The sequence below is a fragment of the Brachyhypopomus gauderio genome, chromosome 4 (assembly GCF_052324685.1).
Source record: "Brachyhypopomus gauderio isolate BG-103 chromosome 4, BGAUD_0.2, whole genome shotgun sequence".
Taxonomy (NCBI): domain Eukaryota; kingdom Metazoa; phylum Chordata; class Actinopteri; order Gymnotiformes; family Hypopomidae; genus Brachyhypopomus; species Brachyhypopomus gauderio.
Genome location: NC_135214.1, coordinates 28,637,885 through 28,704,705, shown reverse-complemented (window position 1 = coordinate 28,704,705; position 66,821 = coordinate 28,637,885). Strand labels below are relative to the sequence as shown.

The 66,821-nt window shown below is 42.2% G+C and overlaps 7 protein-coding genes across 9 annotated transcripts; 3 read left to right on the top strand and 4 right to left on the bottom strand.

Moving 5' to 3' along the window:
- Positions 1-6,428: 6,428 nt before the first annotated feature.
- On the bottom strand, positions 6,429-15,190 carry LOC143512853 (septin-2A). The gene is made up of 7 exons (XM_077003592.1): positions 15,031-15,190; positions 10,659-10,716; positions 10,449-10,548; positions 10,254-10,340; positions 9,378-9,501; positions 6,773-6,907; positions 6,429-6,639 (listed from the first exon to the last, which is right to left on the bottom strand). Exons 2-7 carry the CDS (start codon positions 10,683-10,685, stop codon positions 6,444-6,446), a joined length of 669 nt encoding a protein of 222 aa, XP_076859707.1. The 5' UTR covers positions 10,686-10,716; positions 15,031-15,190; the 3' UTR covers positions 6,429-6,443.
- Positions 15,191-21,904: 6,714 nt separating this feature from the next.
- cldn5a (claudin 5a) lies at positions 21,905-23,480 on the top strand. The gene has a single exon (XM_077003591.1). The coding sequence runs from the start codon at positions 22,109-22,111 to the stop codon at positions 22,754-22,756; it is 648 nt and encodes a 215-aa protein (XP_076859706.1). The 5' UTR covers positions 21,905-22,108; the 3' UTR covers positions 22,757-23,480.
- A 5,823-nt stretch (positions 23,481-29,303) lies between these two features.
- Positions 29,304-36,070, bottom strand: cdc45 (CDC45 cell division cycle 45 homolog (S. cerevisiae)). The gene is made up of 18 exons (XM_077003590.1): positions 35,884-36,070; positions 35,706-35,765; positions 35,484-35,576; positions 34,833-34,970; positions 34,292-34,447; positions 34,119-34,177; positions 33,966-34,014; positions 33,782-33,843; positions 33,642-33,692; positions 33,418-33,537; positions 33,175-33,306; positions 32,816-32,914; positions 32,521-32,682; positions 32,288-32,426; positions 32,077-32,160; positions 30,886-31,004; positions 30,721-30,797; positions 29,304-29,960 (listed from the first exon to the last, which is right to left on the bottom strand). Exons 1-18 carry the CDS (start codon positions 35,932-35,934, stop codon positions 29,896-29,898), a joined length of 1,716 nt encoding a protein of 571 aa, XP_076859705.1. The 5' UTR covers positions 35,935-36,070; the 3' UTR covers positions 29,304-29,895.
- Positions 36,071-36,416: 346 nt separating this feature from the next.
- ufd1l (ubiquitin recognition factor in ER associated degradation 1) lies at positions 36,417-39,320 on the top strand. Its single transcript, XM_077003588.1, has 12 exons — positions 36,417-36,540; positions 36,873-37,005; positions 37,136-37,168; positions 37,258-37,379; positions 37,517-37,647; positions 37,742-37,814; positions 37,896-37,964; positions 38,121-38,189; positions 38,287-38,334; positions 38,481-38,569; positions 38,661-38,742; positions 38,952-39,320. Exons 1-12 carry the CDS (start codon positions 36,538-36,540, stop codon positions 39,024-39,026), a joined length of 927 nt encoding a protein of 308 aa, XP_076859703.1. The 5' UTR covers positions 36,417-36,537; the 3' UTR covers positions 39,027-39,320.
- A 1,200-nt stretch (positions 39,321-40,520) lies between these two features.
- ciao1 (cytosolic iron-sulfur assembly component 1) lies at positions 40,521-43,106 on the bottom strand. Its single transcript, XM_077003587.1, has 7 exons — positions 42,689-43,106; positions 42,402-42,550; positions 42,193-42,304; positions 41,997-42,085; positions 41,691-41,880; positions 41,517-41,598; positions 40,521-41,413 (listed from the first exon to the last, which is right to left on the bottom strand). Exons 1-7 carry the CDS (start codon positions 42,825-42,827, stop codon positions 41,179-41,181), a joined length of 996 nt encoding a protein of 331 aa, XP_076859702.1. The 5' UTR covers positions 42,828-43,106; the 3' UTR covers positions 40,521-41,178.
- A 93-nt stretch (positions 43,107-43,199) lies between these two features.
- Positions 43,200-46,474, top strand: tmem127 (transmembrane protein 127). Its single transcript, XM_077003589.1, has 4 exons — positions 43,200-43,532; positions 43,677-43,981; positions 44,204-44,368; positions 44,501-46,474. The coding sequence occupies exons 2-4, from the start codon at positions 43,744-43,746 to the stop codon at positions 44,809-44,811; spliced, it is 714 nt and encodes a 237-aa protein (XP_076859704.1). The 5' UTR covers positions 43,200-43,532; positions 43,677-43,743; the 3' UTR covers positions 44,812-46,474.
- A 7,058-nt stretch (positions 46,475-53,532) lies between these two features.
- On the bottom strand, positions 53,533-61,410 carry LOC143512846 (ubiquitin carboxyl-terminal hydrolase 26-like). 3 transcript variants are annotated; one of them, XM_077003579.1, is made up of 25 exons: positions 61,347-61,410; positions 60,897-61,182; positions 60,486-60,649; positions 60,318-60,370; positions 60,188-60,227; positions 59,789-59,959; positions 59,439-59,570; positions 59,191-59,317; positions 58,909-59,045; positions 58,645-58,738; positions 58,461-58,540; positions 58,244-58,369; positions 58,064-58,140; positions 57,902-57,957; positions 57,684-57,753; positions 57,468-57,606; positions 57,273-57,375; positions 56,730-56,893; positions 56,580-56,632; positions 56,446-56,485; positions 56,049-56,217; positions 55,676-55,807; positions 55,143-55,543; positions 54,807-54,962; positions 53,533-53,972 (listed from the first exon to the last, which is right to left on the bottom strand). In XM_077003579.1, the coding sequence occupies exons 2-21, from the start codon at positions 60,921-60,923 to the stop codon at positions 56,118-56,120; spliced, it is 1,953 nt and encodes a 650-aa protein (XP_076859694.1). In that variant the 5' UTR covers positions 60,924-61,182; positions 61,347-61,410; the 3' UTR covers positions 53,533-53,972; positions 54,807-54,962; positions 55,143-55,543; positions 55,676-55,807; positions 56,049-56,117. The 3 variants fall into 3 exon arrangements, with proteins under 3 accessions (XP_076859694.1, XP_076859695.1, XP_076859693.1); XM_077003580.1 differs by lacking the exon at positions 61,347-61,410 and having other exon boundaries at positions 56,113-56,217; positions 60,897-61,318; XM_077003578.1 differs by lacking the exon at positions 61,347-61,410 and having other exon boundaries at positions 60,897-61,317.
- Between the last annotated feature and the right edge of the window lie 5,411 nt (positions 61,411-66,821).

Sequence of the window (66,821 nt, the reverse complement as noted above, 5' to 3'; positions counted from 1 at the left end):
CCCCCCCCCCCCCCCCCCCCCCCCCCCCCCCCCCCCCCCCCACCGCCCCCCCCCCCCCCCCCCCCCCCCCCAATCCCCCTTCCCTTCTGCAGAAAGTTCCTCCCATTACAGTTGTTCTTTTTTTTGTTGTACAACGGTGCGGACGAGGACCTGTGGGGATGTTACCACTGCATGGTCCAGACTCCAAGTAAACACACCGCGCTCCCCCCCCCCCGACCTGGGGGGGCGTGGACCGTGCACATGGTTCGGAGCATCAAATAAGAAAAGAGGGAGAGAAATAAAGACAAGAAAAAAAAGAACAAGGGGGGGAAAAAAGAAAAAAAAGAGAGAAAAAGATTACACTTCCTTAACTTTGAGGTAGGCTTGTACAGTACAAGGGTTGCGCAGCTTTGGGAAAAGCACTCCCAGTGGGAAGAAAAAAGAAAACATATGACCTCACAATGGGCGGAAAAAAGAAAAACACAACAGAGAGGGAAAAAACAATGTGTCCCGGTGCCAGGCTGAAACGGCCCGCCACGCCAGGCCAGAAGCCCTCGGCCAGCGCCGAGACGGCCGGGGCCGGCCAGCCCAGACGCAGACTTCAGCAGACGCCACCAGAAAGCAGAGCCTCTTTCCTAGAGCAGGTGGGTGCACCTGCTCCTCCGGTAAGCCAAAGGGCAAGAGGAACTTGTTCTCGTCCTGAGGCGGTTGCGTACGGGGCGCCAACATCACACCCGAGAGGAGGCCCAGGGGCTGACGTGCCCCCTCTTCCTCTCTCACCAAGCTGATTGTGTTTGGCTTGGCTGCACGTGGCTGGCAGAGGCTGCTGGAGACTGGCCCCTAACAATGGCACTGGATGCTCTCCGCCGCTCTGGATTGAAAAGGGAAGTGAGGCTCGCCGATCCGCCGCGTGATTTGTTTGTTAAAGGATACATTAGGATACATTATGAGTTGTGACCATGCGTTAGCAAAGCCACGCTGCTCGGAAGTGCTGGGGGCATGGGAGGGGGGGGGGGGGGGGGGAGGGGGGGGGGCGCGATGGCGTCAAGGTGGTGCTCGTGGGGCAGCGTGCAGCCCAAAACGTATGACGGTTGCTCAGCCACAGGCTACAGCTCCATCGCTAATTTCAGAACCTCGGCTTGGTGGTGGAGATCCCAAGGCTCCCCACACCTGCACTCTAGTAGGTCTGGTGGTTTCAAAGAATTAAATGAAGGGGTAGTGATCACACACACACACACACACACACACACACACAGTTGATGACGTAATGAATAAACCATTCTGTGTTCAGGTGTCCAACACAAGAACAAGGAAGCAGGAACATGTGGCCGTTCCTTGCCAAATCCACATTTTGATTGTAAAATTTCAGCAGGAAATCAGTGAGAAATCTAAAATGAATTCAGACAGTTGGGGTAAAATCTAATTAGGTTGGATACTGTGGGGATTAAATAATACTAATGGGTATTGCTCTCCAGGTCACTATGTCACTCAGCGCTGTACATGGGCCACGATTCAATACATCACAACCTTACCCATTATGAATCTAGCCAAATATCATTCAAGCAAGATCTACCAGTATGTGCCATTCCAATTGATTTCTGAGCATGATTTTTCCACACCTACTTCTACAGGAGCTATAAGATAAATCCATAAGTTAGATATCAAATAAACAAAGAAATAATACACAGATGAATTGATAAATGTGTAGATAGAATATTGTGAAAAACAGAATTATGGTACAGCGATAAACTACTGTATTGACACAGCTGTTGTCAACTCATTGTGCAACAATCCTGTATGTGTCGTACAGTAATTACCAAATCGGTCATGACCAACAGCAATGGTAAACATGGCTCTATTCTTGGTCCAGTTAAATTATTTTTAAAAACCTAAACAGGAGCCTCAGATTGTGGACTGATGGTCTATATTTGACTTTCATACACAAGAAAACAACATAAATACAGGTCTTTTACCACAGCCCCATTATTACCGTATAAACAGGGATTTCTTCATGGGGTGCAAAATAGCCATCCACACTTTAGCAAGTTTCAGCATGAGCTCTTACATCCTCAACACACACACACACACACACACACACACACACACACACACACACACACACACACACACACACACACACACACACACACACACAAAGTTCAAGTAGTCACGCACAGCTGCTGACTCAGCCAACAATCTCCCGCTCCTAGAAACACACACATTCCGTTTTTCAGGCAGATGAAACGTAAGTATTTATTAGAGTTCAGCTCGCCTGCCCGTGGAACAATACTTGGAAGTTTGAGCGTTCTATGAAGCGGCCCATGACATCAATAATGTGTGTGTGGTGGTGGGGTAATAACAACAAACGCAAAAGGGCAGTTCAGAAAGGCCAGCTGCAGCCAGCCAGGAGAAAGGCCTCAGAGTGAAGGCCATGTGGCCGCGGGCCAAGTCTCGGGGGCGGCACAGCCCAAACCTGGGGCCCAAACCAGTGCAGCCTTTCGCTTTGATCCCAGGGCCTCTAGAATCAGAAGGGCCTCTAGAGCCGGTCACCCGCAGTTCACCCGAGACTTCTGATACTCCAGCACTATGTGAACAACACTCCAGCATGATCTACACTCCAGACAGCTTGTGATAATCCGCCTCTCCAGGATCGGCGTGGCGCGGAAGACGCTCGCATGGGCAAATTTAGGAACGCGTCGCTATATCTATGCTCACACATCGATCTTAACACACGATGCTGTAATAAAGCAAGAATGAGCTGGAGAAAACCCCCAGGGACTTCAATAGCAGGATTAAAAATACTATGCACTAGAAGGTTAGTTTGAGTTCTAGTGTTCTCTGTCGGGTTTCATGAGACCACACATCTTGAGGTCCGATACGGTCAGCATACAGAATTAATGAAAAAGATGGCACAAAACTCTGGGAAACTCAAAAAAAGTTGCCTATTCCATGGTGATGTCCGTTATTACTTATTGAATATTTAGCCAAGAATAAAGACCCCTCCCTTCATGTACATAAAGTCCATCTGGAGATATGACCATTACCTGGCAGTCAGCTGCTATTATGAGAGTCATGCTGCAGCCACTGAGTGCATGTGAAGCCACTAATGGATATTTATTGTTTCACCATGAATAAGTCCAGTGAGTAAGTGGCATCATGCCAAGGTGTAAATCACTCAGTATGAGAAAGCAAATAAACTTGGACACACTCATTTATAAAGAGTATGATCTCACAAACACACACACACACACACACACACACACACACACACACACACACACACACACACACACACACACACAGACTAAAGCCTGTGTGTGAGGGTCAGTCAGTTTTAAAGGTGGCAGAGGGTGAGGTGATGACTTACCAATGTTAAGGATGTGACTTCATTAAACCTCAAGTTGCTTAAGGTGTGACACGGTTATAAGGTTTCCTGTGTGAGGGAGGTCAGGCAGGAATACGCTTCTTCGTGGCCAAGGGCTCCTCAGACAATGACCACACAGTTCTAGCTGCCCTCAAACAAAACACAGCACACAAATATGCTGTATCGTTCAGCAACACGCTCATGTGCATAACATGCACACCTTTTGGCATTTCTGACCACAGGCCAGCTGGGGTATTCTAGTTCGAGGACAATTACAGGAAAGCTTTACCAGCTTGGCGGGCGTAGAGCGTCAGACAATGACAGCAACAGAAACTCAGGCATTTGAGAACACTGGCCATGCTTTACAGCGGGGAGACGTGGAACCGTTTCTCACGGTCTGTCTGCACGCGGCCAGAGACCGGCCGGACGCAAGCCCTCCGCCGACCTCTGCTCTCCAAAACCGCTGTCACCGTGTCTGAGCGCAGGGTTCAAGCATACAGCCCACCGCTACACTCTCACTATTCAGGCTACAGTGTGTGTGTGTGTGTATGTATACGCATTGCCCATAACGCCTCAGCATACATCACCCCCAAAGCAGGATGTAAGCGGTCGGCCAAGTGCTACTGAAACGTTCCCGGAGTGCTTTATGAGCTGCCGGCCGACGTGACCTCAGTGAGGGGAACTGGTGCTGGGCTCGGGTGGCCACCGATAAGCTGGTCAGCCCAGCGCTGAGTAGGCCCCTCTCCACCAATCACTCAGACACACCGCAGGAAAGGCCATATTGTTCTGGACAGGCTGCTTCCCCTTTCATAAAGAGAAGGAGCAAAGGAGGCAGGGAGAGGAGGGCCGAGGGCGTGGGGCAGCATTTCAGAGGAGGAGGAGGAAAAAGGAGGACGTCGAGAGGGACCTGCCACGCACGGTGGGAAAACGGCAGGTCAAACAATAAAAAAAAAAAAAAGAAGAGATATAGGAGTTGCCATATCAGCACAATGGGTCGTTTGTTGAACTCAAAGCTTTGGTTGACAAGAATTTGGAGAAGCTCGGCAGTCATGTTGATGTCGTCAGAGGGAGAAGGGAAGAACTCACTCAACAGGATTGGCCTACCACTATCCTGCTGGAGATGCTATACCTCAGCCAGGTGCCACCACAGCCACACACTGGACCATCGCCACTGGAGTCGCACATCTGACCAATGGGAACGCTCGGGAGACTGCGTTCCATGAGGCTACTCCTATCTTAGCTTACCAACTAAAGGTAGACAACAGGAATAAGCTGACTCTGCTTTGTAGTGGGGTGTGTGTGGGGGGGTGTTTATGGTGGAAGAAAACCACTTGAAGGAAGTCTGAAAAAGAAATTAGGGAAACAAGTAAACAACTGTAACTACTAAAAATAAAGTGTTGTTCCGTTGCCATCGATACATACAGTACAGGGCATCAAATCTGCAGTTGAGCTCGCTGGCTTCCTGCATAACAACGACCCACCCACGGTCACTCAAACGTCTGTGTTTGGGTTTGTGTGTTCTCCTTAGGGTACAAGTGCAGTTTGTGTGCGCTAATGCAATAAATGTAGTCTCAAAGCCAATTTGGGCAGTTTGACTCCTGGGGGCTAACGGCCTTGGGACTTTATTGGCAGGAAATGCATGCAGTAATTGCAGGAAAGCACCAGATTGTATCTTATCTTCCAATCCCCCATCTCTGTGTCACGGTACCACATAGCTTTGCCACAGTTTAAGATATTTGCATAATCATACTTATATGTGTTAAATATATTGGTGTAAATGCACAGAAGGCCCAGCACATGAACATAAGGTTACTGGGCACCTTTGCATAGGAGACAAATTCTACGCCTGCTTCCTGGCACTCAGGTTTACTGTGGCTATAGGTCGACACGGGCCCCTCAGAGCCCAGAACGTCACTGGGAGGAAACGCACAGAGTGATTGCAGAAACACGACCAGATTGCATCGCTCGTATCTAATGACTCCCCCCCACCACAAACACTATTGTGTAATGAAGCAAAACGTGCATGCGTGCACCCCACACATGCAAACATGCCGAACATCAGGGAGCACTGAAGAAGTGAGACAGGTCAAATGATGGGACTATGCAACCTGTATCTGTCCACGGGCTGTTTTGTATGAGGTGGGGATAGGGATCCAGAACCTGTTGTTAACCGCTTAGAACGCGTTGAGGTTTTTGCGTACGTCATGCAGTCGGGGTAACGACGGACAAGCCATTCCGATACCAGAAAAGAGACGTGGTCAACATGCGCGCACGCACATTCACAGACACACACCTCATGACATTTTAATATCTCATTTTAATTAATCATTTGAATATTCATGTCATGTCACATGTATTCTCAAAATAAAATTTTCAGTATATTGATATTCTGTCAAAATGTTAATGAAATATTTCAAAACTATTTTGTGTGCTGTATCATGCTAAAAAATGTGTAGTCTCTAAATGTGCACCCATCCCTAAACACCTGGTCACAGACACACCTCAGACCATTTCTGAGTTCAACAGAGACGGAAAGAGGTTTCATCTGAGATGATTCACTGCAATGGCTCATTATGTTGGAGTGGGAGAGATTTGAGGGAGAGGAAATCCTATTTACATTCTTTCTAAGCTGTGTCACGCATGTACACACACGTACCACCTTCAACCGCTGCTTTCAAGCTCAACCTCTCCGTTTAATCAACTGCTGAAAGCCAGAATACATACAAAACCAGCTCCACATCTCCATTCCTACCCCCTTAATAAGTTGGAAACCACAACACATTTCACACCAGAAGGGCTCCACGTATGAAAAATATAGCCAGGTGATGAGGCAGGCCAGATAGCCAGTGGGGATAAAGCTATGAGCAAGACGGAGCTTCCGAGGGAATAAACGATATACAGTGGCACGCTCAGGGCAGGAGGGCCAGATCTTTCGATCAGCAGAATGCATCAAGCATATATGGAGCTACATAGTGAAACCTGGCCAGACCACCAGAGTGAGGAGCTGGTGGGCATGAAGACAAAAAAACCCCACCAGACTCCAACCAATATCCGGAGATCAGGACAGCCACCGTCTGCAGTCCTGACCCATCTCGGAGAGTTAGCGATGGAGGTGCCCATGGTGGACTGAGGATGTGCCACCTGTGTGCCAGTGTGAGGCTGAGAGAAGCTCACTCACCCTCCGCTTGAGGCGGTCCCGCTCACGCAGCGTCAGGGTGTCTGCTTTGGCAATGACGGGGACGATGTTCACTTTGCTGTGGATGGCCTTCATGAACTCCACGTCCAAGGGCTTGAGTCTGAACACACACGCATGCACACAGACACACAAGACGAGCACACTGGTGAATTTTGATCTTTGCTTTTTGGTTGTGCGTGTGTTGATGTATGGGTGTGATGGGGTCGGTGTACGTGTTTGTGTGCACGTTGTACCCATGTCCAAACGGAGATATGAAGTAGAAGCAGCAGTGAACTCTGTTGTCCACAATGTGTCTGCGGTTCAGGCCACTCTCATCGTGCAAATAGCGCTCAAACTGATTATCAATGTAGTGGATGATGGTCTTAAAACTGGGGGGGAATAATAAACAAACAATCAATCAGTGAAGACAATGCCACACAGAATTAATACTGGACTTACTTTACCACAACAAACAGTGAAGATAAAATAGTTCTGTTGCGTCTGGTCATTTATTTCCCAATGGGAATAGAACAAAACCAGGACAAAACCAGTGCATAGATCTGACTGTGACAGGATGCAAAATAGCAGAAACCCATGCAACAAACAAACATACATCAACACAGCTGGCATGTGCGGCTACAGTAATCTACACTGAAAAGTATAAGCCACAGTCCACCTCCACTGTGGCCCTTAGACAAAAAGGCTGGAAACCAGGACAAAGACAACATGGAGGGATGTCAGCAAATTGACAGTGCTCCAGAAGGATCTTGAGATTGAAGATGTCACCTGGTTACAGATGGAGCACAATGGAGTCAGCAAAGAGCAGCAGCACCGCCAGTCAGGCCAGAGATACAAGTAAGAAGCAGTGGCCAAAAGAGGAAATGCCTTTTCACCAAATAAACTTTCAAAGTATACAGAAAAACAGAACCCTGGCTGTGGATCTACCCAGACCTGATAAAGAACTGTAATTCCCCTTTACGCTCTTCCAGTAATCACATAACATGGGTGCTCAGAGGCAAATTGTACTTAAAGTAGAGCACCACAACGTCCCAGAGCAAGAACCAGTGAACATAATAACCAAAACTGGGTCAGAAACAGGTAAAAACTGGGCAGCGCCTGGCCCTGATATGATCCGTGCCTACAAGCTGAAGAAATGAACAGCTATGCATGGTGAACCAGCAGAACAACTGAACGATCTGTTAACTACTGGCTTCCATCCAAGCTGGTTAACACAGCCAGATTGGTCATGAAAGAACCCAGAATGGGTCCTTCATCAAATACCACCCAACTACATGTCAATAACCTTCCAGCACACATCATGGGAGCTCCTGTGAGAAATACCAGCCACCATAATTGGCCATGCTCTACGAGTGAGCTGGATGGCTTCTCCCCGAATCCCCCAATTCCTCAACATGGTGCAAACCAGTTGTCTGTTTAGACTGAGCTGGTGGATGGTTTGCAGTAGCTGCACCAGAGGCCCAAAGCCCAACCTACTGAAAGAAGCCACCACAAAGTCAACTCAAAGCCAATTGCCCAGTTAACCATAAAGTGTGACATATGCCCAGGAAATGTACTGTTCCTGATCCAGCTGAATGGGAAACTTAAGATCAAAGTCTTAAACATGTGTGACCTGCCAGTTATCAGATAGCAGGAACAATAAGGTGGCCAAGAAAAGAACCGGAAGCTGCCAACATCAAGACCAGGACTCCTCACAATGCATGTACTCCACCCAAGATCCAACATCCAAAGGCTGTATATGTCAATCAGTACGATAGGAGAAGGGACCTACAAAGTTCTGGGTGAACCATGAAGCAACCATGAATACATTCAAACAATGCCCCCCAAATGATGAAAAAAGCTGAGTTATAACTCCATGGATTATACAACAAATTTATATTAGAGGTGACATACGTAAAACAATTGTACCAGTAATGCAGGACTGAAGGATGGTACATAGTCAGTTATTATGGTAGAACAATGTCAAGCACAACATGTAAGATTGAACAAAGCAGCTGTGTATTACACCAGAAAAGCCCCACAATGCACACCGTGCAAAAGGAGCAGGATGAGGCCTCTCCAGGGAAGCAAACACTGAGAAAAACAACCCAGTGGCAAGGATCATAAACAGGAACATATCCAAGGTATGCGAGATGAACACCCTTGAGCCTAAATTTCAGAATGGTATAGAGAACCTATAGATTCTATAGTCCAAGATCCGGTGGGACTTCCAGATCCAGAGAGATAAGCAAAGACTGGCAAGCCAACCAAACATTATGGTAGTAGATGAAAAGCAAAAAACAGGAGCTCGTGTTCACCCCATCATCCAGAGGTCACATGTTTGTTCCCCAGTGATGTCATAGCCATCTATGGCTAGGAGCCTGAGAGGGCAACTTTGGCAGTACTTGGAGAGATGGAGGGGTTTTGGCTGCATGTGCCCGTTATGTAATACCACACAGGTGGGAATTGGATGCAACTAAGATAGGAAAGTTACCACCAAGGATGTGACACCTAGCTCCAGTCTGGATGTTCACCATCAACAGATCCCGGGAACGACATTATCAATCTCAGTCCAGAAGAGTGCGATCCTAGGAACATCAAAAATACTGCGCCACACCCTCAATCTCCCAGGTCTTTGGCAGAAGGGGGAAAAATACGACCACCCACTGGAAGGGTGACAAAAAAAATCATAAATGTCCATTTGTAGACTCCAGAAAACTCAGGAACTGACTTGACAGTACAATGGCGTTATCAGGAGCATTTGATTTATCAAACATCTGACAGTAAAACACATGCTGGCTGTTTTGGTACAGCTGTAGAATAAGTGTGGCTAATAAAGTGAACATTCATTCACTCACTGACCAGTCTTGACTGTTAATGGCATCTCCATATCCGGGCGTGTCCACTACTGTGAGGCGGAGCTTGACGCCTCTCTCCTCAATTTCCACCGTTGAGGCCTCAATCTGCACTGTGCGCTCGATCTTCTCTATAATTGTCATGACAACAAGAGCCCCTCAGAGACCCAGAATGTACACTGATGTGCTCAAAACATGCCATATTTAGACTGTGGAAAAGCTCTCTGGAACTTGCTTCTCAGGATGTGAGCAAACACTACCAGTGAACGTACGAGAGAGCACTTTGGTGTCCGGTTCCACCAAACTCACATGACCGAAGCAGATATTCTGATACATTTATACATATGCATCACTTTTGGGTTCCCATCCGTGTGTTACTAATTACATGTCAATTACAAACTACTAAAGTGAGGTAAAAATGTTTAAAATATTTTGGAGTGACATAATCTCTGATTCTGAAGTTCAGGCAATAGGGTTATTTGAGGAATGTGACCCTATCAAAACAGAGCCCCAGACAGGATTACCGTCATTATAGGCTGTTTTGAAGTTTTAATATACATGCTGCTCCACTGGAGACTTTAGGGAGCTTTTCCAATAGACAAAACAAAAATGAAAAACCTCTCCTGCTATAAGTAGTACAGTGTTTCAGAAACTCATCTGTTGAGGCTTATTGCATTACATGCAGGGGACCATGAAAAAAGAGACATGAGGGATATGCACAAAGAGAAAGAGAGAGAGAGAGAGAGAGTGTAAAGGTTCATCTTTTTTCAAAGTTACTTTAGTAAGGGCCATTTAAGCCATGGATTCAATAACAATAACTTTGTAATAACACATCTTGTGTATCTGATGGGGATGTGTGTGTAGGTGTGCACATGCACATTACCTGCTGCTCCAGGTATGTAGCGTTCAGGGTAGAGGTCAGTGAGGAACAAACTGTTGATCAGGGTAGACTTACCCAGTCCAGACTCTCCTATAAAACACGAGACAATCAGCACTAAACACAACAAGCTAACAAGTCCAATATATATAAAAAAAAAGCTCAAATGTATTTTCATGAGAGTTCATTCATGTTACTCACCTACGACCATCAGGGTAAACTCAAAGCCCTTTTTCACTGACTTCCTGTGTACTTGATTGGGGAGGTTGGCGAAGCCCACATACCCAGTTGTCTCGGGGAACTACAAGACGTGCACACCCCAACAAAACCTTTACCTTTTTGACTTAAATAAGAATAGCTGACTAAAAATCTGATCTTTTCTTTCTAGGATCGTTAGTTTCTCTTACCCACCTTGCCCTTTTCTCCGGACTGTGACATGCCTGTAGCTGCTTGGCAAAAAAATAAAAAACTAAAAGAAGGGAAGAAGAAAAAAAAAAAGAAAAACAGTGAACCTTCTGGATGACCTTTTGACCCAGTGCTTGGGAGACAAATTAATGCACAGGACGAAAAACAAAAGGTTCCCATATTTTACTCGAACAGAGGCAAACAACATAATCTTAATGGGCTTCCACTTCCGACAATATTTAAGTCACTGACTGATTACTGACTCCATTAACTTCACACACACGTGTTCACACACACTCACATACATGACTGATGGTTTTATGCAGGGGATCTTGAGGATGATATAGACCAGGCGGTAGAGCTACACCGAGTGCAGAGGTGGGGGAAAGGGGGAGTGAACAAGGGGAGAGCAAAACGCAGCTTATTTTCCATCTTCCTGAAGACCTAACCTACACATGCACCCCCCACGTAAAATTAGGTAATGCAGACCTATTAGTCAAGAGACCCCACTCGCATGTAACGCACCCACCACAAAACCTTCACACAGAGTGGAAATGACAACGTACTGGGGTTAAAGGAGGCTGAAGCTGGTGCTTTGCTAGAAAAATGCAAAAAAAATTAATGCCTTTACACCATAGAATATTTTTTATTCCTTAAATTAAATGGGACCACTGTATATAATACATAAACAAACAAAAAATAGAACCAGCTCTGCTCTCAGACCTACATATCCACTTTACAATGTACAATACCCAGATGTCAAAAGGGGGGCTATGTAGGAAAGGTTTTCGGGAGGAATAATCCTTCTCAATTCATCTTAGCAACAGAAAAATTTTAAAAGCTCAAAACCTTACACCCACCCATGAGAACGCCAAGCTTCCACAGCCCTCCAGATGGGAGTAAACAGAATTTATTGGGAGAACTTTGCCAGTCTTATATCATATATATATATATATATATATATATATATATATATATATATATATATATATATATATATATATATATATATAACAGTAAACCAAGTTGTAATACTATATAATGAGGAAGTTTAGTTTTTTTCCTGTCCTCCCACTGTCATTCTGAAAAGTTGAAATGTGCAGTAGAATGTACTATGCACATTTCAAGAAACATATCCAGCTTTGGAATTTTCACACACTAAGTTTTTATTTTACCATGCATGGACACATACACACAACACACACGCGCACACACACGTCCTGTTATTGCTGGTGAAAACAATAATGTAGCAGCAGATTAATGAAATTAAACCAGTTTAGTTTTTACTGTATTAAGACATTTAACAATGTAACAATGTATTTTAAAATATTAAATGTTATCATTTTGTGGTGTTTTCCTAGCATTGTTGGGAAATGCAGTCTACACTCATACACAACTACACAAACAGTTTCCACCACCACAGTCAACAGGTGACCACCGTTTGTGATCATACTTAAGAGATTTGCCGTTTTCACTGTAAAGGCCAAAGCCGTCCCAAGGCTCTTAACTGAATTCCTGAGGGAGCCCATCACAGAATAAGCCACAAAACATGTGACCAGGGTACCACACATACAGTCAGCGTATTACTGGAGTTAGCATCTTGTAAGCACTGATCTTGGGAATGGGGCTGGGGCTGGTTCTGGCTGTCAGCCTCAACGCCAGTAATCAGCGCATGTGGTAAAAACACCAAGGTCATGGCTGTGATTCCCAAGAGAATTCCACTGATAAACACTGGTAAATACTAAAGTCACTCTGGATCTCAGCATCTGACAAATCACATAAATGTCACCTCAAAACTGCTTCCTAAGCTAACTACTATGTCGTATACCCTAGGAACAAGGTTATTGGTGGTTTGCCTTGCTTGTACTGATTTATCATTTCAGTATAATCTGTCCAGTTTCACCGAGATTAGCTGTCACAGTGTAACGCAGGAGCCCATATAGCTGGAGAAGGTAAAGCCAACTTAATCCTCTAACCTAAGCTTCTGCTCATGCTGAATGCCATAATAAACTTGCTACTACTGATCAAAAGTAGCACTGGCTGTGGACACACCATTCATCCATAGCCACCAAGTACTTTGCACACTAACAGAGGGAAGGTAGGCCCAGCCCTAGAATGTTCTGAAGAAGCTACTTTTCAAGCTACCCATTACCTCACACTGGAAAACGTATATCTATAGCCAATGTTTGCTACTCTAACTAAAGCTACTTAATCTGGGGAAAAAATATGAAATTGACAATGACCATGCAATACTGAATTATAACAAAATATAATACCAAAAAGTCATATTCCAGCAAAATAAATACCACACAATTGAGTTTATTACAGACATTGCCCTTGTTCACAAGTCATGCAAACCATAAATAAATGAAGAAAAAAATAAACACTGCACTATTCATGGGAACATTGTTTTATGGCCCATAATTGTAGTTTCTGTATTCAACACCAAAAAATGACAGAAACTACACAAATATGAATGCAAGTGAACTACAATCATGCTAATGCATAATCGGGTTAATCTACTAGTTTAATTACATGTAGTTCACTACTTGCCAATGCTTGTGAAGGCAGTCACATGCTCAAAAAGCTCTGGTCACAGCACATGGACTGAACACCAGCTGTATGCTACACTGCAGTCTCAGAAGTTGCTACTGACTTTTCTGAAAATACATGCAATATGCTGTTAAACTAACTGACTTAGAAGCATGTTTTCAATATCTCATACTTCCATAAAGACATAAGCTCAAACCACCACTACACCAAGGTCGTAAACTAATCAAGCACGTATACACACTACTACTAAAAAAAAACCCAACCAACCAACCACAAAGAAATTCTATTATGATCTACTGAATGTCCTTCAATCAAAAGGTGCAGGATCTATATTAGTTCCTGGAACAAGGAATGCTACTGATGGGAGTGGTACCTTGTCCTATACAGCCCCAAAGCTATGGAATAATCTTTCTGTTCATGTTCATGACTTTGACGCAGATTTGAAATTTAAGGTTAGGCTGCAAAACTATTTTTCATTCAGTCATTTTGTTCATCAATTTTAGGTGAAGATGTAGAGCAGGGGCTTAATGGGCATTGAGTTATGATACCTTCGGTTGTCACTTAATTTTTTTCTGTCAGTCAGTTCTGTTGAACAAGTGGAGAGTTGATATTCCAGGAGTTGTGTGCGTTACATTCTGGCTCTATCCATTTAGCTGTATTGCCATAGCTAGTTCTGGTGGAGTCCACCCTTGTACGATACAGACCCCCATTTTGCACACTGTGGTATGTGACTATGCCTAAAAAATGTTCTCTCTTTCTGCTGAAGTATATCTACTTCTCATCTAAGTAATACCGTTGCAGAGTCTCAGCCCATTTCCATCCATTTCCAAAACTTCAACAACACTGTAGGCTAACCAAGAGCTTCTAGATTTCATATCAGGAAGCTGTTCCTGAGTTGTTCCTGCACCAGAAGGGTTTCACACATCAAACCCAGACTAGAACTTCTAGGAACTAAGGACAGACTTCTAACAATCACTTTCAAACAATGGGGGAAGTAATAGGTTTATACAAAGGGTTTAAAGCCCTATAGTAAATGTTTACAACATTACTGTATTTCTGGAAAACAGGGCCGTATCCTGGGTTAAAGTGTACTTCTGCTGGTCTCATACCTACACATATACACAATATGTGAAGACTATCAATGTATTTATTGTTGTAAAAACTGAAACCAAATATTCTTGCTTTGATGGTTCGTACTGCTAGAATATGTAATCCAGGTATGAAGAAAATCTATTTACCATTAAAACCACGCCATCCAACGAAAAGTGCATCAGCTCAGATATCTAAACTATTCCCCCACCCCCATTTCCCCAGGGCGGGTCACACTCTGACAGCTTTGGCAAAATGTGATAATCTTTTATACAGTGACGGCATCTAAAATCACGAAACTAAAGTTGTACGATTCAAATAAATGGTCACCTAAATACAAATACTCCGTGTAATTCTTGACGTGTAATTCTAACATTTAAATTCGTATTTCCCCGTTTATTTATTCTTTAGGGTGCTCCAACCGCCTGAAGCGCCCACACCCTGTTTTTAAGGCAGTGCTGGGATTAGGATTCCAGAAAAAAATAGTAAAGGATGCTAAAAAACGTAATTTATGAATAAAAAAAAACTCTGCGGATGTATAGTCCTAGTTATGTGAACTAAAAACGTGTATGACTGGTGTCATTTATTCAAAGAAACTTAAAGAAACTTTTAAACTCTTCAAACTTCCGCTCGCGAGTTTGTTAGGCTACAGTGTGTCACTGGACATAGCTCTCAGACTTGCAAAAAGAAAAACAGTTAACCTCGACTAAACTTTCGTTGTAGGAGAAGTGCTTACCTCAGTGTAAACGTATGTTAAATACAAAAGATGGAAATTTCTTTCCTCCCTTATATTCTCACTTTCTCCAAGGCCAATCCAGGGGATCCGGAAACCAGTGTAATTCCGCTCGTCCCATAATGCCTGTTTGCTTGTTTAGCGACACCGGAGTGCAGCGCAACAGACGCCATTGTGGCTCCTAACAGGCGTTGTAAAGGAGACGATAAAAGGACGATTTAGAGCCAAGATGGTGGAGAACAGTCACAGTATCTGTAAATAATACCTACACGCTTGTCTATCGATATTAACAAAAGTGACTCAACAAGTAACAGAAATTGTAATCAACTCGTAGTTCCCTTGCATTCTGTCATGCTTATGAAACTTACGAATCGTGACATTTATTGCTAATGTGCCACAGGGTTGCCAACTCTCACACATTGAGCGTGAGACACACGCATTTGACTGTCTTCACACGCTCACACGCCACACATCCGATTTCTCTCGCCGAAAAAAATCTAGTTTAGTTACCTCTGATCCATAGGCTATCTATGATTCAATGAGTTACTAGTTCGCTCTGCCGCCAACCACTGGCGATCGATCGATCGCGATATAATACTTAATTTTGCTTTTTTAAGTTACCAGAAAGCTGAAGCACGTTTGTTAAATCAATCTATTTATAAATACATTTATTATAATAAATTCTAGAATACAAATTGATAAAACCAAACCAAACAAAACTATGTGATCTGAATTCACATTATGAACAAAATTTAAACAGTATAGCCAAGGCCCAGTTTTAGGCCTTGAAGTGACATTATAAGTATACACCCATGTTATCAAAATTACAGGATATTTTATATGTTAACACTATCAAATAATGTATCATATGCCTTTTAATTCATAATTTCTTATTTTTTCTATTGTATTTATCATTGGTAACAAGATTCATGGGCACCTAATCATTCTTAACCAAAAATTATTTAACTTGTTTATGAATTATTTGATGATTACTGCATACAAATGTTAGTTAAACCCTTGTATATGGTTTAATGCCTTAAAAGTACTTGTTACACAATAACACTTTATTAATCTCCAAAGGGAAATTAGAGTGTTCCAGCAGCATAGACACAGGACAAACGTAAAGTGGCATAGAGAGGACATCAAGAAGAAGGTGGTGACAGCACATCAGTCAATCTCCAAAAGATTCCAGCTCCATCCATCCACTGTAAGACAAATCATTTACAAATGGAGGGCATTCAGCATAGCAGCAAATCTATGAAGATATGGACAGCCAATGAGCACCAGAAAAATAATAATTCAGGTAAAGGCAAACCCACACATCACCTCCTGAGAGTTGCAGACCTCTCTGGCAGAGATATTAATACTGCATATGATGGCAGAGATATGAATACTGCATATGACCACTTGTAAATCTCGTTTCTCTTTTGCTCCCCTTTACACTAATGTGGTAATTAAGTGGTAATTCAAAAAATACAATATTTTCATTCTTATATGTGCAATTTACATTCTAAGTAGAGTAGCACAAAATTCTGGGGACACACAGCAAGACACAGCATTTTTAAATATTCATTATTAGAGGGCTAGAAAAACCCTCTATTGTTATCCCTCATCTTCTTCTTCTTCTTCTTTCACACATTTGTGCATTTAATACAGCCCGAACCGCTTAACATACAGACCCCATTCAAATTGTGTTTCAAAGGTCTCAATGCTGTGACATATACTATGTATTTTTTTAGTTGATAGGATGTTTAGGTTTTAAAAAAATTAAGTTTAAAAGTTAGAGTGTGTGCTGTCATGAAAAATTATTAAAAATCTCCTGAATAAATTACTGTAAAATCCTTAAACCTTCACCCTGAAGCTCCATTTGATTTTTAAATGAGAAACTTGCCCCTTCTGTCATGCCAAAATATCTATTCCAGTGAGAGCTGTAGGTCCTGGTCTGATGATGCCAACAGGACCACATCATCCACAAAAAGGAGACCCGGAATCCTGAGGCCAACAATCCGAACCCCCTCCACCACTCGACTACGCCGAGAAATCCTGTCCATAAAAGTTATGAACAGAATCGTGAAAAAAGGCAGCCTTGGCAGAGTCTAACTCCCATCGGGAACCAATCTGACTTACTGCCGTCTATGCGAACCAAGATCCTGCTCCGTTTGTACAAGGACTGGATAGCCCATAGTAGCGGGCCCTGTACCCTGTATTCCCAGAGCACCCCCCAGAGGAATCCCTGAGGGACACGGTCGAATACCTTCTCCAAATCCACAAAACACATGTGGACTGGTTGAGCAAACTCCCATGCACTCTCTAGAACCCTCGCAAGGGTGAAAAGCTGGTCCAGTGTTCCACAACCAGCACAGAACCCACATTGTTCCTCTTGTAACTGAGATTTGACTATCGACCGGACTCTCTTCTCCAGTAAAGCTGGGCGTACACTGTACGATATTTTAAATTGTGTACTCAGCTCCAGCTCAAACTGTACGACTAAATCGCAGGGTTTAAAAGTTCACAGCTCACGATTCATATACTCACACTATACGATCATGCGATCTCACGAGGAGCGATTTGAATTTCAAACATGTTTGATATTCTTGTGACGCTGCGAATTCTGATCGGGAGTTGGTCGTGAGGTGTGAATCGCTCATCGTTTACCTGTGTAAACTATACGATGCACAACACGCGATTGAGCCGAAACTCGGCCCGATCGCAAAAATAGTCGCACGAGTGAAAAATCGGCTGAAAATGGGCCAAAGATCGCACAGTGTACGCCCAGCTTAACCCTGCATAGACCTTACCGGGGAGGCTGAGGTTCCCCTTCTTCTTAAAAAGGGGAACCACCATCAGTCCATGCGATGTTGTAATTACGTGTCAGCCAGGACAGTCCCACAACATCTAGAGCCTTAAGGAACTCAGGGCGGATCTCATCCACCCCCGTAGCTTTGCCGCCAAGATGTTTCACAATTACCCTGTTTACCTCAGCCCAAGTGATGGCCAAACCCCTGTACAAGTCCTCCAGTTCTACTTCCTCTGTGGAAGGCATGATTGTGGGATTGAGAAGATCCATGAATTATTCCTTCCACCACCTAATGACATCCCCAGTTGAGGTCAGCAGATCCCCAGCCCCATTGTACAACCCGAACTACAACCATTTGTTTGGAGGGTACAAAATCAGACTAAAACAAGGATTCTCCACTAAGAGAAGCAGTGACAGAGTGACAGTTATTTTTGTATGTTTCTCCCCCTCCCCCCACACACACCCACGATCATACATACTTATCTCTTTTACACACTCCACACAGTCACATACATATAAACCACACAAACATACATATCTCTCATACACACTCCACACAGTCACACACAGATAAACCACACAGACATACATCTCTCTCATACCCACATCTCTCTCTACCCATACCCATAGGTGTTGTTCACCTAGAGACACAGACACACACTTTGTACACACTGCACACATCAACATTCACAAACTCACCCTCACCTTTTTTCATGCAATATAAACACTTTCATTCACTCTCTCACACACCACACCCACACAGACACATACCTAACTACACAGGCACAGACACACAGACTCACACACACTATACACTCACTGTACACACTGTCATACACACACTCACTTTCTTTCATAAACAATCACTCTCTCACACACCACATAGACACATACCTAAGGAGGTGTTCGAACGTAACACTCGTGACGGAGTGTTTTTTCAATAGCCCTGAAATAAATGCTACGGTTTTGTTTAGGTCCGTATCCAGTTAATCGGGAATGAGATTGGGTCCGGACAGGACTGCGTTTGGGTCCGGATCCGGACCGCGGTCCGCCAGTTGAGTACCCCTGCACTAGACTCTACTCACACTACTCATATGCTGGTCCCAGGCAGGGCATTGACATTACATTTCCTCACTTAGGGGTATTAGCCATAATCTTAGGTCAGAACAGGGCACACCTGTTAAAGCCCTCTCGTATTTCCTTCAGGAAATGCAAATCTAGTTATTTATTTGCGATCACCTCCTGCCCCCCTCAGCTCGCGGCCTCTCCTCCGCGTTGTGGTCTGCGTGCCCCTCCCCTACACAAGGGTCGCCACTATGGAGATAAATCTGTGGCCAAACTTCAGAGCGTGAAGGACCTGATTTGAGAACTTGTAAATCAATGTTAAAAAAAAATAAAAAAATCACTGGCAGGAAATGTACACGAATTCAGCCAAACTTCATATCTGCCCGCCTCGACTTTTGCAACACATTTCTCGGTGTACGTGTTGCAAAACAGATTTGACCACTTGTATGGGAAAGTGGGCGGGGAAGTGGGGAATGAAACAGGAATCGAGAAACATTGTGGCTTATTTTTCGCTGCAAAAAGAAAAGAATTGGAAGCAGAACAATTGCAGATAATTCCTTCTATGACGGCACAAACACCAATATGATTTTTTAACTGCATTATTTTTCTAATGATACAAGTGCGAGAGGGATATATACTGTATATATTTAGTTTATTCAGAGTTGATTTCATAGTTTTAAATTAATAGTTAATATGTATGGTTAAAATGTAAGATGATGCAATGTTATATCTGTTATGCATGTGCTAAATGAAAATGAGCACTTTCTTCTTTGATTTACACCTTTGACCTACCACCTGAATCACTTTCTGCTCAGCCCCCTAATGGGAGAAGAAAAATCTACCTCATTATAAGCCGCATGGTTCAAAGCGTGGGAGGAAAAGTAGCGGCTTATAGTCCGGAAAAGACGGTAATTAAGGGACACCTTGGTAGCTGGACCTGGTGCTCGCACGAGAGAGGAAGAAGAAGCGTGTGTAGTTGCTACTAATAGTTATCCTGTCCTGAGCTGTTCGGATGGAAATAAAGAGAATTCTACTTTACTTGTACCCGACTATCTTTCTTCCCGTCCCTCGGAAAAGAGTTATCCTGGCAAATGGGATTAGACAGCTAGAATATGATTGATAAAGGCACTTGATGAAAACTTGAATCTAATGTCATTATGATGTTTCTTTGCTTAGACAAATAATAATCATTAGAAAATACTTGTCATTAGTTACTTTGTGCCGTCATAGAAGGAATTATCCGTAATTGTTCTGCCTCCAACTCTTCTCTTTTTGCAGCGAAAAATAAGCTGAGTCACGATTCTTGCCCCATCCCCCACTTCCCCGTACAAGTGCACAAATCGGTTTTGCAACACGTACACCGAGATATGTGTTGCAAAAGTCGAGGCAGGCAGATTTGAAGTTGTGCTGAATTCGTGTACATGTCCTGCCAGTGATTTTTTAACATTCACGCTCAGATTTTTATTCTACACGTTCTCACATCAAAACTACAAGTGCAAATTTTAGCTTACAGGTTCTCAAATTAAAAATACAAGTGCAACTTTTTTTTGACAAGTTCTCAAATTAAAAATACACGTACAGATTTTGTTTTACAAGTTCTCAAATCAGGTCCTTCTCGTTCTCAAGTTTTGCTACAGATTTATCTCCATACGCCACGAGCTTATCTGCAATTCTTCATGAGAAACAACAGTTGGGGGAGTACATACGCTGTTTTTATGTAGCTTTCTGTTTTCAACTCAGTGGAGGGTATGGTGTGTCATGCATCTGTCTTCAATAACACCAGAAATACAACTAAATCTGTGAACGCGCTTCAAAAAGAACACTACATAGCATTAACCAGTGAAAGATGTTTGGAATTAATAAACTGAAAATATGTCCCTATAATCAGTCTTATGGGGTTGTCTTGATACTTGATTAAACGTTTAAAATAGCCTCATCTTGCATCGTCATCTCCTAAGCTAAGTTATTGATATATTGCTCCTAACAGTGTGGATAACGCCACATCTGTGAATTGAAACCACAGAACTGGCTTAAATCAAAATATGGGGTAAATAAATTTTACAAATGTGCATATGTCTACGCATACGCTCAAGACTTAATTAAACATGCTGTGTGGCCAGGGAGCACTTTGGAAAAGTTTTTTTTCAAAACAGCCTGCCACAGGGACAAATCGTAGTTGCTACGGTTTGCGCGAGGGATGTGGAAGCACTAGCTAATACTAACTAATACAATCCTCTTGTGTGAGAATGGCACAAGGTTAAAAAATGCGGCGGGGGGTGGTGGGGGGGGGTGGTATTATTAGATGACGCGGATGAAATATTATAATTTAGCCGTTATCTTAATTGCAGTAGGCCTATTGGTATGCTACTTGAGTTTATTACATAGGTCTGTACCAAGATTTACAGTCCTTAACATTCTTCGATTAAAAGTTTGCTTCACGCTGGGCTTTTACTGTCAGAAGACGTTTTCCCACCTACATCTGAATGAGCGCCCAAGCGAAGTTGTTCTGAGACGGAAACACATTCTGAAATTAGCATAGAATCACCACTTTAAGCGATATGTGAGCGCATTTTCCACACAGTACAATAGAACGTGTTTCGTAAAGCAAATATAATTTTCAAAGTGTTCGAGTAAAAGTAATTAAGTAAGTAAATAAGTAACAAATTAAAAACTCAAATCCTACTCTTAAATGTATTTTGTCAAGATTTCCACCAATGAGTAATCTCATTGAACTTCAGTAAATTAAAGCGATTTTTTTGCTATTGATTTTATTAATCAAATTAAAAGATAACAAAACATTTTAGATTATTCATTTTTCTGTTTTGCGTAATTATGTAGTACGCAACAAGTTCTGGTAGCTTTCTCTCCCACTTGTGCCTTCTTTCACTTGCACAGCTTCCCTTACTCTCCATTGGCCAAGAGCAGATGCGGTGTTGTGTGATTGGATCAAAGTTGTGCTTTTGGCTTGAAGGCCCCGCCTCTCAGCGCGCCGTCGGACGCCGCTATTATTATTCTTTGCCACTTGCTGCCTCGTACAGAAAGTCCGTTAGTCAGTACAGCGCGTGTAACGTGGTGATGTATACTTGAACAACTTATCCGTTTGCTTGTGCTTGCAAAAAACAACCGGAACGCGGAGGCAATCACAAATAATCGTTTGCCCGTGCTGAACGTGGATTGTTCCACAGCTTTCCGAATTATAAGGACAGATTTTTAACGAAAATGGCTTCCGCAGGTCTGGAAATTGTGGGTTTAACCTTGTGTGTTATTGGCACATTGCTGGAAATGCTAGCGTGCGGGCTGCCGACGTGGAAAGTAACCGCGTTCATCGAAGCAAACATCGTGGTGGCCCAGACCATCTGGGACGGACTGTGGATGTCTTGCGCTGTTCAGAGCACCGGACAGATGCAGTGTAAGATTCACGATTCCATGCTTGCTCTCACCCACGATCTTCAAGCCGCGCGAGCTCTCACCGTCGTCTCCTCCGTGCTGTGCGTAATTGGGCTCATGGTGGTGATCGCAGGTGCCCAGTGCACCAACTGTATCAAGACCGAAAGCGTAAAAGCGCGCGTCGTCAACGTCGGTGGAGTGATCTACATTGTCAGTGGGATCTTCGTACTCGTCCCTCTGTGCTGGATGGCCAACAACATCATTTCTGACTTCTACAACCCGCAGGTGCTTCCATCCCAGAAGCGCGAGATCGGGGCCGCGTTATACATCGGCTGGGCCGCCACCGCGCTCCTTCTTCTTGGAGGATCGATGCTGTGCTGCTCCTGTCCGTCGTCGAGCACCACAGGCTACTCGGTGAATTATGCTCCCACAAAAAGAGCAACATCTAACGGGGACTATGACAAGCGGAATTACGTGTAAATATGTATTCGATAAAGCCCTTTTTACTTGTAGATATTCCAACTAAACGTAAATGTAAACGAGTCATTGTCTTTTTTAAGTATCACGGGCCGAGTGGCTCATTTTCTGAAGTGGCTTGTTTCTAAAATTTATTAAAAAAATATGCATTTTGGAGAATTAAAAGCAGACAAAAGCAATGTTAATTTTAGGTACCTTTCATTCAATCTAGGCCACAATCATTTTCGTAGATTTAAGCTTTAGCTGTGTCAACCAGAGTTGTTTATCCAAATGTTTTATTATTATTGTTTTTTTTATTATATTATTATTCGTTTAATTGTCTTGGAGAGTTAGTGGTGAAGGGGTAAATATATAGATATGGTTCTGCACAGGGCTAATTTGCAGATGGGCCACGAATGTGGTCGGAGAAGATTGCCTTAATTTACCAACAACCGTTCAGTTTGAGGTGCTCGACATACAGCTGAGTGGGAATTATCGGTGGTAAACGGCCTACAGACCAAATCATGCACGGATCAATATGCCGTCCAGTTTGGAATTCATTTGGTAGACATCTGTTGTTGGTGCCTTATTTGAGTCATTACTCATATATTGATCTTATATGAGTCATTACCTATATCAAAAGTGGTCTGCAGTACTCTACATCTAGTTTGGCTGAAAGGTTTTGTTGCTTTTAAAACGTGTCTTGTTCTGAATATTGTTTTGAATAAACACTGATTGTGATATTTCATTTGTGACCATTTATTTTTGGGCAAACACTCCACCACAATTGTCAATACGGCAATAGAAACTCTATTGATTTGATTATCCTTACTGCTAAGTTATTTTACTTGGAAAGTTTGGTAGCCTAGTTATAAAAAATAGTTCTGTTACACTACCTCGCCGAGAATTAAGGGCTACAAGGGCAGATGCACTTGTTAAGTGTTTGTTTCTGGAAATAACTTTCACTTCGGCGTCCCACCGCCTGTTGCACACACACTCGCACACTCGCACACACGCACACGCACACGCACACGCACACGCACACACACACACACACACACACACACACACACACACACACACACACACACACACACACACACACACACACACACACACACACACACACCATTACTTCCCGCCAAAGGATTTTCCTCGCTTGATTGCTTGACCGTCACGAGTCTTAATTAGACTAGCAAAAGTTTAAGTGGGGTTTCGCTTCGGTAAGCGGCCAATTACGGACCAAAATTTCTTTCTCGATATAATGTTTACTTATCTAATAGAGAAACAACAGTATTTATTGGAATTTATTATTTGGATTAAATGAACTTTTATTCAAAAAAGTATATAGATTAGAAAAATTAGAAAGGCCTATTTTGCTAATTACAATTAATCAAAATCTGTTGCTCTATAGTTCATCTCTTATCTGATCATTTGCATAGCCAATGCACGCCAATCACACCAAATCAACTCCTAGACGGCGAACTTGCTCCGGTCCAGAGCCAGAGTGGCTAATCGGGAGATTCGGGAGGATTCCCGATGGGCCGGCTCATGTCAATCTCTAGTTTGGGCCGATTGGGAGGGAAAAATAATTTTGGGTCGGATTTGGGCATGAAACTCCCGGGCTGAAAAAGTGGCCCACTCCGGCCCTGCTCCAGTCTGTAGAAAAAGATCTACGTTTAGGCCTATTTGTATAATTTTGTTCAATATCTGAAATTTTAATATAAGCAGATGATTAAAGGGTGGTTTTATAAGGAATCTACCTGGAGTACCTTTTGCGCTAATTCTGGACTTCTTGTGGGTTTTCTTCTATTGCACTCTAACTCTAGGCATCACTAATATAAAGATAGAAATTGCAATGAATGTTGAAATGGGAGCAGGAGGACTGAGTAAATATACAGTAAAAATAGAGAGCTCTCCTCTCAGGCAGAGCACTGGCTGTAGTTTATAGTTGTGTTGACAGTGCTGAATCCCCCCCACACTCCTCCACTATAGTCTCTGGCACAATGGAGCCTATCCGAATATCCCCCGGCCCAGACGGGCTCTTTCAGCTTCCATTGTAGAATTGTTAGTTCCAGTCACCCTGTCGAGGGAGAGGAGGTTATGAGGCAGACTAAGGGGTGTGTGTGTGGTGTGTGGCTGGTGTGTGTAGCTGGATCCTGGGGGAGGGGATGGAGTTTTTAAAGGACCCTCATTCCGCAGCAAACAGAGGCGCACAGGGGCAGCCACGACGTCATTAAAGAACTTTCGTCATGGCAACCACAAAGTTGCCTGGTGACGGGACCCCATAATGTGGTCATATGGACGAAGACAATGAGGCCCCGGTAGGCTGACATTCCAAGACACAGAGGGAGGGAGAGAGAGGGAGGGGGGATTAAAGTGAAATAAAGTGTACAGACTGCAATTTATCTTTAACTTATTGCTTGTACACATGTACACAACAAATTAGTATAAAAAAACCATTTCGCATTGAGAGTGCACTTTCAGCAATGATATACCCGAAAGGTAGGCCATAGATATCACAGATGTACAGTTATAGTGATAGGTTGCATATTCTAGAATTGTATATTTTTGCTTGATTAAGCACGCATCAAAACATTTTGACTTCATAATATTAACCAGTTGAAGAAACTTTCATTCCTGGTGATTCTCAATATGAATCTATGGATTACTTTCACAGTGACAATATTTGGGTAGCTATTACATCATAGACCCCCCCCGGCACATCACTTTCTCATTACACCTACCCTCTATGGGTCAGATGTCACTTCTCTGTTCCTGAGACTGGACACTTGTTATTTTAACATCTATAAATATATTTCTATGTAAAAGTAAAAAAATATTCCCCCCCAGAGGTGTCTTCAGATGTGCCTTTAGCTTCAATGGAACATATCAGGGTGGGGAGTAGTGAGTGTGAAGTGTTTTGTGACGTGTATGACTTGTTCTGGGCTGTGGCTGTAGACAGTGGATTATGCTTCTGAGTAATTGCAATTAAGCCCAACAGGTGTAGGTCTGTGAGATGGGAAGCTGTGTCACAGGGCAGGAGAATAATCAAGACTTCCTGCTTAGAGGTCAAATGGAAAGGAAACAGGAAGGAAATGAATGAGGAGGGGCAGAGAATAAATTAATGTGTGTGGTTTGGTGGACACAGAGAGGTGGAGTTTACATTTGTGGCACAGGACACACACATATTGGGGAACACTGGAGATCTCCAAGTATACATCATAATCTTGTCCACAGGTCATTCCCCACACTGGGCCCAGTTATGGCCTGACACAGCATGGTTCAACTGTAGAGATGTCAAAGTACTGCAATGTCCCTGTGCTCATTAACACCTTCAGGAGACACAATCCATTCAGCGAGTCTTCAGTGTAAATGTGTGCAACATCAAAAACAGAAGAGATTACAGATCAGAATCTTCTTGAAGGGAAGTAACCAATTCCTAAGGTTTCCTGTCGTGCTTCGCAAGAGGGGCACTGGAGAGCCAAAGGAGAACATGGCAGAGAGTTCCTATGTAAACACACCCGACTGAACTCAGGTGTTAGAGGAAGGAAATCATGTATTACTATTTCTATCATCATACATTGGTGAGTCCTGATCTTTCTACAATATAGCTGTAAATTTTGACCCGATGTTGATTTGTGTAGTTTTTTGCAGCCCTTCACAACCACCACAAAAGTAATAATTCATATCAGTAGGCTACAATTAATTCAAGTGACAGTTCAGTGATAGATTTACAGTCAAGGGTCCACAGGGGTACACAGAGAAAACAGTGAAAGCATAGAAGCAATCCAGACAAACAAAACTTCCACAAATTACCAATACGCCCATATTAGCCATGTTCAGGACAACTGTCCACTGTTCAGAACCAAGGTTGAGAACCAGAAGTCCAGCAGTGTTGTGCATGGAACATTTAAAAGGCTCATGAAGGCATATCAAATTTGTCTTGGCCTTAAGCCCCTCCCACCCCCACACCAATGAGAAACAGTTCCAGTGTGCAGCCCTGCAGCAGGGACAAGGCTTACACTGCGATGACTTCATTGTAATACAGATGTCCTCTCTTTCAATGGCTCCACCCCCTGCTCCCTCACACTTCAGGTTTTTCATTCCCACAATTGGGGCGACATTCTCCTGAATTAGGAGAGCATGGAACCAAGACTCCAACACCCCCCCCCCCCCCCCAACATACACACACAACTGTTCACATTCTCAGCAGGGACTGAGTTTTAATTCACTGCACCTCATCACACAGACACACAACCCTGCACAACCCCAAGAGGCCATGTTTAAGAAACCATGTATAGTGTTCAGTTTTATGAAGTACACATTACGCTTCAGAGTTACTGGTACCACTGGAAAAAGCAAGGAAGAAAATTTGCTTAGGAAAATTTCTTTGGTGTTAAAAATTCTTATTTTATATTGAAACTTATGGTAAATGTAAACTAAGCTAAAATGATTTAACTGCAATCTATGTACTTAAGCAGCACTGTCAACAGGAGATGGGTGTGAATTACAGCTACGATATTCCTAAGCAGGGGTGTAAAGGGGATGAACTCCCCCAAATCACCACAGCACAAAGAACAATAGCATTATGGATGCCTTCTGTAACACCTAAAGTGTTAACACTATAATACTTTTGGGGGCATGTGTTTGCTTGGTTCAGATCTAACGAAGGTCTTCTCAACATCTGAACTTCTCTCATAAAGTTACCCCCTCAGCCTGAATTTACAGTGCGATTCTTAAGGTGATAATAAACACAATAGTCAGAACCAAGATATAAAAAAAAAAGAGAGAAAAAAGTCACAAAAATACCCCACAGCCCACCACATAATGAAAGTTTTCTTTCATTATTATTAATGTTCTTAAGCCCCTTTTCGTGTTGAGCTTATAGAATATTCTTCAGAACAAAAGAACTATGTATTTTTGGGAAAAGGCACTATTTATGACCAAAGACCTTTTAGTTGTCAACTTCTTGAGAGAAAACTGGCAAGTACAGTTCCATTCCACTGTAATGTATCAAGTTGTCTGTTACAAAACAGTTCAGGGACAGGTCACTGCTGTTCGCTGTATTTCAGAATTCCTGTCAGCATGCTTGAGTTTATCATTTCCAGTGTTTTCGTGGGTGGTCGCACTCAACAAGAATGTCTGCTAAATGCCATAAATGTAACAATGTACATCTGCCCTTTTCTCCCTCACCAAAAGAGATGCCATATTTGAAGTGGCTGAAAGATTTTTGAAAACATACGAAGCCAGCACAGGCTCTGTCCCCTCCCCCAACCCCCACCCATGCAGGACGGGTGAGGCAGTGTTTGGGCTGCTCCTCAACAGGCAACCCAGTGTGATTCTGCCACACAGAGATGACATCCATTGTCTCAAATCCCCCAGTCCAGCTAATCCTAAAGATAATTTCAGACCACTCAAGGACACAGTGAAAGGAATGAGAGAAAAGCATCCAGAAAGCATGCTGTAAATAAGATAAAGAAAAGATACACTGTCGAATAAGCTATACTAAAACTACTTTAGAGTAGTCAAAAGAAGTCCTAAAAAGTGCTGTACAATAAAGAGACTTAAAAGAATGGGCCACACATAAAAGGCGGCTCTATGGCTCAACATCTAACGTGCAGTGTGACTGGGCGTTCCCAATCTCATTCTGGAGCAGTGGTATAGATGAAAAGGCTGTAAGCCACACGGCACCATGACCCATACAGGTTAGAGGAGACACCGTATCCAGTGCAAAACGGGGGCCCGTCACCCTCACGAAGAACAACTACTTTAGTAATCACTACTGGACCCAGGAATGCAGTCCACCAATAATAAAGGTTTATTGATTTACTATGAATAAAATAAACATGATTCGCCCAAGTGAAAGTTTCCCCCCAAAAATAAGGACGTGAAAACAGAAGTTGTGCCATAACATTTTGTGTGTTTAAATCCAATCACAAACATTCCATTTGAGATTGTTGACATTCGGCCTTAGCTGTTCTTCTGGCCACCTACTCAGTAAACAGGTTCTCTGCCAGTGCCACAGAACAACTGAGCCGCAGGAACAGCCGAGGGTGCCTGGAGGTCCAGCTCAGGACAGTATGGAAGTCTGCGTGTTTTGTTTTGATCCACGCCAGAGAGAGAATGGGAGAGAGCCTGAGGCAACAAGTGAGAGACGGGAGCTCGTACCATCCACAGAAAAAAGATAAACGGTTATTTGGGCCATTCTACGATAATAACCTACAACATAAACACCTCACCCAGTCATTAGCAGGGTGGGGGGTTGGTCGCTTCCTTTAGCGTGTGCATGGTGCATATTTGATACTGCTTTTCAACATTGTTATAAAGGCCTAGATTACGCTTCCATTAACTTGTGTAGGAAAAGTCTTCGACCATGGTTGGACACAAAGATTAAAAACGAAAGAAAGTTTATCCAAATTGATCAATTTATTTTCCGTAGGTGGGAAGCTAGCCTGTTTGCAGTTGTTGCAGCTTTAATTGCAGGTTAACGGACCTGCACAGCTGCCTGTATGAGCAGCCAGCCTGACGCAGGCTCGGCGAGAGGATGGCACAAATACCTCACGCGTTTGGCAGAAGAATCAGGTGCAGACAGGTAGATTCTTGAACCCAAAATGTTGTACCATTAACGTTTACACCAAATAAATGATCTCCAACTCCATGTCTGATTACAAAGACAATTTTTGGTTAGTTTAATAAAACTACATTTATTATTGACTTCATGATGATCACACACAAAAAACAAAATGCAAAGACAATGCTGCCACACAATTAAATGACTGTACAGTATATTTACATGCAGATTCTGAGAAGTTCATGGGAAGCCCATTTGCCTGTTAATCACACGACAAACACAAGAATACAAGTGTACCAGTCAGAGTAAACTTTAGGAGGGCACAGAACCCCGTGGTAAGACCGCTCTCACTAACAAGCTGAAGCTCTGAACTGAATTTGGCACCAAACTGACTAGAAACAAACCTCACATTTGCTCACAAGGAGTGTAAAATTCCATTTGTGGAGGGTTTGTGTGCACGAACAAGCTTTCTTGCGAGGCCAACCGTGGGAATCCTGACACAGGTATGCACACACATGCAGGTTCCTGGTTCCTGGCAGTCTGCTGGTTGTGTGTTGTTTGAGTAGGGTTCCCAGCATGCACTGCTGCGTTATGACAGAAGGGTGATGAGGGCGTCGAGAAACTTGCCTCTGTCCTCCATCTTTAGTTCGATAACTAAGGAATGAGACAGGATGAATATTTTAATGAAGTTCATTCTAAAGTTGTGCAAGGTTGAGTATGTCTGTATACATCTACATTTAGTGTTATGGCACCGAGGAGCCGTTCTTATCCAGGTGCCCGAGTTTGTCAGAGCTGGATTTACAGCATGAGGAATGGCATTTGGCACCAAACTGACCAAAACTGTGAGAGAAGCTTGCCAGGGTGTCTGCATGCGTGTATGTGATTTATGGTTTAGTTCTGTACAAGGGTCAGCATGATACATTGCAGATGAAAGGCTGTGATGAAGGCTGAAGGCATCCACCCTACACTGGACTCAAACCCAGGTCCAACAGGAGGTAAACGAGAGCTCTGGACACCGAACCAAAGAGCCAGCTCTCTCCAGAGCTCACATTTAACCTTCCTAAGTGACTGTCTCAATCACAAGGGCACTACATTAGTAAGGTTATTTGCCAACTGCTAATCTGACAAAAGTCTTCTCTATACGAAACATCTCTGTTAGCTTTATTGCATTCAAATGATCTTGGTTTCAAATGATAACCAAATTGTCAGATTAACAAATATGTTTACTACTACTGTTTAATCCAAGCAAATAATACAACCTCTGCTGGGTGTGTGCTGCTTGTTGACAGTGCAGGTGTCTGAGCTCCTCTCAAAGCTACAGTGTAAACAGAGAGTAGGTCTGCCACCTGGTGGTGCACATGTGAACTGTCACTGAAGTGGACTTTTTGGAGCCTCGTCGGTGGGACTAACCTACCTGATGTGTCGAAGTGATCATGCAGTGTCCTTGAGCTTGTGCTTTCAGCCGCCTTCTCAAAGGCCCGGCCAAAGAAGCTTGGTAGAGAAACAGAATAAACTACTCATTACAAAGAACTGCTGTACATTTACACAGGAAGCCATGCGAAGATGCGGAAACACTTACTTTTTCTTGTCTGAGGACTCAGACTCTGGTGGAATGCCCAAGACTATCACAGTGCCCTTCTCCACATCCTTAGGAGCTGCCATGATGAGGGGTAACAGCTTACAGCGCTTGTTCCGAGTCTAACAAACAAAATCAGACCGACCATCATCATCTCTAGAACGATAAACCACTGCAAATAACCCACATGGTTTCCGTTATGTGGCGCTTTTCTTGTCACTGCTACACAAGTGAACAGTGAATCTCGGTGGGAGAGCATCACAGAATTAAACAAGACAACGGATCTTCTTGTGAAGGAAAAAACGAACAAACTAAAACATTAATGTTAAAGAAAGACTGGGTTTGATTACAACAGTTCCCCAGTTGTTTGTCTTAAGACTGGTCCAGACACCAACATGTTTCAAATCATCATCATCATCCATTTAACCTCTCAGCCTCGGAAGTATATTTTGTACTCACAACAGAAATTAAAATTCCGTGGGCATCATGTAAAGTAAAAATGTTTTCTTTTGGTTCAAAACAAAGATATTGTCTAAATGATACATTGACAATTTCCACTATCTACTAGAGAGCAGAACACATGCGCCACAGGACACACGCCACAGGACACACGCCACAGGACACACGCCACAGGACACACGCACCTGCATCAAAACTAGAACTCCACCAATGCTGTGGGAATCAGTAAGGATTTAAACCAATTCCAACACATACTGCAGTTAGATCAAATTCAATTTCTGGACAGCAGATCTGCTGTATTATGCCTGTTTATACCCAGAATATTCTTTTATAGTCATGTTGACAGTTGACAGCTCCGGATAAGAGTGTCTGCCAAAAGTGTAAAATGTAAATGTTGACAGCAACTACTTAGACAGGACCTTCCTAATGTCCAAAATAAACACTGGTGAGAAATATCTCAGTAGTTGCTGAGCAGAAATGGCACAAAACCAAAATTCCTCTGTTCCGAAGAAGCCAAGACACACAGCAGCTACAGCAGCCCTTGTTTATTCAAGAGGTCTTTATGAGACGGCCTTAGATCCTATTACACATGAAGACACCCTTCATAAAAATGATGATTGATGTGCTTTTTTTTACTACTATCCTCACCCATTAAAGACACAAGAGACAAAGACAATGCACCATCTCTGCCCCAACCTTGTCTCCCAAGGTGTTTTAAGCTGCTGATGTACTTACAGAGCAGACAAAGGCTTTGAGCAGATATTTGCAGAGCAGAGACAGGGCCAGGGGTTTGGAGAACAGTTTTACATCTGGAGTTCCCTAAAATTGCACAATCAATACAGAACTACATCATAACATGTTTCATCAAAACAAATGTGCTATATTTGAATACCAGCCCAAATTCCAACAGTTGATGGGAGATAAGTGAAAGTGGGCGTGTCCTTACCTCCAGTAAATGGCAGTAGAGGAATGGTCCTTGTGAGAGAATGAGATTGGTGCAGATGCAGCTGGCTACTGTCTGCTGAATGGCCTTCAGTTTCTTCTTTGCCAGATCTATTCCCACATGCAGCCTGTCTATGTTACTCCTACATGCATTCACACACACCCAGACACCCACACGCTAAAGAAATGCTGACAGTCCAACATCACAGTGTACATGTATGCTGCATGTGTTCCCACCTTGAGAGGCAGTCCAGGGCTTTGATGAAGTTGTCCGTGGCACACTCGTCCTTCTCCACGTTCTCCAGCAGGGCGGCGGCAGCGTGCACTACGTCGCTAGCCAAAAAGCGGTTCTTGAAGCCAAAGTGGACGCTGAAAGTCTGTACACGGATGTCCTTCATCCTGGTTCAAAGGCAAAAGGCAAACGTTTGGTGCGAGTGAAGGAGCCACTGAAAGGCTTGAACGGTTGCACTTGCAACATATGTAGAGGTCTGGAACTATTGCCCCAAAACAAGTGCACCTGCACTGTTCTTACCCAAACTTATTCGAGGACTCCTCGATAACCTCGCGCAGGTTCTCCTTGACCGAAATGTCCATGGAGTTGAACTTCTGCCGCACCTGTTTTAACGGAAGCCTGAGAGGGCCAGGAGACAATAAACCCGCTGCTTTAAACAGACTATGTGAATCACAACAAACAAATTGATAACCACTCATTAAACTCTAATTTGTGCAAAAACTACTAGAAAACCGAACCATATATTTTAAAACGTGTTGATTCAGTATCTTATTAACAATCATCACCATCACAGCCAAAAATGGACATCCTATACTGAACACACACTCTCACACACCTTCCCATTTCATTCACGGGAGAAAAACAGAATGTACACTCACCCCATGTCTGCCAAGAACTCCTGCAGTTTCTTCTGGCCGTTGATGGACCAGAGCTTAAAGCTACAGGAGGTGTAGCAAGAGTTACAGATGCTCTCATACAGACTCCAGTGCTGATATAAGGCCAGTCTCAAGCTAGGACACACTCTTAAGGAATTCACACCCTCCCCACCACACTACACACTACCACACTACACATCAATTATTATAATAGACCGTCTAACACACAGAGACAGGGCAGGATACTCGTATTCGAAGGAGATGCGAATGCAGTCAATGGAGAGTGAATTCTCCTCGTCTTCATTGCGATGGTTATGGCGAGAGACGTGCCTCTGCAGAGCTGCTATGTCCGTTACATACTTCATACTGCCAAAGACAAAGCAACACGCAGTTGAATATCGGTCAAGCCCAAACAACCCTATGAACATTATCGACTGATCAATGATGAAGGTCAAAGGAAAGCTCCTTACTGTGTGATTTTGTCATGAACCCACTGGTCAGTGAGGCCGATGATGGTCCACCTGTCAACATAAAAGTCCCATTGTTCCATCTGCAGACTCGGGGGTATAGGTCTACACCTAGTGCAACACTACTGATCCATGAAACCTACCAAAGCATGTCTTTGGTGTCCTTGGTCATGACCCAGGCCAGCTCAAACATGACCATTGCAGCCTGAAAAAGGAGAAGGAGCTTGTAAAATGTCAACGTGTGCTCATCAAACAGCATCAGTTATAAGGGCACGGTAAATGACAAGTCATGTGCAGTCCGCAACAGTTATCACTTCAGGTGCTCACCGAAGTGCCATGGTATTCATACTGCTCGTAGTCAAACAGGATCTCCCTCCTGTAAACACACACACCCGTGTTGGATACGCCGCTGGGAACATGCTGCATACACTAATGGTATAGTACCACGAAGGGCAATTTTGCAGCCGTTGCGGGACTGACCTGCGAGCCTCCCACTCTCTCTTGGCGCGCTGCCGTTCGATTCTCCTCTCCAACGCACCCTGAGAGTGGCACACGACAAAGTGTCAGACTCAATCCGCAGAAGGAGATTTAGCATCTTTAGTGATCCGTCTGCCGGTGTGGGGGCCAGACGGGAAAAAAAAAAAAAAACTTGCCTCGTCATAACGCCTCCGCTTGCCGGACGGCTCTGAGCCGCCATCGCTCTCGTTCCCAGAATCGCCCCCCTCATCGTCCTCATCCTCATCATCGCGGAAAATGTCATCATAGGGCGGCACACCGAGGTCGTCATCTTGTTTGATGAGCAACTTAATCTGAAGGATGAAAATTTACCATAGTGTATATGGTAATATCAAAGGTGTAGCAGCTGTAGCTATGCAAGATGTGCAATACGCCTCCTTCAACACTGATTGAGCACGTGGTGTATTGTCACCTATATGACTAACTGTGTACAACAGGATCTCACCATCACCTTGGAAACATACGCCATAAGAAATGTACCATGCAGCATAGAGGTATGGTAACGTGATTTTTATTGTTGTTCATATTTTTTAATGATGCATGTATGCTGGTATTTATATTAGTTGTGAGAAACAGAACATGAATGAGATCAGTTTTAACGTAGTATAAGAAATGTTTACCAAAAGAGGACAATAAAAATGAATAAATTCAATATGACGGATTAAAGACAAAGCCTACCTGAGTGTCATTGTAGACATTGACCACATCAACAGGTCTATGGGTATCACAGATGAAAAAAACTGAGTCCTCCTCTGGCTGCAGGGTCTCCAGCAGGTCCACATTTGCCCCACAGTTAATTAGGACAAAATACTGGTACTGGACAAATGTGAAAAAGTGAAACATATTAAGCCTTTTTTTGAGCATTCATCTAAAACATCAATATGATTGGAATACTTTGTGGTGTTCAGTAGAGTATGCCAGATGTCAGCCTACAAGAAGAAAATTCTGAACCTACATGTGTGTTAGGTGTTCCGTCAACACACAAAGATGTCAACCCACAGACTAGGTGCACAATATGACAACAACGTATAATGCTTGAAGACATTATACCCACCTTTTAACGTTTAGTACACTGAATGTACCAGCACAACAGTAATTCAACAGATCTAATCAGCTGGTTGCCATTACACAGCTGTAATGTGATGGTGTGGCATCACTGAAGTTTACAGGCTCTATAGTTCTAAACGTACTGATGATATCCACGCTACACTAATTAAACATTCTGGGCCGTTTAATTGCAGTAACAATCAAAATGACAGCACCTATTTGTAAACAAACGATTAGGAACCTATACTGTGCTTAAACAGCAATGTAAAGTAGAGCAAATACCTGTTCCTTGTGTTCTAAAAAGGCAGTGCCAAGGTTCTCCCATCCCGTCACAGGAACTAGGGTGTACTGGACTTGATCGCAGTGGAATAACGCCTACAAACAAATTGGTAAACATGTATGCGCTTGCAAGACTGGCCTTAACAAGCGCATTTTTTATTGTTGTTGTTTACTAATTACTCGCGCGCGCGCGCACACACACACACGTCTTGCAAAAACACTAACCTGTACAATTTTACACGCACACAGCGCATCAATGTCCAGCGACACAAGGAGAACCACTCTCTGAGAGAAGAGAATGAACATAAGAGTATAAATCTAACCACAACGTGGTATAAGTTACTAAGCTGGCTAGCAATGTTGTAACGTTGCCTTATTTCGTCAAAATGAGCTATACACTCACCTGATTAACAACAACATCGTAAAATTCTTTTCGAATATCTGTCACGAACATTTTTTAAAAGTCGACACTAAATTAAAAACATACAAATGAGCCTCGTAAGTTTCCCCAATTCAGCCTCGTAAGACCAATTTGTTTAGCTCAGTAGAATTTCCGTACTGAGACTCTGGCGCCAAATTCGTTCTTGGAGGAGTAGGCGGGTCTTTGCTGCACTATCCAATAGATCAATGCACTGTGTGACAGCCAATCAACTTTAAACCAATCACAGACGATAAAGGGAACCGTATTGACCAATCCCATACCCTCCCTCTATGTTACGTTCCCTCTATGTTACATTGTCCTTAAACATTGTGATTTATTTACTTTTCCACTTTATTGTAACTATAATAGATTAAGAATAAAAAGTAAAAATACGTTGATTATGATTCTTATGAACCTACTTTATAATTATGCCGAAGAGTTTGTAGGTATCTGATTGGCTGAGCTCACGAACGAGAGATGAAGTTGATTGGTCTTGGGGTTTGTTGTGGAGAGACGTCATATCCGTCGGCACTGTGGGTTTTCCTGTAAAGGGGAGAGAAATTTTCTATTGTAGTGTGTCGTATCAAGTATTTTCAGATCGCTGCTGTTGTAACCCTACACACATAAACAGACAACATGGTAGGAAATCAAAATATATTTACCACTGTAATGTATCTAGGCATGCTGTTGTAATAAACAAGGTTATTTTCGCACCAAAACAAACTAGCCAGTTTAGGCTAAGCTAACAGCAGCGATTAAAACTATTGGAAATGTGCACAGTCACTGTCAGACTTGTTGTTGGTTAAAAGATCTTACTAGTGGTTCGGTTTTGTGTGTTTTTTTTTATTGTAAGTTTCAAAGTGTTGCAACGGAATTCACTACGGAGTGCGAACTGAATGACTGTGGTCAGTAAGGCCCGAGATAGGTATTTTCTCTGCTTTATTAATCCCACGTCATTCTCTTGTCCACAGTTTTCATTTAACATGTTTGACCACCCGATGCCCCGGGCCTTCCAGAACCGCTTCTCCACACAGTACCGCTGCTACTCCGTTTCGATGCTGGCGGGGCCTAACGATCGCTCAGACGTGGAGAAAGGAGGAAAAAGTACCCGAGATAACTTTTTGTTGTGTCTAATAATTTTATTTCTCATTGAAACGCAGTATTACCTATTTGAATAGTTAATGTTACGGTTATTAATATCGGAACTATGCAGCAACTCTTCTTTCTCTTACAGTTATTATGCCCCCGTCCGCACTGGACCAGCTAAGTAAGCGTCTAAACAACTATTAATACTGAAATCACGCGATTGATTAAGTCACTGATTAAATCGCTGGTCATTTGTATTCCCTGAAACAGGTAGACTTAACATCACATATCCCATGCTATTCAAACTGACCAATAAGAACTCAGACAGAATGACGCACTGTGGTGTGCTGGAGTTTGTTGCTGATGAAGGGATCTGTTATCTACCCCACTGGGTAAGAGACTAATCAACTACTAATGCTGATGTTAGATCCAGTATAAACTTTATAATAAAGTCTAACATTTTAGGCGAATGTACATGTCATTTTTTTCTGTGATGTGCTGTTCTTATAATGTATGGTCTTTCTCACAGATGATGCAGAACCTGTTACTGGAAGAAGGAGGTTTGGTCCAGGTTGAGAGTGTCAATCTTATGGTGGCAACATATTCCAAATTTCAGCCCCAAAGCCCAGACTTCCTGGACATCACGAACCCTAAAGCAGTGTAAGTTATATGTAGGGTCACCCCAAACAAATGAACCATGATGTAATACTAACATAGTTTTTCAGCCAAATTAATATTATGTCTTTCTCTTTAGATTAGAAAATGCATTAAGAAACTTTGCCTGTCTGACTACGGGCGATGTAATCGCCATCAACTATAATGAAAAGGTATGCACAGGCCCGCAATGCAGCTTGATTTAAGCTATCAAAAGTAACATTTTAACTATAACTGACATTTCTTCATTTTAGATATATGAGCTACGCGTCATGGAGACCAAACCGGATAAAGCAGTATCCATTATTGAATGTGATATGAATGTAAGTTTTTTTTCTTTTTTCTAGTATGTTTATTTTATAGTCAGTTAACATATCATGTTTAACTACCAAGTTTGCAAAATTGGTTTGATCATGCAACCCAGTTACATTTGCATTCTCTTCATTTTGTTACATTATTATTTATTCTGTCTCTTTAAGGTGGACTTTGATGCTCCACTTGGTTATAAAGAACCTGAAAGACCCACTCAACACCATGAGGAACCAGCCGTATGTTTTCAGAAATTTACACTCATAACATTAACAAATGGGTGCATGAATCTTTTTTATGAATAAATGAAACTGAAATTCTGTTGGCCTGTTTAAGGAGGAAGACACAGACTCCAGTAACTACGAAATGGACATTGGATTTAGAGTAAGCAGAACACACAAACACTGTCCATGTATTCTGATTAATTAATTTGTTTACTAATCTCCTTTTAATGTTTCCCCTTGCACTATTGCAGCTAATGAAGTATAAAGATGTGAAACCTTTCTGTTGTTCCCCTTGGTTCCACACAGGCATTCACAGGCTCCGGGAATCGTCTTGATGGGAAGAAGAAAGGCATCGAGCCCAGTCCTGCTCCCATCGGCCCCAGTGACATCAAACGGTGAGGACGCGTGTCCACCTTTTCTGAAGATGGCCATCCGGCTTCTGATTAACTTTAAGTCATTTTTTTTTTCATTTCAAACTTTTAACAGGGGAATTCCTAATTATGAATTCAAGATTGGAAAGATTACATTCATCAGGAACTCCAGACCGCAGCCTCGCAAAACAGAGGAGGTGCCAGGAACGCATTCAAACACATTTCATTTATGTTTGCTGGCTTAAATATGGCTAATTTTTTTACATAAATATGGCTTATTTATAGATTTGAAATTGTGGTTATATCTTTCAGAATGTTTGGAAAAATGAAACCATTACGTTTATACCTAATTATGTTTATACTTGTGGATATCTGGTTACATTGTTTTTGTTCCTTGTCTGTGCAGGACGAGTCGGTCAACAGCTTCATTGCATTCTCGGGTGAGGGTCAGTCCTTGCGCAAAAAGGGCAGGAAGCCTTGATCACACACAAGCTCACCAGCACCAAATAATAAAAGCATCTTACAAACTGCTCTTCAGGTGTTCTTCCTTTTTGGAGCCAAGATCAGTAATGATCAGATTTCAGGACTGGAATTTATTGCTAAAACGTTTGACCTAGTTTTCAAAAGTCATAACATTATTTTACAGGTGAAAAGCAATGATCATTATGTTTTGATGTGAATGCTTTGAATGAAGCGGATTCCATATTGTTTTTTTGCATTTTGCTTTAAACTGTAACTACTGCTGAATGAATAAAAAGCCTTTCTTAAGTCTTCAGCTAAGAATTAGACTAAAACCTTTGATGGCATCTTCATACTGGTGGCTACTTAATTTGTACAGTGATGGGTGTAAAGGTGTGATGGTTAAATATTACTTAATCAGAATTACAGATGTTCTGTTTTTTTATTGTGGTGTACCTGGATTTGAATTTTCTACACATTACCAAGACAACACTGAATCACTAGGGTGACCACAAAAAGAGGGTGGAGATATAACCACTTTTAACAAATGTATTTATTACAGAACCAGTAACTATTGGCTTCAGAACCTATATGGACAGATAATCTCATTCCTCTCCATTCACTTGTTTCTTACAAATAAAAAACATTTTATGTATAAAGTAAAAAATATTTTTCATGGTCATAAAATAAATGACAATCAGTTGAAATAAATCTCCACTTCTTCACTAGACACTTTTCAGTAGTTCTGATGAATATCTTCCTGAATATTGATCTGTTTTAGATGCAAAATGCCATTTTAACAAGGCAGATGTGCAATCCACATGAAGGAATCTGAAAAACAAGCCACTTTACATCCACAGTTCTGACATTTAATGTATATTTTTATGCATCCCATACATTGCATAAAAATGTAGCTCAACTATCATAGCATAACTGTCAGATTTGTGGTTGGGCATTTTTTTGGCATTAAGACATACAAAAGATCATATAGAAGGTTAACATCACTATGCTACTGTGAAGCACCTACGTATACATGCTTAGAACCAGTGTAACCAATGGTTGTGTGTATGGCATGAATGTAATTTTGCAAGAAGATAGGACTTATAAAGAATGGCCACAGCAAGTGAAATCCAAATCTGGTCCTTTATTTTGTAATCCCTTTTAAGTGATCAATGTAACTGGGTGGACACTTTCGCATCCCAGCTGCCTCTTAGGTAAAAGGTAAAAAGGTAAAAACTTGGAGGACTTGGACCTTGAATACCTCTGGTCAAAGCAATGCAAAACAGTCACACAGTGTTTATAGCAACTGGAGAAAGAGAACACCAAAATGAAAGGAAAGACATTTTAGGTCCCAAAAAGAGCACGTGTTCACCCAAGTATCACTCAAGGCCATGCTGATGAATTAGCCTGCTTTTTGGGCAAGGGTTAACACAACATGAGAATGGTTTTTAAGACGTTTGAACATTATATGCTCTTAACCACCAATGTAAACCAAACAAGTTTTGAAGCCAGCTGCTTCATCAAATAGATTTTATTTTAGTTGTAGAAATATAGGTTACATTTGCTTGGACATGTGAATAGGACTACCTTTTAAAATTCTTGGATGATATCTACAAACACTTTATGGTTCAAGAGAAAATGAGAAGAGAGAGAATGTTCTTGAAACAAAAGGGTGCATAACCTAAATACCACTAACAAGACCATTGAACATTTATGAAAGGAACATGGATTTTGCATTAGATGTGCTACTGGTCAAACGTTTCAGGACACATGCTTTGGAAACATTTTTTAATTATTTAAACTTTATAATCTTTTAAATACATATTCATAGTCATAAACAAAGCTCTGATTCACTTCTGGTGTATTAAAATGTGTATTTCTGTAAATATTTGAAAATGAACTTCTGTGGTATAAAATATTATCAGTTTATGAATTAGAATAAGATTCTAAGAAGTGTACTCAAATTTTTGACCTGTAGTGCCACAATGCTGTAAAACAAACTACAAATAAAGCTACATGAAATGTATGGGAAAGGAGAAGGTCCAGACTAATGTTGTCAGTGTAAAACAGCCCCACCCCCCCCAGTAAAGGTACGCTGCCAGTAAAAGTAAAATACGGTGCTTTCTGAATCATATGCAGACCTTTAAATGCTTTTCAAGTTGACAGAGAACAGCCTAAATATCTGATTGGTATTTCCATATAGCGATTTCTCCATTGTCACTGCATGTGGCCAGCAGACCTGACTCCTGGGGATGCCAGGCCACACAGTTCACATCCTGGCTATGGGCCTTAGGCACATGGGCAGAGAGGTAAAAAACTGGGTGCTTGGGGTCAGCGGCAGCATCTTCCTTAAAAACACGAACTCCATCATCCCCACATGCCGTTGCCAGGGCACCAGTCAAATGACACCTATGCACAGGTAAACTGGGTGTAAACGCACCATAAATGCAACTATTTATGCACCTTTAACCTACACTAAGACGCATCAGACTCTAAGGGTAACAAAACTTACCAAGCAACATCATACACCGTTCGATCATGAAATCCAGACAAGGTACAGACACACGTCCAAGCACCATCAGCAGAATCTTCTTCTGCAATGAGGACGATCTTTAAGGCTTGGATACTTAAGAAAACAGAAGGGCCATTTAATAACACACAAAACCAACCTGTCATTAAACCTCACCTGATGTACATTCCTTCCATATTTTTACAGTGCGATCGTCACCGCAGGAGGCCAGTCTCTGCCCCTCAAGGTCAAAGGAAAGACTCCAGACAGTTGAAGTATGTCCCTCTAAGGTTGCCCGGCATTCCCAATCATCGTCTTCTTCTTTATAAATACACACCTTGTTGTCATAACTGGCTGAAGCCAGGAGCTGTAGGAATGTAATGTTTTTCATTCTCCAAAATACCATTTGTGAGCATCTTGCTTTGAGTTCAATATAACTAAAGTGAAGAACACAGAGTGAAGAAAATGGAAAGAAGGTCGTACCTCTTGATTTGGATGCCAGACTACATGTTTTACATCCTGTGTGTGTGAATTCACCACACTCACACACTCATACTCATCTTCCTCATCCACTAAAGAGAGGAAAAAAAACATTTAGTTAAAAAAAAAAACAGCAGTAGGGATTAGCCCACTGACTCTATCGCCCACTATCGTGACTGACTACATTGATTACACATACCTTCCCATATCCATACACTCTTATCTCTGCTGCAGGTTGCAAGTAAGTTGCCAGATGGTGCCCAGGATACACACTTTACTTCATTCTCATGTCCTTCTAACACTGTAAGACACTGAGAAAGACAAACACAGTGTCGCATCATATTTTGTTAGATGAACGAACCAACAGGATCGTGTTATATGATCATTGGTGTCATTATCGTTTCTAACCTCGAAATCGTCGTTCTTCCTCTTCCAGATACACGTGGTGGCGTCAAAGCTTGCCGATGCAAGGTAGTTTCCACAGGGGGACCAGGCAACCTTCCTCACCGTTCGTTGGTGTCCATCTGACAGCACACACTTGCATTCCCAATTATCTCCTGTGCAAACAAGTCATTGACCGCGGTATGAATTAACCACACAACCGTTTTAAACAGTCTAAACAGCCTTTTCCTGACTCTAGTACACTGATTTGGTTCTATGAACATAAGACATGAATAATATCAAACAGAGATTACCTTCTTTCCCCCATATCCTTATTGTGCGGTCTCCTCCACAAGAGGCCAACAGGGTGCCCTTTGGATGCCATGCTACGTACCAGCAACGCGAATCTGGGTGAGCGCTGAATCTATGAAGAATATCTAACGTGTCCTTCATTTCAGTCTAACTCAGTACTAAAATCCAGCACAGAAAGTATATTAGAAATTCAATGACTCGTAGTCGCAGAATAGAGACGGTCGTTTGTCAGATACGTTCGGCTTCCTGTTATTTTCTTCATTGCTTGAAATGGAAGAAAACAGTTTAAGAGTGTCGCGCCACCCACTGGACAGAGTAAAGCCTCTTACTAAACCATCTCGCGTTATATATGAAAGATATTTGAAACCTTACCAACACTCTGGAAATAAAATGTGCCTCTTTATTTTACCCTAATGCAAGGGAAATACAAAAGTAAATCTAAAAACAAGCAAAACAAAAAATCGAGAGTTTTCCCATAATATCACGTTACAGGAACCGGAAGCCTACAGAAAGAAAATACAGGGAAGTAACTAGAGTCTTTAGCCTGGTAGCTAGGTGTAGGTGTTCGTGTGTTTTTGTTTTGTATCATATGTAAAGTACAAAAAATGCTTTTATTTTAACGATATTCGCCTGTTGTATGGGGGATGTTTTGTAAAGGGGCATCAATCATCAATTTCAAATTCATTTAACCTCTTTCATGTTTGAAGATCCTTCAGATCTTTTGTTAGTCTGTGGTTAGCTGGGTAGGTGTCAAACCCACTGGGTTACGCTTACGGCTGCGACCAACCCCATTTTCTTTTCTTACGGCCTCATATGTTTATGAGTACAAATCGATTTTTAATACAGGTAAGTTTTTTGGCGGCTGAAAGTCACATTTCTTTGACTGTGAAATCGCGTTTTACCAGTCTCTAAATAGAAACTATATTGTATCGCCGTTGTTTTTCAACTTTCAGTACAGAATGTAATATTTAATTGTTTTTTTATTCACAGTATCTTCGGAGAAGCGTGTAATTATTCGTCCCGGGTGCTGTCCTACTCGCAGTTTACTTGTGACATTATGTACGCACCACCGGGAAACACACTGCCAGGAAATCGAAGGAGGAGAGGCGGAACAGCACTCCCCAAACAGCCGGAGCGCAGCCTGGCGTCCGCGCTCCCGGGCGCTCTGTCCATCACGGCGCTGTGCACGGCCCTGGCGGAGCCAGCCTGGCTGCGCGTGCACGGGGGCACGTGCCCCAGGCAAGAACTCGGGGTGGCAGACGTTCTGGGATACATAGACGAGAAGCTTATCGAAGGTAATCTTCCGTGGTTTTGCCCTTATTGCATTTGTACTTAGCAAGGTGACGTTTAGTCTTTCTGTTGTTTTGCTGATGTTTTTTTGGTTTGGTCAAAGCTGTTCTCAATGTGTACTTGCACTTTTACTAAGTACACCGGTGTGATCGAGATGAGGTTGTTTTTGACTGAAGGCCATTTCATTCAGTCAAAAGAAGCTGATGTTTCTTTGATTTGTCCTGCAGAATACTGTATCAACTCTCAGACCATCCTGTTGTTGCGGGTTATTGCTGCTTTCTGTTTCCTGGGCATCTTATGTAGTCTGACTGCCTTTTTGCTGGATGTCTTTGGCCCCAAACACCCTGCTCTCAAGATAACACGCAGATATGCCTTCGCTCACATTCTTACAGGTATTCAGCATGTGGTGATGTAGTTAATGCTATTATGGTTGATTTGTTAAACTATGGCTGATAATGATTGGCAGTGAACTAAAATAATAAGAATTTAAAGAGTCCTAATGTGCTTTGTCCTTCCCTGTCTAGTGCTCCAGTGTGCCACAGTGATTGGTTTCTGCTACTGGGCTTCAGAGCTCATCCTCTCCCTCCAGCAGATGCATAAGAAGTATCACGGCTCACTCATTTATGTCACCTTCGCTATCAGCTTCTATTTGGTTGCTGGTGCTGGAGGAGCCTCCATCTTGGCCACGGCTGCTAACCTGCTCCGTCATTACCCCAGCGAGGAGGAGGAGCAGGCTCTCGAGCTCCTTTCAGAGATGGAGGAGAGCAGTGAAACGTACCCAGCTGACTACGATATCGCCAACCAATTTCAGCCTCCACCTGCTTACACACCCTGATCAAAATCCAGCATCCTTATTTCTTTCGTGCATCTTAGCCCCCCTTGTATCAGGTATCATTATCACTCTTCAGACAAATCATGGACAGAGAGACATACAGATTTCAATTGCCAAGTTAATGAATAAATTACTTACTTGAAAGCGTAACACTTACAATATACTATACCATATACAAATATGCCATTGTCCCATTTCCTGTTCCACTGTTGCTTGACTGCATGGAACGAACTGAGTTTCATCGTGGTAGTGCTTCAAGAATTGCTGATTGTGACCACGAAAGGTTAGTCTTTTCTTGCAGTAGTTTGCATGTACATGGCAGTAAAGGCCTAAATACCACATAGATCTAATTGAAAATATTTCATGGCACTCTTTCCCATGCACTAGTCTAAAACAAATTTTGGCATCAAATATTTTGACATACAATTTTTGGCTGCTTCTTGAGCACTTTAAATTGTAGGCTTTGAGAGATTCTTTACATTTTTACTGTTCTTTTTTGTTGAATCAGGTCTGTCTGGAATTTTATTATTATTATTTTTTTACATTCCACATGTAAAATGTCCCAGATTGTAAGATTTAAGTCCCAGACTATTATCTGCAATTGTCATTTCTTAGATTAACTATAATTCAGTTCAGCTGGTCAGGTGTGGTTATGTGTATTGTGAATAAGACTGGTGGGTCATGTTATCATGCACATGTAGTGTTGAGACTTTATCAAGTAGTGGTATTGATTTCCGGATGGCCAAGAAAATGTGATTTGGTTTCTTTTTGTAAACACTGAAATGCAAGTTACATGATGGTGCCCAATTTGTGATGTTTTATATTTATGTAATTCATATTTCATTATAGTAGATGGGCTGGTGTTTTTTTTTCTCCCTAATTGAGCATTCACTTTTTTCATTTATCATTATTAATTTTAAACATGTCATTAAGTTCATCTTTCACTCGTGTAATTTTTAAAGTATATTATTTTCGCAAGGTGGTTAATTATAGAGTGAGTTGACCTTTAAGAAAATGCACATAATACCCAGAGAGAACAAGCTATTTATTTTACTTTTTTATATTGTTAATTATTCAACTACATATAGTCAACATTTACTAAGCTCTCTGTGGAATAGCTGTTTTTATCAAATTTGTCAGCTGTAATTTGGAAGTGTTCCAGTTTGCCAACTTATTGTGTGTTCTTTATTTGTTTAAGATTTTAATTATATATTTGTTTATTTGTGTAGGTTTTGTGCTTTAGTAGTAATAGTGTGCGTTAGAGTGTCTAAGACTCATCATGTCTGCAACACTGAAATGAATCAGTACAGATTACAAATAATGGCTACTTTCACATATTCACAGTCTACTGTAGCCTGATATGCTTAAATTACTTATTGTCAAGTAATTATTTTTGATATGTCATGGCATGTCCTGACAATACCATACTTGTATTTACTCAGTGGACATCAGAGATCTGCTTGTAAAGATACGACAACATTTACACACTTTTTATTTTCCTTGGTATTGGGGTGATTTGTAAAAGTTCTGTTATGCTTAATTTCTTCTTGTGTGTTCATTTCTGTAGCCGTATCATTTAAAATGATGAGTAAAAGATTTGGTGTTTTTTGCAGTGTTGTAGCTTGAGTGGCTGAAATTTGTTCATAAACATTGTGTTTTAGTGAGACTGACTGTTAAAGCTTGGTTTTCATTATTCATTCATCTGCAGTCCAGCAAGCGCAAGTCTGGGCTGGGGTGTGTTCTTGCCTAGATCTTATATATATATATGTGTGTGTGTGTGTGTGTGTGTGTCAGTTGTGAGAGATTGAAGCTGTGATGAGGTAAATACATTTCACAGGAAAAATGGAATACAAGTGGCAATGATGAATGATTACAGAATATAAATGACATTTTCTTTAAGGTCATTTTTGTATTCTGTTTTGGATTCTTTGTGTAATCAGCTGAAGCACAAAAACTGTTTCGAGTTTCAATAATAGATCTGGTGTAAAAAGTATGCAAGCATTCTTCATACTACAGCGTGCTAAGATGTTATCAGTGTGGTTCAGTGATGTGTAAACACTGGGCGCAGCACACACAGGGTGAATCTTGTGAAGAGGTTGAAGCTTCATTTATCAACACAGGCAACATTGGCGTCATCTGGAGGTAGCTGCTGGTAACTTGCAGTGAGACAAACCCTGTTGATCTTATACAGCCAGAATATGAAACATGACTAAGTAGCTGCTGCACAGACATGGACCGTTACAAATAAAATTTTTCAACTCAAAACGCTTTATTAAAGCTGGCATAAAACTAGTCTGTTATTTTATTAATTGGCTTGTACTTTTTATATACAATTTTTAAAAATCTGTTGTAAAGCACTTGATTAAAGCATTTGTCTTGAATAAATATCACATCAATTTCATATAAATCAAATCCTGGATTATACATAAGATGTGCTGACCATTGAGCTCATTACTGTAGGATCCTCAATAGTAAACTAAATACACCAGTTCATGGAGAAAAGGCAGCCTTCATGTGAAATGCACTTAAGCTTAGCAGGCACATTCACTCATCTTTTGGGCAAGCATGTGAAATGAAGCCTTTCTACACCCCTAAAGAGGGGACTGAGCACTTTATGAATTGCACTGGTTACCTTGCTCAAATGAACTCCCAGACAGACATCTTAGTCATCAGCTACTTTTCTTAATCAATAATGGCAGCCGTAACTACAAATGAAGTAGATGTGAAGCTGCCCAGAGAGTGGCATGGTGTATCCCAGAAGGTCCTTTCTTTGAGTGGGTGCACCATGACTCTCAGGAGGACCTGTAGTAGTGGACCCTTGGCTTGTGAACCAGTAGTTTTAGTGCTGAACACTGCTGCTTCCAGGCATGGACGTAGTTTTGATTTCACAAGTGGGGGGGACACAACCTGGGGTGGCGAACTGTTAAGCGGGGGGGGGGGGGGGTGCTGCTGCATGATCCTAGTGCTAGATTTGTCGCTATTTGGATATTGGTTTTTTTACCGTTAAAAAGTGGGGGGGACATGACTTTGTCACTACTTAAATATTTGGTTTTAACTGTAAAAACTGGGGGGGACCAAAACCGGCTTTTGAAAAAGTGGGGGGGACATGTCCCCCCCGTCCCCCCCCAAAACTACGTCCGTGCTTCCAGGACAAGTTGAAGCTCAGACCATACTGATGAGTGGCTTGCTGTGAGGCAAAGCAATGAAGCAATACTACCAGCAGACAAACAGTTGGAAACCTACTGACCTTGTACCAGAGATGGGGACTCGAGTTTGGGACTCGGACTCGAGTCGCACTTAAGTCGCATATACAGTGACTTCAGACTCGACTTAGACTTGCATTCAAAAGACTTGCGACTCGACTTGGACTCGTGAATTGAGACTCGTGAACAATCTTTTATTTGTAATGTTCTTTTGTGTTTCATTTGAAAACCTTTTCTCTGCCTGTCTGTATGCTTTTTACTTCTCGTTGACGTAAAACATTTTCGACGAGCGGACCCTCGCGCCGGTCGCGTATTTCGCAAGTGACCGTTGCGCGCGACTCCGCACACGCGAACCTGGCGCTGCGCGCGCCCCAAAACATCGCGATCATGGCGGCGCTGGTGAGGACGCTCGCTTCTGTTCCACCATTCATAATAAGTTTTGGGTACAAAACAAGTACAAGTAGCAAATAGAAGAGCAGCAAACTGCAGCGTGTGTGGCATAAAAATACAGGACGCTGGTTCCACCACATCTAATTTTATTCGCCACCTGAAAATCCAGCCGGAAAGGTTAGTCACTGCCTGAAAGGTTATTAGCAATATTGCAATATTGGTATTGACTTGCCACCAGTGCACCAGTAGAGAGGGTGTTCAGTCATGGAGGCCTCATAATGCGCCCTCACCGAGCCAGGCTAAGTGCAAGTACCCTGTCAATCCTGATCTTTTAAAAATGTAATGCGTTAGTTGCATAAACAGTTTCCTTGTATTGGACACTGAAAGACACCTTGAAGTTCAAATAGATTGTGTTTGATCCAGTTAATTAGGAGATAAATAGTTGTTGCTGCAGGGCTTTTTATGTCAGAATCATTATTATTGTAAAATTTGAATTCTGTTTTTAATTTTTATTTTATAATCACTAATTTGGTTGCTATTTTCTTTATATGCAGACCTTATATATAGTTAAAAATGTGATTTTTTAAATTTCAGAGCCCTCCTTTATATTTTAGAACAAAATATAGCAGATGTTATACTGAAAGAAGAGAATATTGTATCCAGAAAAATGTCAGTTTTGTAAGAAAAATACTTTTTGGAGAAAAATACGGATACAAAATTTATCTGGAAAACATTTGTGTGTGCGTGCGCACTTTTAAAAATTGTATTTCTTCATTTACCAGTTTAAGCTATTATACATCAGAAGTGTCATAACAGACCATTACAACTATACAGTGATTTGCGACTACAGTGTCACTCAAATATTTGGGACTTGACTTGGACTTGAGAACAAAGACTTGAGACTTGACTTGGACTTGAGGTCAAAGACTTGAGACTTGACTTGGACTTGAGATCAAAGACTTGAGACTTGACTTGGACTTGCAAAAAATGACTTGTGAGCATCTCTGCCTTGTACCCCATGGTGATTAATATGAAAAGTTAAAAAATAAGATGCATCACTAGCAGGAAATATCAGTTCCAGGTTAACAGTGCCTATTTATAGATTATTTGCTATGTTTGCATCTAGCATGGGCCACTGCCATCAGTCTAAGCCCACCTATCTGTGCAGGGGAAGGTGACCTCAGACCAGATTCACAGTGACACCTAAAATGAAATGCACCATCTGGAGATCTAGTGTGTGCATCATAAGCTGAATCCGAAATGCCATATTTAAGCAGTAGGCACTAGATTTCAATGTAGTATGTTCTGCTCAACCGTTAAAGCAGTGTGTTCTTTCAGTAGGTAACTGGGATGTTTTCATAACCTCAGACCAGTGATGGCTTAGTTATGTAATGTGAGGGTTTGTTTATGTTTGTTATGTGTTTTATGTTCTGTTTCGATTCCAGGTTCGTCCCGGATTTTACCCCTACCCTTCCCAGTCCAGTTCAGTCTATCCAATCCTTACCAGAGTTGTCATCATACCTGACGATGAGGATAAAAGGAGGGAGGAAGGAGGAAGTTCAAGAGAAAGATAGAGGGAGAGGAAGAGGAAAGGGGAACATGTACATGTGTTGCTTCGAGCTTAAGACAGAATTTGTGAACCTATTGTTGGTATGAGCATTAATGTCTGTTTCTGTTAGCCTTTATGTATTGTGTATTTCTTGATGGTAGTACATTTTGGTGGTAGGGAGTGGCTGCCATTTTGTTTGTATGTATTTATTGTTCATGTTTGGTAAGTGTAGTTTAATTCATATGTTGTTTGTTTTATTTGTAAGTATAGTTTGATAAGGCCTTTTTGGTTCTGAGCAACGTTTTGTTTGTTATTTTGGCCTTGTCTGTCTTATGTACTACTATGTGTAATTACAAGGTTAACTTGTCATCAGTTTTTGCCTGGTTGTCCAATCCCTTTTTCATACACACACATTTCAAATACACCTACTCGCACCATCTGCAAATTGACCCGTCCTGTCAAAGTCATCTGGCTTGAAGTGCTCGCTAAAGAGCTTGGATGACTCGGTAGGAACAAAACCCTGCCTTCTTACTGCAACTTCCCCTTGCCTCCTCAAGTCTATGTTACTGGGAAACCTTCAAAATATGAACAAAAAACGCACGAGATAATGAGAGAGACTACTTGTTCCTGCTATTAGCATTTTGTTGGTAGCCAAATAACCTTAGTTACAGGGCCGGCGCTAGGGGGGGACTGAGGGGGGAATTGCGCCCCCCCAAAACACAATGCAAGCAACAGCTATTTTTTAAATTATCTCTGAACCAATCACAAAAATTCATTTTGCTTTACAGCGTGAAGATATTTCCTTGCTTATTCCTGATTGGCTCTTTGAGTCATATAAAAATCGGCAGACTGCCCCAAACAGTTCAGTTCCGTCTGTTCTGTTAGTCTGTTAGTGTGAGCGAAAGGTAGGTACCCCGGTAAACACTCTTCTGAGTTTAAACTGACTTCCACAAGGTAATATTTGCTTAACTAGGGTTTTCGTTGCTTTAATGTTACTTACCTCTTACATAATTGTTGCTTAAATTATTCCATTAGCCGTTAGCGTTTAGGCTAACTTGGTTCTCCTAAACCTGCGCGGAAGCGTTTATACTTGCCGCGTCACATTCTTTGCAGTGTTGGTCGAAATGATATGTGGTAGTATAAAGAAACACCCCTCAAAAACAGGGGAAGGAACATTTACCTGACCAATTTTAATGTTGCTTTGTGTTTCAGGTTTGAAAAGTGCCAGAATTTAGGCTAAACTAGCCTACTTAAATACTTTTAAATTGTAACTACTTCTTTTCACAACAAATATGTCTGACTGAACAGTTCTCTTGTATTACGTTAACAAATACGAGCCTCTTGTAATTCCAGGATGAAACATGAGAGTGAAGACGTTAAAATTGGGCGTTTTGAAAATGTGATTAAAAAAGCGAATTATTTTGAATCATTTCGAGTATATGTATAAATGTTTAACGGGCTGGGAAATATTGAAATGGACCTTGAAAGTGATGTACAAGTGCTTTATTTCCAGCTTTGGTGTATGAACCCTGGAAACATATGGAGTCAAATTAGGGTCTTTAATGGTGACGAAAAAAAAATAATATCGCAAATATAAGATTAACATTTTGCATTTTACGTTCCTAATTTGTTTCTGCAATACTTTTCCTCTTTTGCGTTTCTTTCTTTTCTTTGCGTTCACATTTTATGTTGCTGCTTTTTTTTGCAATACTTTCTCCCTTTTGCGTTTCTTTCTTTTGTTTGCGCGTCACTGCTTTTCTTTGCGTCTCGCATTTTACGTTCATAATTTTTTTTTGCGCTTCTCTCTTTTCTTTGCTCCGGTTTTACCCTCTGTGTGGGGGCCGGGAAAGAGGCATGGCCAAGAGCGAAAGGCGTGCTGTGAATGTTCAGCGTCAGTTCAGCTTCCTTCCACTCGCTGAACTGATGTTAAAGGAAGAGAGAGGTCGGGTGTGTGCGAGGTGGTGGCGCATTTCAGGGCATTGTTTTTATTCGCTCAGGTTTTCAAAAGATAATTTCAAACCGACCTCAGTAAAATGTTAATAATAATAATAATAATAATAATAATAATAATAATATATATATATTTTTTTTAAACGAAGTTTTAAAAAGGCACTTTCGTTGATAAAGGGCAGAGATGGTGGTGCTTTAGCACCTGATGTCTATGTCTGCACGCATATACCTGTGGTCCAGCTGGGCGACCGTCTGCCATGATACCAGTAACCAAATTCCCGCGCTGTGTGACGGTTCAACTGATGACGCTGAACGTTCACAGCACGCCTTTCGCTCTTGGCCACGCCTCTTTCCCGGCCCCCACACAGAGGGTAAAACCGGAGCAAAGAAAAGAGAGAAGCACAAAAAAAAATTATGAACGTAAAATGCGAGACGCAAAGAAAAGCAGTGACGCGCAAACAAAAGAAAGAAACGCAAAAGGGAGAAAGTATTTCAAAGAAAAAGCAGCAACATAAAATGTGAAATGCAAAGAAAAGAAAGAAACGCAAAAGAGGGAAAGTATTGCAGAAACAAATTAGGAACATAAAATGCAAAATGCTAATCTTATATTTTTTTTTCGTCACCATTAAAGACCCTAATTTGACTCCATAGAAACATGACTTTTTATTGCGCTGAAGTGCGGCGCGCGCGAACAAAACTCGCACGTCCTCACGAATCGACAGTGCGCGAGACCCTCGCGCATGGGCGGAGCCACCGCGATTACGTCATTTTCGACGCGCGGACCCTCGTGACGCGTCAAGTATAAAGCCTGGGCTGTGTTCGAAATAGACTACTACATACTGGATACTGCATACTGGACTCAGTATATACTGGATACTGCATACTGGTCCTCGTAGTAGTATGCAGTACAGTTTCCAGTATGCGACAAAAGCAAAGCACACTACGGGGTCACGTGAACGTAGCGTTGCATGATGGGATGCAGTACACCACGAAGATAGCTCTGTTCGTGTACTGGAATATTTTGCGGAAGTAGTAGGTCATCCGGGTATGTTTCGCGTACTGGAAATTTTCATTTTGGTCACATACTGCATACGACATACTGATGTGGGGCTCGATCAGTATGCCAGGACTATTTCGAACACAGCCCTGGTTTAAACTTTCGCAAGCGACCGTAGCGCGCGACTCCGCCCACCTCGCGCGACCCTGCGCGAGCTGTGTAGGCGTTTATACTTTCGCGAGCGTCACTGCAGTGTAAAATATGGCTTTGCAGTGTTGTCCGAAACAATACCTTAACAAATACGAGCCTCTTGTAATTCCAGGACGAAACATGAGAGAACGTGAAGACGTTAAGATTGGGCATTTTGAAAATAAACAACCATTAAATAATGTGATAAAAAAGCGAATTATTTCGATTCAATTCGAGTATATGTATAAATATTTAGCTTAATTAAGTTTACCGTGCTGGGAAATACATGAAATGGACCTTTAAAGTGACGTACAAGTGCTTTAATTCCACCTTGTATAGGTGTATGAACCCGGCAAACATGACTTTGTCGATCGCGAATGGTGAATGAATGTGGACTGTTATCTGTTGCATCTGGTCCTACATCATCATAACGTCAGAGCTTCGGGATCACTTCAGAAATATTTATTTATTTATATAGTGCTTTTCACAACACACGTTGTCACAAAGCAGCTTTACAATCATATGGGTCCAGATCCCTAATGAGCAAGCAAAAGGCGACAGTGGCGAGGAAAAACTCCCTATAAGGTGGGGATTAGGAAGAAACCTCGGGAGGTCCAAGACTCAAAAGGGAACCCATCCTCCATTGGGCGGCCCGTTATCACAAGTCCGTGGTCGCAGGGTGGTTCCACAGTTCCACAGCAACAGTCAAGGCTCCTATTCCCTGGCCAAGCAGCCTCAGTCCCCTTGGTGCAGGCAGTGGGCCTCAGGCAGGAGTCAGCACCAGCACGACCCTCTGTGGCAACGGCACATCCAGCCCCGGCATCAGCACATCCACCGGCAAGCCAGACCATCCCCCAGGTGCCTGCAGGTGCCTGTATCCAATCGTCTTGGGTAGAGGCATGCAAAAAGATGGACAATACAAACTGAGTGGACATCAATTTAAACCAATATTGATTAAAATGTACATAGCTCACGTGCCAGTGATGAGCATGTGGCTCCGGCAGACTAATCTATAGCAGCATAACTAAAGGGAGGGGTTCAGAGGTGACCACAGGCATGAGGGCTCAATGAGACATTGCTTTCCAGTCAAGTCATTGTTACAATATGCAAATATGCAAAAAAGAATACATGTCAGTTATTTCTCAAAATGGACTGAAGCTCTTCCTGTGTGAGTGAAGAACTTTGGCAGTGTTCTCATAAGTGGTGATGGCATGTAGACATCCATGTAAATAGGGGGATTTAAGCCCTACCTCCTGTTGCTTGGACAATAACCTATTTTATCAGTGTGTGCAGTGTTGGGGACAGAGAATAGGGAGCTTTAAATCTCTACTGGTGATGACGGATCAAAAATTAAGGTTGTAACATCTGAAATGAATACGCTGACTTTCAGGTATAAAACTAATTCTATTTTGAATCTGTGGGCATCTAATGCAGGCATACCAGTGTGAGCGGTTATTTAGGAGGAATTTTCTAATAAAATTTTGATTGTAAGGCCTAAGGCAGGGTAAAGGTTAGTTTTCTGCCTACATGTAAAATCTTATGGAATTTGTATATGTTAGAGTCCTCATGGACCGAGGTACCTACGTTCCCAAATCTGAAAGGCAGAAGCCGTTCTTAATTAATTATCTCCTACGATTGGACAACAGGAACAGACAGTAGACCTGAACTGAACTGAACAGATGTGTAGCCTGTCTTGTCAAGTGTGGATGTAGGTGCTTACATGTGTATCCTGACTTGGACCTGGCATGGAGTTGGGTTTAGGGGATACTACTACTTCTCCCTGGTCCACCATCCACGGGACCACGTTCTTCTCTCCAGCCCCAAAAGAGGAGCAGCTGGAATTCAGCCAGTTCTCTCTGTGTTTCAGCAAATGTACCTGAGTTAGAAGGTGAGCAACATAAATCAACAGAGAGGTTACAACATTCACACAGAAATAACCCACATTATCCAATACCAAGTGTGTGCATACTTTGTGACAATGCACACTCTGAAGAAACACATGTTAAGACCAGTTGATTTACAAGAAGGAGGATGTGGGGATATAGCACAGAATTACCTGCTGCAGGTGCGCACGGATTTGAGGTGAAACTCAAAATTTGCCACAGGGCAGATGTAAGAAAAGGAGGAAACCCTGAGTGTCTCTCCTCCTTCAGTTGAAGGAAACACATCATCAGGAACTCATGGGCATCCTATGGAAGACAGTACATCAGAAGGACATTGCTCCTGAACTTCAGCAGCAACAGAGTGAGAAAACAAAGAAAGTTGTGTGCAGTTCCTGCAGGCTACTGCATGTGGTTCTGATGTGTTGTGAATGGCTCAGAGGGCGGTTTAGCTGAATCTGTTCGTAGTCCTCTCCAAATGCAGGGCATCTGACTGAAATACAGGCATTCAGGGCTCCCAGGAGCTTCTTCTTCTTCTTTGAAGAGCAACAACTAGTGAGCCTGCCTTGCTGCAGATCTGCAAAACAATTACACACGGTAACAGAGAGACCAATGTGGTTTATATCTCTCAGCATCACAACACCTCCCTAAGCACTCATATTTGAACAGTTCATATAGACACGTGAATCCTCTGTTCCTGATCAGCTACCTTAGCATCTGGCAGCTGGATGGATCCGTCCAGCTGGAGCACTGAGCTCTGATGGGGCTCCAGAAACAGGAGAGACTCAGTAGACACTGCAGAGTGGCATTCATGTACCATGTATTCCCAATGTTGGGAAACCTAACAGGACATTAATGTTTAGAATAGATTTAACACATAATCAGTGAAACTTCCAGGCCACTAGGTGTCAATGTCACATAATTTCAGAATTTGAAGAAGAACTACAAAAATACTTATTGCTCCTTTAATTGCTATGTGCCTTTATTTTGGTTCAGAGATAAAGACTGTGTACATTACATCTGTGTACACTGCAAAATCACGCAATGGTTGTGTGGTAAAAGACAACGTGTTCTGTCTTTACCCGAGCTGTCGGATCTTTGTGCATCTGACAGCAGAAACAGTGGGGGTGTGTCCTTGGCCCTCACCCTAGTCACTCTGTCACAGTTTCACTCTTGACGATGTGCGGTAACAGTTGCTGCAAATTCTGACTCTGCACACCAATGTCTCCCTCTATCACAACAGCCGGCAATCTGAAAGAGAGAGTAGAAGTGACAGATGAATATGGAGTTTGTGTAGTGCACAAAATGTTCACATACATACAAATGTTTACTTACTTACTCAGACAGACAGTTATGAAAAAAGATTTTTTGTTGTTTTTAATATTTTTCAGTTTCTCTTGATTTATGCCACAATGTCAAACTATAACAATTAGTCCATACTTTACTGTGCCACAAAGATGACTTTGATAATGTACTCACCTATCCATGGGCACGGAGCACACATCTTTATCAGCAGCCCCTATGGAGAGAACAAAACCTTGAAGAAAGTGTCTTTGACTAAAACATACTATGCAAAGGAACAAAATCATAAAAAGATTCTTCTGAGCTCTGACCAGGAACAATCCCTGCCGTGTTCTTGGGTTCAGTAGGGAGTTTGTTGTTGGATCTGGGGCAAATAATTACAGGGAAAAATCATAGACAGAATAAATAATAACCAAATGCATGTGACTACACAATTCATAAGGCTGGGAGGGTTTTCATACCTGGTTAAGTGTCCCTCAGTGGAAGCACAGCAAGTGATGGAGGAGGAGCTGACATTCAAGGACTGAGTGTCAGTTACTTGGTAGGATGACTCTATATGACTCCACCATCTTTTCTGCTTTTTCTTCTCTTTAACTTCACTCTTCATGCCCTCTTTGTTCTTTTTCTGTAGGAAAGCATTGGTTTGCATGGGTTGTCAAATCATGGGTATGGGAAACCTCAGTACACCCTAAAAAGCATCACATCTTAAATTGAAAAAAATAAATAAACTTTTCAAAAATTCTATGAATGTAAAATTCACATATATTTTCAATCGGAGAAAAATATCTGAGAATCTGAGAATTCTCCGATTCAGATTCTTCTGGTTTGAATCTGTGGGCATCTGAAATGCTGTTCAAACTATTGCCAATGGATGGGGGTGTGGAGAAAATTATTCTTAATGAATTATCTCCTACGATTGGATGACAGGAACAGACAGGAATAGACCTGAACTGAACTGAGCAGATGTGTAGCCTGTCTTGTCAAGTGTGGATGTAGGTGCTTACATGTGTATCCTGAGTTGGACCTGGCATGGAGTTGGGTTTAGGGGATACTGCTACTTCTCCCTGGTCCACCATCCATGGGACCACGTTCTTCTCTCCAGCCCCACTGGAGACAACAGCAAAACGGCAGCAGCTGGAATTCAGCCAGTTCTCTATGTGTTTCAGTAAATGCACCCGAGTTAGAATGTGAGCTACTACCTTTGCATGTAGAAAAGCAGGTAGGCTGTTTTTGCCCTGCGCTTAAGGATGGTTGGCTCCTTAATTTTTGAAACGTTTGAATCATCGAAGGTTAACCAGCGCTCTCCTTTCTCCTCAGCTACGTCGCTGATGTAGTGCCCTGTCAGGGAAGCAAGATGTCATTAGTCACTTTATAGTTTCTACTGCATGCTTGTGGATAATGTCATGACTGCTCACCATTGTTCATGCTGCTACCCAAATGAGACACCACAGCATGGAGTCTGTATATGTCCGTGGGAACACTTTCCTGCAAACAACAAGCACATCCGTTTTTTCATATGATTAAGTAAGAATGCATCTTAGATCGTCGATATGGGTCTCTCTCATATCTCTCTATCTCTCTCAGCCTCTCTCAGCATCTTTCAATCTTCTTTTTCATCTATCTCTTTCCTCACCAGTGGGCTGACGTGCTGTACTTTCTCTCCCTGTCCTTCTCTGCTCTCATTTACTACTAATGGGTGGAGAGAACTACATCATTATGGCAGGTACGTATAAAAGTAGACAGGTTGTAAATCCAAAATTTAATTGATCACTGTAGGAAAATGGCTGATGTTTACCTTGCTCTGGCAGAGAGCTTTTCTCCAGATTATCCACCTGTTTTTCATGTGGTTTTTCCTGGGTGTATGCTGGTCCACTGTGGACAAATCACAAAGCCATTCAGTTTGCATTCCATTGCTAATTGTGAAAGGGTGGACAGAGATAAGAGAGCGTATGCTCAGGCCGTTGTGCAAGCTGACCTTAATGGTTGCCTGAGTGAAGCCACTCCAGGGAAGGCAGAGAGGTCCAGCTCTGATGGGATGTCCATTGGGTTTCGTAGTTTCTGGCCCAGCGTGTCAAATCGCTTAATGTGGAGGATCAGAATTCTGTTCCAAAAGGAAAAATTATGTAAGATGTATGTGAGTTGACTACTTTAAAACTCATTGTTTCTGGTAATTGACATAATGCGAGACTCACCTTGGGAGTGTTAAGAACTCCACCGCTTCAGATGTCTTGTTGCCTTGACCACAGTCACATTTGACCTCCAAATCCGTTGACTGAAAAAAAGTTTTCATTGAGAGTGACAATGGTTAGGATGGCTCCCTAACTTAACAAACTGGCAAAAAAGTGTTGTCCAGTAGGGGTGTGTGAGGTGACAGACCTTGAAGTAACTGTGTAGGCTGTCAGTCAAGGTAGAGCTCAGGTTAACAGAGAGGTGATTGAAGTCCTCCTCTCTAGAGCTCTGCAGTCCACAGCTTTCAAACAACATAAATCAACAGAGAGGTTACAACATTCACACAGAAATAACCCACATTATCCAATACAAAGTGTGTGCATACTTTGTGACAATGCACACTCTGAAGAAACACATGTTAAGACCAGTTGACTTACAAGAAGGAGATGTGGGGATATAGCACAGAATTACCTGCTGCAGGTACGCACAGATTTGAGGTGAAACTCAAAATTTGCCACAGGGCAGATGTAAGAGAAGGAGGAAACTCTGAGTGTCTCTCCCTCCTCCTTCAGCTGAAGCAAAGACATCATCAGGAATTCATGGGCATCCTATGGAAGACAGTACATCAGAATGGCATTACTCCTGGACTTCAGCAGCAACAGAGTGTGAAAACAAAAAAGGTTGTGAGCTGTTCCTGCAGACTACTGCAGGTGGTTCTGTGTTCTGAATGGCTCAGAGGGCTGTTAGCTGAACCTGTTCGTAGTCCTCTCCAAACGCAGGGCATCTGACTGAAATACAGGCATTCAGGGCTCCCAGGAGATCCTTCTTCTTTGAAGAGCAACAACTAGTGAGCCTGCCTTGCTGCAGATCTGCAAAACATCTACGCACGGTAACAGGGAGACCAATGTGGTTTATATCTCTCAGCATCACAACACCTCCCTAAGCACTCATATTTGAACAGTTCATTTAGACACGTGAATCCTCTGTTCCTGATCGGCTACCTGAGCATCTGGCAGCTGGATGGATCTGTCCAGCTGGAGCACTGAGCTTCGATGGGGCTCCAGAAGCAGGAGAGACTCAGTAGACACTGCAGAGTGGCGTTCATGTAGCATGTATTCCCAATGTTGGGAAACCTAACAGGACATTAATGTTTAGAAATTATTCTAAATCTTATTCTAGTAAATGTCACATAATTTCAGAATTTGAAGAAGAACTACAAAAATACGCATTGCTCCTTTAATTGCTTCGTGCCTTTATTTTGGTTCAGAGATAAAGACTGTACATTACATCTGTGTACACTGCAAAATCACGCAATGGTTGTGTGGTAAAACACAACGTGTTCTTTCTTTACCCAAGCTTTCGGATCTTTGTGCATCTGACAGCTGAAACAGTGGGGGTGTCTCCTTGGCCCACACCCTGGCCACTCTCAGTCACCCTTTCACTCTTGACGATGTGCGGTAACAGTTGCTGCAAATTCTGACTCTGCACACCAATGTCTCCCTCTATCACAACAGCCGGCAATCTGAAAGAGAGAGTAGAAGTGACAGATGAATATGGAGTTTGTGTAGTGCACAAAATGTTCACATACATACAAATGTTTACTTACTTACTCAGACAGACAGTTATGAAGAAAGATGTTTTATTGTTTTTAATATTTTTCAGTTTCTCTTGATTTATGCCACAATGTCAATCTATAACAATTCGTCCATACTTTACTGTGCCACAAAGATGACTTTGATAATGTACCCACCTATCCATGGGCACGGAGCACACATCTTTATCAGCAGCCCCTATGGAGAGAACAAAACCTTGAAGAAAGTGTCTTTGACTAAAACATACTATGCAAAGGAACAAAATCATAAAAGTTTCTGAGGTCTGACCAGGAACAATCCCTGCCGTGTTCTTGGGTTCAGTAGGGAGTTTGTTGTTGGATCTGGGGCAAATAATTCCAGGGAAAAATCAGACAGAATAAATATTAACCAAATGTGCATCTGACTACACATGTGCATGTCACTACATAATTCATAAGGTTGGGACGGTTTTCATACCTGGTTAAGTGTCCCTCAGTGGAAGCGGAGCAAGTGATGGAGGAGGAGCTGACATTCAAGGACTGAGTGTTAGTTACTTGGGAGGATGACTCTATATGTCTCCACCATCTTCTCTGCTTTTTCTTCTTTTTAGCTTCATTCTTTACACCCTCTTTGTTCTTTTTCTGTAGGAAAGCATTGGTTTGTTAAATCATGGGTATGGGAAACCTCAGTGCACCCTAAAAAGCATCACATCTTAAATCGAAAAAAAAACTTTTCAAAAAATCTATAAATGTAAAATTCACCGATATTTTCAATCTGAGAAAAGTATCGGAGAATCGGAGAATAATCAGTATAAAAATGCCGGTTACCCCTTTTTACCCACAATTTCAAAGACTGCTCCAAAAGTATAAAAACGCTGGATATAGCTACCTTCATACACGAGCAAATGCAACCCATTTGTCAGACCTTTGCTCCTTCTGAACAGAATTTATGTAAACGTCGTTGCGTCGGGATTGCAGGTCCTCTAAAAGTGTTAACTTCAGTTGCTTTATGACGTATTAGTGCTGCGTTCTGTTGCCGTTAAGTGTGAAGCTGTAAGCGGCTGGCATAATTACAGCTATTGATCACAATTCATCAAGATGTACTCCAAACCAAAGTTGTACTCAGTCAGGTTCAGCATCCGTCCTAGTACAACTTAACACACACTACCATTGCTCTGCAAAATAGCCAACGATGATTTTACTGGTATTAAAACTCAACTGACTGGTAATAAATGTCAATTATAAAGCGTACAGTAGGCATCATTATATTATTATTCGGAAATACAGTAATATTAACAAACACAGTATGTTATGTTGTAAGGTTGTAAAACTGCAGGACCTGTAGTACGTTAGTCAAGAACTTTATATATCAAACGTCGTGTACAGCCGATCTCTCTCCGCCTTGCTTCTCGCCGTACTTATCACGTACATCACGTACTTTACATATATTAATCAATCAACCCCAAGAGGTAACAGTGCCATCTAGTGGTGTTTCAATATGCAGACACAACACAATATTAACAAAAACAAAGCATGGATTTCTGTCATTCCACGTATCAAATGGAAACATTCTACTAACAAATTTAATTGTTGAGCGGGGGGGGTGGCGAACGTAAAATGGACATAAATTAAGTATTATATCGCGATCTATCGATCGCCGGTGGTTTGCGCCAGAGCGAACTAGTAACTCATTGAATCATAGATGTGGATCAGAGGTAAATAAACTGCGTTTTTTTTCCCGGCGTGAGATATCGGAAGTGTGGCGTGAGAGCGTGTGAAGACGGTCAAATGCGTGTGTCTCACGCTCAATGCGTGGGAGTTGGCAACCCTGAGGTTAGTGAACGCTATTGTTCAATTCGCCAGAACATCCACTCAATTAACTTTACAAGAAGCTGTTCGGATTCTGCCGGGGAGTCGGAATTGGGCACAACACCGGCCCTATGTCATAAAATCAATAATATGCGGCCCGCCAGCCGAATAAAATACATGTGTACAATAGAGCTATTTTATATTTCACCAGAAGATGGCAGTAGATTTGGTCTATACCAGTGATTCTCAACTGGTGGTTCGCGACATAAATAATTTACGGAGCGTAATCCAACGTCGCCACCATATTGGATGGGTCTCCTCATAGCTCGCACCCCGAAAACGAAGGATGCATCTGAGTATCCTTCGCGTCCCACCCTATCCCAGGATTCATTGCTCTATGAACAATAAACAGACGGAGTCTAGTGGCCGAATAATTCGTTTTTAAATGTCAGTATTTTTATGGACATTTATACTGCAGTGAGATGCTAAATAACATACCAGTTATTAATGATATTGCAGGTAAACGTGTGCTTTGAGTATTTACTAAAGAGTAACGTTTATAAAAATACATTGAATTTTGTTATGAAGTTATACTTCCCGCCAAACATGTGAATACATGTTCAACGCATTTTCTTTTAGGCATTTGTGGGTGATGTGATATTTGTCGGACAGCTCTCTAACACGTATGTAACGGGGCAGAGTGTGGTCACGCAAACATACATCTTGCGAAGACTAGACTGTCTCATTTAACAGCCGTGAGATGCAGCCTACCCGGCCTTCGAAGTGTGTGGCCACCGTGGGCTGCGGTCTACGCGGTCTACGTAGGCTGCAGCCCCTGAATTGAGATGCAGCCACATGTCTCCCCTATCAGGACTGTGATGCCCGCTGTTCATTTTACAGAGGGCCAGGCCGTTATAATTCAGCGCAATACCAGTTTCAAATGACAGTAAAATTGACCAATCATATCTTCCCTCTTAATGGGCGGGCTTAACTGTATGATAATTTCCGCCCACTGTGGCGACGCTAGCTGTCGTTAGCGTATCACCGCTAGCTAGTTTCGATTCATCCTTTTGACGTCCTCATTTACATATTCCGCTTCCGAGAACCACAGAGCTGTGAACCTTATTTTGTTTGGAAACTTATTTTGCTTAAGAAGTTATCTAGTACAGATATTATTGTTTATTGCGTTTCTAAACCTGTTCTGTCGTCTCAGTTTTTTCTATATTCATTATTGCAGTTTATTAAGAGAGGAAAAAAAATTCTTTTCGGGGGGGGGGGGGGGGTAGCGGGCCCAGGTTTAATGGTCACCGTTCGCTACTGATGTATATATATATATATATATTGTCGTGTTTTCTCTTGGTCTCCGCCCTTCAACTATGTTAGCGTCTGAGTCACGTTAGCTGACGGGCTAGTAGCCTGCTCACCTCGCTTCCCTGCTGCACAGATGCTTCTAACTTTCTTCTCTGGTGGAAGTGTGGGTAGGTGGCGTGGGTAAGGACTCGCACGACAAAGGGAGTATGGTTCACACTACTTTAGTGAAGGGTTGATTGCAGGAATACACAATAATGGACCGTCTAGCTCCAGCACCCGAACTACGACAGTGTTCAGTACTGCAGCCTGCGACGAGTCTCAACTAACGAACTTTAAAACGTTGCGCTATGCGCATCAACATATTTACAGGGTGCTGGCTTCTAATTGGCTAACACAATCACCAATAGCTTTTTGCATCCTCTCGCTACACTACCCCCCCTTAGCAGTGCTGAGTCCCCTCTGCACCTTTACTGCTAGTGAGAAAAACAAAAGAAAAAGAAACCCCTCAACCTTATACTAAGTGTATATTAGGCTCGTCACAATACTAAGAATTACAACTTCGATACAATACTTAAAAAATATTGAAATTCGATACCATTTTCGATACCAAAGTCAGATACGGTGCTAATTTCCGTTTTAAAGCCTTTTTATTTTTTTTATAAACAAACAAATTAATGTTGCTTTGTGTTTGAAAATGCTTGAAATTGTAACTTCATTTCACAAAAAATATCTGTCTGACTGAACAGTTCTTTTGTGTTAGCATCTTGTAATTCCAGGATGAAACATGAGAGAACGTGAAGACGTTACGATTGGGCGTTTTGAAAATAAACAACCATTAAATAATGTGATAAAAAAGCGAATAATTTCGAGTATATGTATAAATATTTAACTTATCCCAACAAACATGCGACGTCGGAAAGACGTTAAAATCAAGTCTGTATCACGTCGGTCAGTCCAGACCCATTTTTGCATGTCTGGTGGACGTTCAAAACTGGTTCAAAATCTGACAGTGTGACTAGGACCTTAACCTTTTAACTTAACATGAACGTCTATGACGAGTTTTCTATCTGAACGTCTGACTAGGACTTTTATTGGATGTCAGGACGTGCAAAAACTGCAACTGAACGGCAGTAATAGACGTTTAAAAAAGACGTTGCTAAAACTTTCATTCTGGCTTTTCAGTGGACTTTTGAACGTCTGACAAAGTGTCTTTGCTCGTGCTGGGAAATATTGAAATGGACCTTGAAAGTGACATACAAGTGTTTGAATTCCACAAGGTGTATGAACCCTGCAAACATGACTTTGTTCATCGCGCTGAAGCGCGGCGCACGCGAGGTCATGCACCTCTCGAATTTTGTAACTTCGCGCACGCCGCGCCTCAGCGCAATGAACAAAGTCATGTTTGCAGGGTTCAATTCAAGCGCTTGTACCAATATTTCCCAGCACGTTAAACTTAATTAAGTTAAATATTTATACATATACTCGAAATGATTCGAAATATTGCGCTTTTAATCACATTATTTAATGGTTGTTTATTTTCAAAACGCCCAATCTTAACGTCTTCACGTTCTCTCGTGTTTCGTCCTGGAATTACAAGAGTTAACGTAATAACGTAACGTGCATTTTTCTTAACGTCTTCACGTTATCTCATGTTTCATCCTGGAATTACAAGAGGCTCGTATTTGTTAATGTAATACAAGAAAAATGTCCAGTCAGACAGATATTTGTTGTGAAACATTTTCAAGTACTTTAGCCTAAATTGCAGCACTTTTCAAACCTGAAACACACTGAAACACAAAGCAGCATTAAAATTCGTCAGGTAAGTGTTCATTCCCCTGTTTTGAGGGGTGTTTCTTTTATACTACCACATATAGTTTTGGACAACACTGCAAAGCGGAAAGTATAAAGCCTCCACCGCTCACGGAGGTTCGCGCGGAGTCGAGCGCTATGGTCACTCAACCAGGCTTTAGCGCCCTTCGTTGAAATGTTCCAAAAGCACCGCTTGCAAACGGGCTTGTTCATATCCTTTGGTTTTCCATCTGTATCTGCTTCGAATCCAACAGCACTGCGTTTGCTTTAGCTGCCATATTAGCATTACAAACTGTCCTGTGCATTACGGCAGCTTGGGTGGGTCAAACGAAAGCACATTTTATGTAAAAAGAATCGATACTTAAGGGAAACGAGTATTGTACCGTTTCAGAATGTTCAGTATCGATGCGTATCGATATATCGATTTTTTTGACAACACTAGTGTATATTAAAGATTAACAAATCAGAACATAGCTTGACTTATCTTCTTCAACTGACAAGTCTAAGAGAACGAAGAACTACCGAGTTTGGCCCTCAACAGCTAGTCTAAAGGTCCTCTCTATAACGTAGGGCAGGGATGGGCAACTGGCGGTCCGCGGGCCTCACTGAGTGAGGACGAGGGCCGTGTGCAAATAGATCAATAATAATTTAATAATTTAAAGAAAAAAAAAACCGATAGAGCAGGACTTTTTTGTTCTTGTCACGTAGGGCTACGCCCTCTCTCCCGTGTCTGTGTTGTTCCTTGCCCGGTTATCCCGCCCTGCCTGCGTGTCTGTTGTCCTGGTTTCCCTCTGTCTGCCACGCACGTGTCTGCATTGTGTTCAGTTGTGTCTAGTTTAGTCCTGTGTACTTGTACACAGGTGAATGGCTCTCCTGTTACGACTCCTGCCTGTCCTGTTGACCTGCTAGTGCAGTCGTATCTGCTGGGGCCTCCCCACACTGTACATGTCTGACAGCTAATGGCACAACATCATCCATGTCGTTCTCAAATCTTACCCATTGCTGGTGCAGCTTCTGGCAGTGGGAACATCCACCACAGGGCAGGGTGCTCAGAGTTTTCCCAGCCTGGTAGCAGTCACATGTGGAGTCCTGTAACCCTTTCCTTGACAGCGCATCAGCGTTACCATGTTGCACGCCCAGCCTGTGTTCAATTTGGAAATCGTACTGCCCTAATTCTTCTAGCCACCTTGCAATCTGTCCCTCTGGATGCTTGAACCGGAACAGCCAGGACAAGCTGTTGTGATCTGTGCGAAGGAGAAATTGCCGGCCTAGTAGGTAGTGCCTAAATTGCCTTGTAAATTTGACTACTGCAAGCAGCTCTCGTCTAGTTACACAGTAGTGCTGCTGGAGGCTTTGGAGATGGGAACTTGCATACGCTATCATCTTCTCCTCATTCTGAACCTGTGACAGGACGGCCCCTATGCTGCAGCTGGAAGCATCCGTATCCAGGATAAAGGTTCCCTTGGACGTTGGATAGGACAGTATAGGAGCTGTTGTCAGCCGGTCCTTCAATTCTTCAAATGCTTTTTGTTGGGCCTCGCCCCACTGGAAGTCTGCATCTTTCCTCTGAAGCTCATTTAAGGGGCTGCAAATCTCAGAGAATGATTTCACAAAACGCCGATAATAGTTGCAAAGCCCCAAAAAGGCCTGAAGTTCTTGGAGATTTTTTGGAGAATTCCAGTCTCTGACATCCTGGATGAGCTTGGGGTTTGGGCTGATACCTTGACTGTTGAAGAGGTGGCCGAGGAACAGGACTTCGTCCTTTAGCAGGTGACACTTTGCCGATTTGAGCTTCAGTCCATACCGACCCATGCGTTCGAAGACCACTTCTAGGTTGTTCAAACCATCGTCGATGTCCTTTCCAACGATGATTACATCCTCAAGG

What these genes read in the sequence shown, in the direction of transcription:
- cdc45 (XM_077003590.1), bottom strand. Translation starts at nt 35,934, where the DNA reads ATGTTCGTGACAGATATTCGAAAAGAATTTTACGATGTTGTTGTTAAT. An exon ending in ATGTCTACAATGACACTCAG is followed by an intron (nt 34,448 to 34,832) that starts GTAGGCTTTGTC and finishes TTCATCCTTCAG; the next exon opens with ATTAAGTTGCTCATCAAACA. An exon ending in GACACCAAAGACATGCTTTG is followed by an intron (nt 33,693 to 33,781) that starts GTAGGTTTCATG and finishes TTATGTTGACAG; the next exon opens with GTGGACCATCATCGGCCTCA.
- tmem127 (XM_077003589.1), top strand. Translation starts at nt 43,744, where the DNA reads ATGTACGCACCACCGGGAAACACACTGCCAGGAAATCGAAGGAGGAGA. An exon ending in AGACGAGAAGCTTATCGAAG is followed by an intron (nt 43,982 to 44,203) that starts GTAATCTTCCGT and finishes TTTGTCCTGCAG; the next exon opens with AATACTGTATCAACTCTCAG. An exon ending in CTTCGCTCACATTCTTACAG is followed by an intron (nt 44,369 to 44,500) that starts GTATTCAGCATG and finishes TTCCCTGTCTAG; the next exon opens with TGCTCCAGTGTGCCACAGTG.
- ciao1 (XM_077003587.1), bottom strand. Translation starts at nt 42,827, where the DNA reads ATGAAGGACACGTTAGATATTCTTCATAGATTCAGCGCTCACCCAGAT. An exon ending in ATGGAAGGAATGTACATCAG is followed by an intron (nt 41,599 to 41,690) that starts GTGAGGTTTAAT and finishes TCCTCATTGCAG; the next exon opens with AAGAAGATTCTGCTGATGGT. An exon ending in ACGGTGTATGATGTTGCTTG is followed by an intron (nt 41,414 to 41,516) that starts GTAAGTTTTGTT and finishes ACCTGTGCATAG; the next exon opens with GTGTCATTTGACTGGTGCCC.
- cldn5a (XM_077003591.1), top strand. Translation starts at nt 22,109, where the DNA reads ATGGCTTCCGCAGGTCTGGAAATTGTGGGTTTAACCTTGTGTGTTATT.
- ufd1l (XM_077003588.1), top strand. An exon ending in AACACCATGAGGAACCAGCC is followed by an intron (nt 38,190 to 38,286) that starts GTATGTTTTCAG and finishes GGCCTGTTTAAG; the next exon opens with GAGGAAGACACAGACTCCAG. An exon ending in GGCCCCAGTGACATCAAACG is followed by an intron (nt 38,570 to 38,660) that starts GTGAGGACGCGT and finishes AACTTTTAACAG; the next exon opens with GGGAATTCCTAATTATGAAT.
- LOC143512846 (XM_077003579.1), bottom strand. Translation starts at nt 60,923, where the DNA reads ATGGGTTGCATTTGCTCGTGTATGAAG. An exon ending in CACGGCAGGGATTGTTCCTG is followed by an intron (nt 56,486 to 56,579) that starts GTCAGAGCTCAG and finishes TTCTCTCCATAG; the next exon opens with GGGCTGCTGATAAAGATGTG. An exon ending in TGCTCCGTGCCCATGGATAG is followed by an intron (nt 56,218 to 56,445) that starts GTGAGTACATTA and finishes TCTCTCTTTCAG; the next exon opens with ATTGCCGGCTGTTGTGATAG.
- LOC143512853 (XM_077003592.1), bottom strand. Translation starts at nt 10,685, where the DNA reads ATGTCACAGTCCGGAGAAAAGGGCAAG. An exon ending in AGTCCGGAGAAAAGGGCAAG is followed by an intron (nt 10,549 to 10,658) that starts GTGGGTAAGAGA and finishes CACGTCTTGTAG; the next exon opens with TTCCCCGAGACAACTGGGTA. An exon ending in GTTTACCCTGATGGTCGTAG is followed by an intron (nt 10,341 to 10,448) that starts GTGAGTAACATG and finishes CGTGTTTTATAG; the next exon opens with GAGAGTCTGGACTGGGTAAG.